The sequence below is a fragment of the Zingiber officinale genome, chromosome 5A (assembly GCF_018446385.1).
Source record: "Zingiber officinale cultivar Zhangliang chromosome 5A, Zo_v1.1, whole genome shotgun sequence".
Taxonomy (NCBI): Eukaryota; Viridiplantae; Streptophyta; class Magnoliopsida; order Zingiberales; family Zingiberaceae; genus Zingiber; species Zingiber officinale.
In genome coordinates, this window is record NC_055994.1 from 142,467,396 (window position 1) to 142,538,687 (window position 71,292).

The window sequence follows — 71,292 nt, forward strand, 5'->3', positions numbered from 1 at the left end:
ACAGGGGTTTTCGCTGGATGAGAGCCGCTCGGCCGCCGGCTCGTCTCTTGATATTTATCGTCGGTGCTCGACGGCGCGGTTATTTATAGCCGGTCGGCGCGGCTCTCGATTTTTAACGACGGGGCTCGTCGGCTTTCCGCTAGGACGTTTATAGACGCCGGCTCGTCTCTCGATATTTAACGTCGGTGCTCGACGGCGCGGTTATTTATAGCCGGTCGGCGCGGCTCTCGATTTTTAACGACGGGGCTCGTCGGCTTTCCGCTCGGACGTTTATAGACGCCGGCTCGTCTCTCGATATTTCGCGTGGGTGCTCGACGGCGCGGTTATTTATAGCCGGTGCGGCTCGATTTTAACGACGGGCTCGTGGCTTTCCGCCGGACGCGTTTATAGACGCCGGCCTCTCTCGATATTTAACGCCGGTGCCGACGGCGGTTATTTATAGCCGGTCTCTCGATTTTAACGACGGGCTCGTCGGCTTCCGCTCGAACATTTATAGACGCCGCTCTCGATATTTAACGTCGGTGCTCGACGCGGTTATTTATAGCCGATCACGGCCTCGATTTTAACGACGGGCTCCGCCTTTCCACTGACGCGTTTATAGACGCCGCCTGCCTCGATATTTAACGCCGGTGCTCAACGGCGCGGTTATTTATAGCCGGTCGGCTCTCGATTTTAACGACGGGCTCGTCGGCTTTCCGCTCGGAGCCTATAGACGCGGCTCTCGATATTTAACGCCGGTGCTCGACGCGCGGTTATTTATAGCCGGTGGGCTCGATTTTTAACGACGGGCTCGTCGGCTTTCCGCTTCGGACGCTTATAGACGCGCTCGTCTCGATATTTAACGTCGATGCTTGCGTTATTTATAGCCGGCCGCGGCTCTCGATTTTAACGACGGGCTCGTCGGCTTTCCGCTTGGACGTTTATAGACGCGCTCGTCTCTCGATATTTAACGTCGGTGCTCGACGGCGCGGTTATTTATAGCCGGTCGGCCTCTCGATTTTAACGACGGGCTCTTCCGCTCGGACGTTTATAGACGCCGTCTCTCGATATTTAACGTCGTCGACGCGGTTATTTATAGCCGGTCGCCGCGCTCGATTTTAACGACGGGCTCGTCGGCTTTCCGCCGGACGCTTATAGGCCTCTCTCGATATTTAACGCGTCGACGGCGCGTTATTTATAGCCGGTCGGGCCTCGATTTTAACGACGGGCTCGTCGGCTTTCCGCTCAGACGTTTATAGACGCCGTCTCTCGATATTTAACGTCGGTGCTCGACGGCGGTTATTTATAGCGGTCGGCGCGGCTCTCGATTTTTAACGACGGGCTCGTCGGCGCTAGACGCCGGCGCCTCTCTCGATATTTAACGCCGGTGCTCGACGCGGTTATTTATAGCCGGCTCGGCTCGATTTTAACGACGGGCTCGTCGGCTTTCCGTCAGACGCTTATAGACGCCTTGTCTCGATATTTAACGCCGGTGCTCGGCGGTTATTTATAGCCGGCGGCCTCGATTTTAACGACGGGCTCGCCGGCTTTCCGCCGGACGCTTATAGACGGCCTGCTCTCGATATTTAACGCCTGTTCGACTGTTATTTATAGCCGGCGGCTCGATTTTAACGACGGGCTCGTCGGCTTTCGCTCGGACGCTTATAGGCGTCGGCTCGCCTCGATATTTAACGCCGTTCGACGGCCGGTTATTTATAGCCGGTAGCGGCTCTCGATTTTAACGACGGGCTCGTCGGCCTTCCGGCGTTTATAGCGCCGTCGCTCTCGATATTTAACGTCGGTGCTCGACGGCGCGGTTATTATAGTCGGTTGGCGCGGCTCTCGATTTTAACGACGGGCTCGTCGGCTCCGCCGGACGCTTATAGACGCCCGCTCGTCTCGATATTTAATGTCGGTGCTCGACGCGCGGTTATTTATAGCCGGTGGGCGCTCGATTTTTAACGACGGGGCTCGTCGGCTTTCCGCTCGGACGTTTATAGACGCCGGCTCGTCTCTCGATATTTAACGTCGGTGCTCGACGGCGCGGTTATTTATAGCCGGTCGGCGCGGCTCTCGATTTTTAACGACGGGACTCGTCAGCTTTCCGAGGCTAACTCCTTACCAGGCCGAGCGGCCTTGTTTCATATCCCGCGCTCGAACAATATTTATGCCCGGCCGAACAGCACGGGTCATTCGCTTACGAGTTTAAATATATACCCCTCCCGGCCGATCGGCTCGGGGGCGTGTAGTGCTTGGGCAGAGGGTCTCGTAGAATGGCCTCTGAAAATTGGCGATTGATCCGCTCGGGTGACGCGTCCGCTCGGGGGGCTTTCCCCTTCCTGTCGTCTCGTCGAGGCATCTCTTCCGAAGAAGACCCCTTATCTCTGTGAGTTGGTAAGGCTTCAGGGGTGCGGAACAGAGCCCGATGAAATGCGAGGGTGGCAGGTGGTGCTTCCGTTCGGCCACCAGATGCTGATGTTGCTTGCTGCTCCGGCCGCTCGGATGCGGCTTTCTGTTTTTGCTCCACGAGCTTAGCGGCCCTTGTCTCGATCAGAGCGTCGAGTTCCTCGTTCGAAAGCGTCACCACGTGTTGTCGTCCAGCCTCGTCCATTGTTTCCGATCGGATGCAGGAGCGTTCCCACAGACGGCGCCAAATTGATCCTGTCCGAATCGCCGAACCAAAGGACGCTGGGCACGTGGCGCGCTCCTAGTCGACGACGTAGGCCTCCGTCTGGTCGCACGAATCTCCGGCGAACCTGCACAGAAGTCGGGCCGGGAAGGGTTCCCGGCGTCGACCCTCCGACGCTCAAGTCAGGCAAGCAAATAATGCAAAAGGTGGCTCCAGAGATGATTTTTCGCGTCCCTGCGGCGAAGTAAGAGGCTCTATATATAGAGCGAGGAGAGAACTAATGCACGTTCACCGAGGTGCAGACGTGTCAGCAACTCATACCTCGGTATGTACTTGTCAGAGAACTTACCTGACACCATACTGCTACAGTCCGAGCATGTCTTCGATGGGACAACAGGACACCCCGTTGCCAGACTAGGAGTATGGCGTAGCCATACGACTTGACGGCTGTCAGAGGGTGTTCCCTTCCTTTACCCACCGCCCTGCCGGGACGTCCGTCCGGCCGACCGGGCGAAGAACGTCGTCCGGACGGCCTTAATTCCCTGCGTCGGCCGGGCGGCCCGTCCCTCCGCTCGGTCATTATGTACTGTTTCATTGAGCGTCGGAACCCTGGTCCCTACCAGGGTGCCTTTTACTACCAGATGTCCCTTTCTTCTAAATCCGGTCGGCTCGTCCTTCTCCGGCGGGCCACTGGGCCCTTTGACCTCCCCGGGGTGTTAACCCCTCGTTATGGGGTTCCGGATTCTTACCACCGGATCAGTAGACAATGCAACAATAGATTGTATCATAGATTTCCAACAAATAGGTTCTCCTGCCACAATGAAGATGTATCCTGTAGTAGACCTCATGTTATCTGAATCTCCTGCATAGTCTGCCTCTACGTACCTAGCAAATGAAGGATCTTCCGGTTGTCTTCTGAACATGATGTCATAATCAGATGTATTTCTCAAGTATTTGAAAATCCACTTTACTGCATCCCAATGTGGTCGACCAGGATTTGAGAGAAACTTGCTTATCATACTAACTGTTTGCGCCAAATCTGCTCTTGTACAAACCATGACATACATCAGACAACCAACTGCATTGGCATAAGAAACCTTTGACATCTCTTAGATCTCGTCATCCTACTTTGGGCACTGTGTACTGGATAACTTGAAGTGATGTGTCAGGGGTCTGCTCACCGACTTTGCATTCTTCATGTTGAACCTATCCAACACCTTCTTCACATAGCTACGTTGAGACAACTATAATCTCCTTGTAGCCCTTTCCCTGTGAATCTCCATCCTAAGAATCTTCTTGACCTCTCCCAAATCAAATTCCTTACTCAATAACCTCTTCAATTTGTCGACCTCTTTCATCTTTTTTGCAACAATGAGCATGTCATCTATATATAATAGTAAGAAAAATTCACATATATGCAGTAATCATACTCACATCTTCTATATCCATTTTGAATCATATATGAATCAAAACATGTGTACCATTACCTAGGAGATTATTTCAATCTATAGAGTGATTTCTTCAACTTACAAACCAACCGCTCTTGTCCAGGCTGACTAAATCCCTTAGGTTGTGATATAAAAATCTACTCCTCCAAATTTTCATGAAGAAATACCGTTTTCACATCCATTTATTCCAACTGTAAATCGTGATATATCACCAAAGCCAACACCGTTCTAATTGACGTATATGTCTTACTACTGGAGAGAAATTTTTTTCATAGTCAATCCCCTTTCTCTGTGAATACCCCTTTGCTACCAAGTGAGCCTTGAACTTCACTTCTTCTCCCTTTGGCATTGCTTCTTTCTTCTTGAATATCAACTTGCACCCTATAGTTTTTTTCCTTCAAGAAGTTCCACTATATCCTACGTTTAATTCTTATACAACGACGTCATCTCCTCTATCATAGCACCCGCCCACTTGTTTTTCTCAGAGCAATGTATTGCCTCCTAAAAAGGTGTTGAGTCTCCGCTACTAATGATAAGTGCATAAGATATCAAGTCTTTGAATCTGTATCTGGTGGGTGGTTTTACGACTCATCTTGTTCTGCCACCAACTATAGTGTGATGCTCTGTGTGCTCTGAGTTAGAATCATCGAAGTCATGAGTCTCTAGCTCCACCTATACAACATCTTTCTCCATGTTGCTCTGTGGTGTTTTTTTCTATCTTCCTGAGTACACTATAGCATAGTCTTCTCGTCAAACACTATATCTCTGCTGATCATCACCTTGTTTGCCTTAGGATCCCAAAGCTTGAAGCCTTAAATTCCTTTCTAATACCTCAAAAAAATGCGCTGCTTTGACTTAGCATCTAGCTTTGATCTTTCCTCACTAAATATGTGCATATAAGTTGCACATCTAAAAATTCGAAGATGAGAGTAATCTACTTGATTTCCAGTTTATACGTCCTCTGACACTTCACTTTCTAGTGTTGCTCTTTATGATCTATTAATAAGATAACATGTCATGTTAACTGTTTCCGCCTAAAAATTTTTTGCTAGCCCTACATTCAGCCTGAGACATCTTGCCTTCTAAATGATAATCTTGTTCAACCTTTTCGCTATCCCATTCTGCTGAGGTGTCATGCGAATCGAGAAATACCTCATTATCCCATGCTGCTGAGGTGTCATGTGAATCGAGAAATACCTCATTATCCCATTCTGCTCATAAAATTCCTGAAACTTTGAATCTATTCACTCAGTCCCATTGTCTGACCTAAGACATTTGATTTTTCTTCCGGTCTGATTCTCCACTTCAGTTTTCCACAGTTTAAACTTTGCAAATATTTCTAACTTGTGACACATAAAGTATACCCAGATCTTTCGTAAGTAATCATCAGTAAAACTTACAAAATGCAAGTGTCCTCTACGTGATGTTACACTTGCTGGTCCCCAGATAACTGTATGTACGCAGTCCTGAATCCCCTCTATCTTGTTTGTTGCCGTCTTGAATTACATTTTACTATGTTTCCCAAGAACACGAAATTTGCATAATTCAAGCTTGCATATCTTGACACCTTCAATAAATCTCTCTTGTGAAATTCTAGCATACCACATACATGTTAGAGTGTATACTAAAAGTCTAGCTTTTGTAAACATTTATTTGTTGAAATAAAAGAATCACATTGGTCAATATCTACATTTATTTGTTAAATGTAATTGTTCAATTAATTTATATAAGTAGATAACATGGTGTGTGGTGTCACACACAGAAGATCATGTTGTCGGTTCTTTATAAATTATAAACAGTTGCTCACGACTAAGATGGAAAGGAACAAACCATCGGAATAGTCGTAGTGTAATTAAGTATTAGTTTATCTTGATTAATAAATTACGCTGGTACACTCTAAGTGTATTAAGTAGGACCATTTTAGGTAAGTTCTTTTTGTACTGACTTAATAAAAGAACTAGACCTTAATTATTATGGAAATGTGTGCTCTTAATCATAATATAATAACAAACACATATATTTAATATTTATTTCTTTGACTTATCAAAGGGTGAGATTTAGCTCGATAAATCAATATGCCTGATAAGTTGGGAAATAATATTACTTATAGTGTGTGTTGTTGATTATAGAAGGAATCTGTGTCCTAGTTATCTAGGTTGATAATGTCCCCAAGAGGAGCTCATAAAGATTGTCATGTTAAACCCTGCAGGTGGACTTAGTCCGACATGACAATGAAGTTGAGTGGTACTACTCTTGGAGGTAGATATTAATTAAGTGAGTTGTCAGTAACTTACTTAATTAGTGGACATTCGTTATCTTAAACACAGGGAGACTAACACACTCATGATAAGAAGGACCCTATAATGTAATTTGGAATTGGTGCGGTAGTGCGATAATAACTCTCTAGTGGAATGAGTTATTATCGATGAACTTGAGTTGTGTGTTCGGGGCGAGCATGAGATACTCAAGCTCATCGGAAGGTCAAAACCAATTTCTCTTCTAGGTCCCTGTCGTAGCCTCATTATAGTCTCAAGTTCATTCAAATATAAGTCCATCTTGGTGTCCAAGAAGGGGGTCGGTCCAATGCTTGGTGACCAAGCAAGGGTCGGCCACATCCTCTTCTATAGGGGCCGACCCTATTGCTTGGTGATCAAGCTAGTAGGGGTCGGCCACAATAATTCAAAAAAGGATGGTTGTTTTGAATTTTTAAAATCTTCTCTTTGTAGAAAACTATAAGTTTTAAAAGAGAGATTGTAAAATACCGGAAATAGACGAATAGTAGTAAGGGAATTTTTCAGAATTTTTAGAAATTTTTCGAGAATTTTTCGGAGCTCGTACGGACGAGTTAACGGGGATAAAAACGGGGCCCGGAAAAGTTTGTTTAGGTTACCCTGTTTTAATGAGGAAAAGTTTTATTTTCTTTTCCTTTTCCTTTTCTTTTTATTTTTCTTTTTCTTTTTCTTTATATTTTCCTTTATTTCCTCGTCGTTTCTTTTCTCACTCGCGCACCCGAGCACACCCTTTCTCCTCGCGCCGACGCCTCTTCCTTGTGCTCGATTGCTTGCCCTAACCGCCGGCCACTCGGCGGTTCCCTCCTCCTCTCCCACGCGTGAATAAGCCCCGGACCAAGGGAAGTCGGCACTGCCTTTCTTCCTTCTGCCCTAGCCGAATTCCTTCCACCGCCGGCAGCCGAGTTTCTCTCACCAGCCGCCGAACTTGCGTGCCCTAGATCTAGTGCCGGCCCGACGCCGAGCCCTAGCATCTCCGCCACATCGCCGAGCCTCACACCTGCTGTACACTGCCGACTTCACTGCCGGCGTCCCCCGATTGCTGACCGCTCGTGTCTCCTCTCTTCTCCGGCCATCTCCGCACGGACGCACCTCGGCAGAGCACCCCCTTCACTGATCTCTCTGTCAGTTTGATCGAGCCGGCACCGTGTGTTCATTTCACGTGCACTAATCGATCTTGGGAGGTAAGTTAGTTGGAATTAGGTTAATTCTTGGCAGGAATCTCCAATCTTGATCGTGATCTTCTCTTTGCTACTAACTTAGGTCACGGAATTGGTGAGGAAGTGGGGCTGTGGCGTTATTTGATCAGCAACAGTAGACTTAGTCCACAGAAGTGAGGGCTGTGAATTGAAGGAAGAATTACAGTGGGTTTCTGTGTGCTGTGGATCAACAAACAATTGCTTGTTCAAATTTCAGTAGCAAGCAACCTTCACCGTAATCTTTTGGATTGTGAATTAGGGTAAGGATTAGGTGTATTTGAGTTCTGTTGTAGATCATGTTCTGAATTGGAGGATTTAGTTAGACGATCATGTGTATATTGATTATGTTTATGTGTTTTTGGTTTAGGGTTTTGCCCTAAATAGTTTTAGGAATTTTGTTTAGCTATTTATGTAAATCGTAGCTAAATAAAATATATTTATTTATATGTGACACGGGACTTTGACGCGAGACGAGTATTTCGGAGTCAGATTTGCGCCATTTTATCGGAGGCGGGTACTTTGACTTATGTCTTTTAATATGCATAATAAAGTGTTTAACATATAGCAATGATTGTGTTTTCCATTTGTTTCGGTTGGTCACTACATGACTGTTACATGTTGCTTGTTTACTTATTATGCACTGCATGTTATTATTTATTTGATCATACATGCTTTAGGTAGTGACCCAACCACATGATACATTATGTTCAGGACCTAGGGTTTATTTGATACCCTATCTGTCTGTGTACCTTCCATTTGATTCATTATCTTGTGGTACACATTTTATATTTATGTATAGAGCATGCTATGCTATTTGTGATATTTCCATGTTTAGTGTCATGCATCATCTTGCATGATTGCATGATGTGCGATTGTCTGCTCCATTATTGTGAGCACATCGCCAGTTACATGTATCTGTGCACACCACCACTCATGGGTTAGTGGTAGATCAGACAGGTGTGTGGCAGTTCTGTTGTTTGGCTCCGTTGGTCTGGTGACTCAGCGTGGTAGCCGGCAGTCAGTTCCGCTCTGTTTGGCACCGTTGGTTTAGTGTAGCAGCGTTGTAGCCGGCAGGCAGTTGGACTTTGTTTGGCTCCGTTGGTCCGCTCATGGGTAGTGTGATTCAGCGTGGTAGCCGACAGAGAGTCCTCCCCGTCATCATGTACCGGGAGATGAGAGCATTGCGCTCCCCCATTTATTATTCCGGGGTAGGAGTATGTGTGTACTCCGACAGCATCCCGTCCACTCGGTCACTCATCAAGGGCAGTGATGTCAGAGTGCACGGTTGTCACAGCCCTACCCACTCGGACTCACCATTGTGTGTGAGATGGCTGACTGGCGTCAGGGGTGACCATGTCATTGGCATCATATGCATGATGCATTTATTGTTTATGTTTGCTGCATTTACTTGCTGCATTTATTTGGATGCATATGATTGACATGCATACAGGATTATGACACTCTCGGTCTGATGAACCAGTTACCTTTATACCTTGATCCTGGTTAGTACAATTTTCTCCTGTTTTGTTCCAGTTGCATTTATCCTTCTCGTATTCAGGAGACTGTACGCATGATTAGGGTTGTCTGTTATTTACTTTATTTTGCATATCAGTTGTACCTGCTGAGTGTTGGACTCACCACGCCTCCATTGTTGTTATTTTTCAGGTTGATGCTGTCAGGAGAGAGTTCCAATTGCTAGTCCCCTGCAGACCACAAGCTGTTTTTATCTTTTGGTTTGTTATTTAGACTGTGTTACACTTATTCTGTTTGAGGATTTGGATAATGTATGGATTCTTATGATCGATGGATTTTCATATGGTTTAGATTTGTTCTACTACATGCCTGCCTGGACGGCAGAAGAGGTAAGTTTGTCAGATTTGTGTTTTACGAGTGTAGTTGAGTAGGGTGGTTTTCGAGTCAGAGTATTACTGCTTTGTTTGATTATATATAACTGCGTGGATATTTGTGTGGTTGTGTTTTATTTATTGTTATTATTCCAGCCGCATGTGGCTGAGGTATATGGATATGTAGAAAGTTTCAGATTGTCCGCCGTACAGGGGTGATGCTGCCGAAATTTCTTCAGACAAGGACTCCTCCGGGGCGTGACAATTTAGTGGTATCAGAGCTTAAGTTTTACGATCGTTGTTTTCGTATTTTGGATATTTGAGATAACCTTATACCAATTTATTTGGTATCAGAGCGCCAAAGTTTGGCGATACTTGTTTGGTTTCCGTGTGTTGGATTTTTGAGTTTTATCTGATACCAATTTAGTGGTATTTGGTATCAGAGCAGGGTGTGATACCTGCTTTTAGTATTTTGGATAAATTGAGCTAGCCCAAGTTATTTTGGTTGCACGAAGTTTCCATTACGTATATGTTTTGGACTTTCGTTTCGGATTTTATTATGAATTTCCGGCGATTTTCTCGTTCAGAATTTTGAGGTCAAATTGGGGACTGGACAGCGACGGAACATCTCCAGACGACAATTAGGTATGATGTTATTTTGGTAGTTGGTTATACTGGTAGTAATAACTGTAATATAATTTAACAGATATGAGGCGATCTACGCGTATTGCTGCGAGACGTGGTGCTGGACGACCACGTACGAGGACCGCTGGATCTCTGGATATGCCAGAGATGTCTTCTGTTGATGAGCCTGTCAGTCAGGGACAGACTCAGCCTACTGTGGGTGCGTCGGGCTCTCAGACCCCGATGGCTTCCTTAGAGGTACCTACCTCAACTGCACCGACAGTATCTACTCCTACTGTATTTCCGGTACCACCAGGGGTACCATTGGCATGCCCGACACCTGCGCCAGTGCAGCCTACGATGTATCCAGCACCACCGCCACCTGGGCCTACCGTGTATCCGGCACCAACAGCCCCTGTGCCCCCAGTACATGCAGTGTACCCAGCAGCACCTGCATTAGGAATACCGGCTGCTCCACATTCGGTACCATTACCTACTGTACCCCCAGTCGCGACCACTTATGTTCACCCTACAGTGCCACCGACGGCATATGATCCAGTTTACCCAGCAGCACCGGGAGTACCTCCTCCGGTTTATGCACTGGTACCACCTGTAGCACCAGCTCCAGTGGTTCTGCCAGTTCCGACAGCCGTTCCGACACACCTCACTGACTTTGCCGCGGCACGAGCCAGGATTCCAGTGTTGGCAGAGTCGATGAAGAGTCGATTCACACTCTTCCGAGGAGACCGTGATCCGAGTGTGGTCCTGTCTTGGATTGAGACTATGGAGCGGACCTTCTTCTATATGGCTTGCTCCGAGTGGGAGAAAGCAGAGCTGGCTGCTTTTCATTTACGGGACGCGGCCGACACCTAGTGGATTACTCAGCGTTCCATCATCGGTGAGCAGAACATCACTTGGGCCAGATTCAGAGAGGCCTTTGAGAGCCGTTTCTTTCCACGAGCTTATCAGATGGCTCGTCGGCAGGATTTTCTGAGTTTGCGACAGAACAACCGGTCGGTGACAGAGTATAATACAGAGTTTGACAGACTGGCCAGATTTTGTCCAAAGCTAGTTGCTGAGGACAGTTCACGTATGCAGCAGTTCATTCAGGGGCTGGATGGACATTTGCAACTAAGACTTGTCGATCTTGGTATCACATCTTATGCGGAGATGTTGGACAGAGCCCTCATTATTAAGACAGCTCAGTAGAGAGTTTTTCCGGATAGGAAAAGGAAACAGCCAAGTCAGACATCTGGGCAGATCCAGCAGCCTCAGACTACCTCAGACTACACCACAGCAGAGCAGGCGTAGTCGATCAGATCAGGGTACATCTGGGGTATCACGTAAACCTCAGAAATCAGGGCAGTCTTCTTCAGGACATTTCCGGTCTTCCCAGCAAAACCGGAAACAACCCGTCAGCGACATTCGCTGTTTCAGATGTGGGTCCAGAGATCATGTCACTTCAGCCTGTTCTCTGGGACAGTCAGTTTGCTTTCATTGCAAACTGTCTGGGCACCAGAGTCGAGATTGTCCGCAGAAGACTCAGCATATGACTTCCGGAGGCTCTGATCATGGAGGACAGTCCAGTCAGATCGGAACTTATCGAGGAGGGCGAAGAGCCCAACCTTCGCATGGCCAGCAGCGGAGTGCTTCACCTGCAGCAACGGCATTTGGCATGCTTGGACAGGAGTACTCTAGTACTTCCATAGCACCCCAGAGTTATGTTCTGGGACTTTATTATCCGATGCAGGGGTAGTATCAGATGCAGCCTCAGCCTTTAGGCCAGTACCAGACTCAGTCTCAGCCAGCTGCACAGTATCAGTCGCCGTCCTCTCAGTCTTCTCTGGCACATTATCCAGCACAGCCTCAGTGGCAGGCTTCTGCCCAGCCGCAGCAGCCGCTGGCAGCGTTACCACCGCCTCCTCCGCCAGAGACTGGACGTGTACATGCGATTACCAGGGAGGATGCACAGCGGGCCGACGGATCCGTTTTCCGCGGTATGATTTCCATTTATTCATCTTCCGCTGATATATTGATTGATGCTGGTAGTTCGCATTCTTTTATATCCTGTACCTTTATGTGGGAGATTGGTAGATTACCTACTTTTAGACTGCAGCGATTGACCGTCTCCCTACCGTCCGGTGATACTTTAGACGTCACCCAGGAGGTCAGGGGTTGCCCGTTAGACTTTGGCAACATGATACTTACGGTAGATCTACTACTATTGGAGATGGTCGAGTTTGATATCATTCTTGGCATGGATTGGCTGTCAGTATATCATGCTACCGTTGATTGCCAGACGAGGGTGGTCACCTTCCAGCCTCCGAACCAACCCTCGTGGAGTTTCACTGCCATTAGAGACGACGGCATCTCGATTATTTCAGCGATTCAGGCGCAGAAGCTGTTGTCTCACGGCTGTCATGGTTTTCTATTATCTCTGATTAGTACTGAGGACAGCAGTAGTTCGCAGCTCTCCGACATTCCTGTAGTCCAGGAGTACCCCAGATGTATTTCCAGAGGAGCTGCCAGGTTTGCCTCCCAGAAGGCAAGTGGAGTTCGCTATTGAGCTGATTCCGAGAACCGCACCGGCATCGAAAGCTCCGTATCGTATGGCACCAAAAGAGTTAAACGAGCTGAAGGTTCAACTCCAGGAGCTTTTAGACAGGGGGTTCATTCGCCCTAGTGTTTCTCCATGGGGTTCTCCGGTATTATTTGTCAAGAAAAAGGATGGCATCATAAGGTTATATATTGACTACAGACAGTTGAATGCATTTACCGTCAGAAATAAATATCCTTTACCACGGATCGAGGATTTGTTTGATCAGCTCAGAAGTACATCAGTGTATTCTAAGATTGATCTGCGATCCGGATATCATCAGTTGAGGGTCAGAGACTCAGATATCCAGAAGACAGCTTTCCATACAAGATACGGTCATTATGAGTTTTTGGTAATGCCATTTGGGTTTACCAATGCTCCAGCAGTGTTTATGGACTTGATGAACCGCATCTTTCTGGAGTATTTGGATCAGTTTGTTATCGTCTTCATTGATGACATATTGGTCTACTCTCGTTCCGAGGAGGAGCACGCACAGCATCTTCGTACAGTTTTGGAGATTCTTCGACGACATCAGCTGTACGCGAAATTCAGCAAGTGTGTGTTCTGGCTATCCTCAGTCGGTTTTCTTGGACATGTGGTCTCGAGCAGAGGTATTTCGGTTGATCCTCAGAAGATCGAGGCTGTCACCAGCTGGGAGCAGCCGAAGTCAGTTCAGGAGATCCGCAGTTTTCTGGGATTGGCGGGATATTACCGACGTTTTGTCGAGGGTTTCTCGTGTATTGCTATGCCGCTGACACGCCTTACTAGGAAAGGCGTGAAGTTTACGTGGACAGAGGATTGCGAGACCAGCTTTCAGGAGCTGAAGCGGAGATTAGCGTCGGCTCCAGTTTTGGTTTTACCTTCTGGAGAGGACGGATTTGTACTCTATACCAATGCGTCTCTTCAGGGTTTGGGCGTTGTTCTGATGCAGCACGGCAGAGTAGTCTCTTATGCTTCCCGTCAGCTGAAGGAGCATGAGAAGAACTACCCAGTTCATGACCTGGAGTTAGCTGCCATCATCTTTGCTCTGAAGCTATGGCGACATCATTTATACGGTATTACATTTGAGATTCTCACTGATCATAAGAGTCTCAAATATATTTTTACTCAGAAGGAGCTTAATCTCCGACAGAGGAGATGGATGGAGTTCCTGAAAGACTACGATTGTACCATTAGTTACCACCCGGAGAAAGCTAATGTTGTCGATGCACTCAGCAGGAAGTCCAGAGGGACTTTGGCTTGCCACCGAGTTTCAGTTACAGACTTGGTTCAGGGTTTCTCCGAGTTAGACCTTGAGGAGCAGGGATCTACAAAGCAGGGTATTCTGGTTACCATGGTTGCTCAGTCGTCAATCAGGATGAAGATCCGAGAGGCCCAGGCTGATGATCAGCATTTGCAGTTCATTAGCAGTCAGATAGCTTTCGGGCAGCCGACCGAGTTTACACAAGACCAGGAGGGTATTATATACTTCCGAGGCAGATTATGTGTACCTCAGTCTCATCCGGTCTTACAGGAGCTACTCCAGGAGGCACACCGTTCTAGATTTGCTATCCATCCAGGTGGGACCCGTATGTATCGAGACTTGAGGCGTTCCTATTGGTGGAACGGCATAAAGAAAGACATCGTGGATTTCGTAGCTAGATGTCTTGTCTGTCAGCAGGTGAAGGCTGAACACCAGAGACCTGCAGGATTACTTCAGCGGATTCCTATTCCTGAGTGGAAGTGGGATCACATTACCATGGACTTTGTGGTAGGGTTGCCGAGGACACGACGAGGCCATGACGCGATTTGGGTAATCGTTGATCGATTAACCAAATCCGCGCACTTCTTAGCGATCCGGAGGACTGATCCTCTGGATCGATTGGCAGATATGTATTGTCAGGAGATTATCAGACTACATGGTGTTCCTTTGAGTATCATTTCGGATATAGATCCACGGTTTACGTCTCGTTTCTGGCAGAGTCTGGAGCAGGCCTTGGGCACACAGCTCCGTTTCAGTACAGCTTTCCATCCACAGACAGATGGACAGTTAGAGCGGACCATTCAGACTTTAGAGGACCTGCTGAGGTCATGTGTTATGGATTTCGGAGGCAATTGGGAGGACCATCTGCCGTTAGTAGAGTTTCCCTATAACAATAGCTTTCATTCGGCTATTCAGATGGCACCGTTTGAGGCATTGTATGGTAGACCTTGTCGGACACCCGTCCTTTGGGATGAGGTTGGAGAGGCCCAGTTGTTGGGACCTCATAGAGTTCAGCAGGATGCAGAGTTGGTCCGTATTATCAGACGGGGGATGTCAGAGGCGCAGGACCGTCAGAAGAGTTATGCAGATCGGAGACGCAGACCACTAGAGTTCTCTGTTGGCGACCATGTGTTTCTGCGAGTTTCACCCACGAAAGGGGTGAAGAGATTTGGCCTCAGAGGTAAGCTGGCTCCGCGGTATATTGGCCCTTTCGAGATCTTGGAGAGGATCGGAGCGGTAGCTTACCGACTGGCACTACCACCGTCCCTGGCAGGCGTTCACGATGTATTCCACGTATCTATGCTGCAGAGATACGTGCCCGACCCGACGCATGTGCTGACAGATATTTCAGTTCCAGTTCAGCTTGACATTACTTATGAGGAGGTTCCGGTACGGATTTTCGACCGGAAAGAGCGTCAGTTGCGGAACAAGACTATCCGGCTGGTTAAAGTCGGATGACAGTATCATTCAGACGAGGAGGCTACTTGGGAGCTCGAGGATACGATCCGAGCTCGATATCCTCATCTTTTCACTTGAGGTATGTGATTTATTTACCGTTCAGTATTTTGTACTCTTTATCTGTTGTTAGTACTTGCTGATGGTAGATAACAAAATTTGGGGACCAAATTTTTATTAGTTGGGGAGAATGTAAAATACCATAAATAGACGAACATTAGTATGGGAATTTTTCAGAATTTTTGAAAAAATTTCGGGAATTTTTCGGAACTCGTACGGACGAGTTAACAGGGATAAAAACGGGGCCCGGAAAAGCCTGTTTAGGTTACCCTGTTTTAATGAGGAAAAGTTTTATTTTCTTTTCCTTTCCTTTTCTTTTTCTTTTTCTTTTTCTTTATATTTTTCTTTATTTCCTCGCCGTTTCTTTTCTCACTCGCGCACCCGAGCACACCCTTTCTCCTCGCGCCGACGCCTCTTCCTTGTGCTCGACTGCTTGCCTTAACCGCCGGCCACTCGGCGGTTCCCTCCTCCTCTCCCACGCGTGAATAAGCCCCGGACCAAGGGAAGTCGGCACTGCCTTTCTTCCTTCTGCCCTAGCCGAATTCCTTCCACCGCCGGCAGCCGAGTTTCTCTCACCAGCCGCCGAACTTGCGTGCCCTAGATCTAGCGTCGGCCCGACGCCGAGCCCTAGCATCTCCGCCACATCGCCGAGCCTCACACCTGTTGTACACTGCCAACTTCACTGCCGGTGCCGCCCGATTGCTGACCGCTCGTGTCTCCTCTCTTCTCCGGCCATCTCCGCACGGACGAACCTTGGCAGAGCACCCCCTTCACTGATCTCTCTGTCAGTTTGATCGAGCCGACACCGTGTGTTCATTTCACGTGCCCTAATCGATCTTGGGAGGTAAGTTAGTTGGAATTAGGTTAATTCTTGGCAGGAATCTCCAATCTTGATCGTGATCTTCTCTTTGCTACTAACTTAGGTCACGAAATTGGTGAGGAAGTGGGGCTGTGGCGTTATTTGATCAGCAACAGTAGACTTAGTCCACAGAAGTGAGGGCTGTGAATTGAAGGAAGAATTACAGCGGGTTTCTGTGTGCTGTGGATCAACAAACAATTGCTTGTTCAAATTTCAGCAGCAAGCAACCTTCACCGTAATCTTTTGGATTGTGAATTAGGGTAAGGATTAGGTGTATTTGAGTTCTGTTGTAGATCATGTTCTGAATTGGAGAATTTAGTTAGACGATCATGTGTATATTGATTATGTTTATGTGTTTTTGGTTTAGGGTTTTTTTAGGAATTTTGTTTAGCTATTTATGTAAATCGTAGCTAAATAAAATATATTTATTTATATGTGAAACAGGACTTTGACGCGAGACGAGTATCTCGGAGTCAGATTTGCGCCATTTTATCGGAGGCGGGTACTTTGACTTATGTCTTTTGATATGCATAATAAAGTGTTTAACATATAGCAATGATTGTGTTTTCCATTTGTTTCGGTTGGTCACTACATGATCTGTTACATGTTACTTGTTTACTTATTATGCACTGCATGTTATTATTTATTTGATCATACATGCTTTAGGTAGTGACCCAACCACATGATACATTATGTCCAGGACCTAGGGTTTATTTGATACTCTATCTGTCTGTGTACCTTCCATTTGATTCATTATCTTGTGGTAGACATTTTATATTTATGTATAGAGCATGCTATGCTATTTGTGATATTTCCATGTTTAGTGTCATGCATCATCTTGCATGATTGCATGCTGTTCGATTGTCTGCTCCATTATTGTGAGCACATCGCCAGTTACATGTATTTGTACACACCACCACTCATGGGTTAGTGGTAGATCAGACAGGTGTGTGGCAGTTCTGCTGTTTGGCTCCGTTGGTCTGGTGACTCAGCGTGGTAGCCGGCAGACAGTTCCGCTCTGTTTGGCTCCGTTGGTTTAGTGTAGCAGCGTTGTAGCCGGCAGGCAGTTGGACTTTGTTTGGCTCCGTTGGTCCGCTCATGGGTAGTGTGACTCGGCGTGGTAGCCGGCAGAGAGTCCTCCCCGTCATCGTGTACCGGGAGATGAGAGCATTGCGCTCCCCCATTTATTATTCCGGGGTAGGAGTATGTGTGTACTCCGACAGCATCCCGTCCACTCGGTCACTCATCAGGGGCAGTGATGTCAGAGTGCACGGTTGTCACAGCTCTACCCACTCAGACTCACCATTGTGTGTGAGATGGCTGACTGGCGTCAGGGGTGACCATGTCATTGGCATCATATGCATGATGCATTTATTGTTTGTGTTTGCTGCATTTACTTGCTGCATTTATTTGGATGCATATGATTGACATGCATACAGGATTATGACACTCTCGGTCTGATGACCCAGTTACCTTTATACCTTGATCCTGGTTAGTACAATTTTCTCCTGTTTTGTTCCAGTTGCATTTATCCTTCTCGTATTCAGGAGACTGTACGCATGATTAGGGTTGTCTGTTATTTACTTTATTTTGCATATCAGTTGTACCTGCTGAGTGTTGGACTCACCCCGCCTCCATTGTTGTTATTTTTCAGGTTGATACTGTGAGGAGAGAGTTCCAGTTGCTAGTCCCCTGCAGACCACAAGCTATTTTTATCTTTTGGTTTGTTATTTAGACTGTGTTACACTTATTCTGTTTGAGGATTTGGATAATGTATGGATTCTTATGATCGATGGATTTTCATATGGTTTAGATTTGTTCTACTACATGCCTGCCTGGACAGCAGAAGAGGTAAGTTTGTCGGATTTGTGTTTTACGAGTGTAATTGAGTAGGGTGGTTTTCGAGTCAGAGTATTACTGCTTTGTTTGATTATATATAACTGGGTGGATGTTTGTGTGATTGTGTTTTATTTATTGTTATTATTCCAGCCGCATGTGGCTGAGGTATATGGATATGTAGAAAGTTTCAGCTTGTCCACCATATAGGGGAGATGTTGCCGAAATTTCTTCGGACAGGGACTTCTCCTGGGCGTGACAGAGATTTTAATTTTTAAAACTTTTCTTATTTGAATTAGGCCACATGTTCTAATAGAGAGTTTTAAAAGTTTTAAAACTTTTCTTTTTTAATCATCCTCATGGTTTAAGAAAAAAGGAAGATAAGTTTTAAAATTTAAATTTTCTATCACCATGTTAAAAAAGGAAATTTTATAAGAGAAGTTTTAAATTTTAAAACATGGTTTTAATTTTTAGAACTTTCCTTTTTAACTCCTATTTTAGGAAAGTGAGCTTGTAAAATTTTATAAAAAATAATAATATATATTCCTTTCCTCTTATGGCGGTCGGCCACCCTTGCTTAGTGCCCAAGCAAGGTGGCCGGCCATATTAAAATAAAATCATCATCAATTAATTTTGGTGATTGATTCAATCAAGAGAAAAGAAAAGGAAAAATTAAAAGGGAAAAGGAAAATTAGAGGAAGATTTTAATTTTTGTAAAAATTCTTCTCTTAATTGCCTTGGGCAACTAATATAAAAGAAGGGGTGAGGAGGTTTCATGAGACACAACTCTTATTCTCTTGCTTGGAGGATCTCTTGGTGGCCAGCCCTCTCTCTTCTCCCTTTCCCTTTGCTCTCTTCTCCTTGGTGGTGGTGGTGGCCGGATTTTAGATGAATAGGAAGAAAACTTTTGGGTAGTGTTCATCTTGGAGGATCGTCACCCTCACGACGTCCAAGGCGAGGCGAGGAATACGGCAGAAGATCTCGAGGTCATTAGCATACAAAAAGAAGGTATAATTGGCAATTGTTTTCCGCATCATGCTAGTTATTTCTTTTTGTAAGAATTCCAAACACAAGAGGCATTAGATCTAGTTTTTCAAATAAGTTTTTTCGAGTTTGTGTTTTCTTCTTTTTCGAATTTGTGATTCGATTGTTCTTTTTGGTTAACTTAGAGTTATTTAAGGAAATTAAATATTAGCTTTCCTTAAAAGGCTTTGTTTAAGCGGTGGTGGTTGCTCCCATATCCAAGAAGGTCATGTACCTCGCCATGCAGTCCTGGAAGCCAATTTTGGAAATTAATATTTAATTGAATTAATAACATAGGTAGATTTGAATCAATAGTGTTAAGTTTCGCTTGCGATTCAAATCTAAACTATTAAGAACAGATAAGTTAAATTTGGAATCAATGATGTTAAGTTCCGTCTGTGATTCCTAATTTAACTTCTAAAGAACACAATAGGTTATTTAAGGAAAGGTTCGACACTTGTACAAAAATTTTGTACAGTGGAACCGGTACATTTTCCTAGAACTAACCAACAATTCACTCATATGCCCTACCGCATATGCCACAAGACAGTACTATCTAACTCAAACTTCATCGAAGTGACTCCACCTACAATTATAGTCTCTATCAACTTATAGATGTTCCCTGCTATCTTTTGTCCTTTCATTACCGTCAAAGCTCCCTTCCTGACCTTCATTACCCCACTTACTGATTTGTAATTGCAACCATTACCATCTAGTGTGCTTAGCGAGATCAAGTTTTTCCTTAGCTTTGGTATATATCTGATATCACATAGGGTTATGATAACACCATAAAACATCTTGATTATGATGTTTCCTATACCGACAATTTTGCATGACGCATCGTTTCCCATCAACATTGAACCAGAATCTACTGCCCTATAGGTGTTAAACAAATCCTTGTTTAGAGTTATGTGATATGAACATGCAGATTCTAAAATTCATGCATCCGTCAGCTGCTCCAAACTCGACATAACTCATAGTACATCTCCCACCGCTCTCTAAATTTTCCTCTTCAACTATATTTATAGACTTTGTCGAACTACCTTTGTTCTCTACAACATGTTTCTTTTTCTTTGAGCAATCTCTTTTGATATGACCTTTGCCTCCACATTTATAACACGCGATCATCTTCTTCCTTCTTAACTTAAAACGAGCCTTGTTGTTGTTACCCAATCCATGTCGAGATTTGCTCCTATCACGCTCTTGGTTGTTATTTACCACAAGTCCTTCCTGAGAAACTTCATTGCTTATTTTCTTCCTTTAGTGAAAACCTAACAATGTACCTGTGACTTCCTCCAATTTGAGAGTTTTCTTACCCCATGTTAAAATAGTAACTAAATTCTCGTACGTAGAACATAAAAGTAGAGAATTCAACAGCATCCGCGCCTTATCTTCATCTTCGATCTTAACATCAACCCGCTTTAGATCACTTATAATATGGTTGAATACATTGATTTGCTAGATCAGATCGGTTTCTTCTGTCATCTTTAGCCCGGATAATTTTTGCTTAAGATACAACTTGTTTGCCAATAACTTTGACATGTACTAGCTTTCCAGCTTTTACTAAACTGCCACCAGTGACTCCTCGTCCATGACATGGTATATCACATCATTCGTAAGACAAAGTCTGATTGTTGTCACTGGTTTCGCCTGAAGTTCTTCCTAATCTGATCTCTCTATGCTTTCCGATTTCCTTTCTCCTAGCGCCTTCACCTTGCCTTGTTGCACCAACAAGTCCTTAACCCTTCTTTGCCATAATTCGATGTTCCCAGTTCCGTTAAATTTCACCATATCAAATTTCACAGAAGTCATCCCCGACATGTTGAAGAAATCTATAAAAACTTGTAGCTTTGATACCAATTATTGTGCAAAAAGGGGACAACACCTCTCAACCTCTAATGCGGAAGAAGAGGAAGAGAGAAAGAAATCATGCAGAACAACAAGATAAAGACGCACAAAAGGAGCAAACACGAGGAAGGAGAAGAAGAAGAGATATCATGGTTCGATGACGTGCCTACTCAATAAAAAATGGTTGAAACTTTATTAAAATTCTCTATTCACAATTGAATCATATTCCATTATTTTTGTGATTTACAATAGGTTTACAATAATCCCTATAAATAGTGCATAAATCCCAAACCAGTAAAATCGTAACAAAATTTTGCTATGAAAAATCATGATAAAATTCTGTTATAAAAAATTATAATAGAATTTTGTTTATATAAAATCGTAACAGAATTTTATTACGAAAAATCTTAACAAATTTTTCTTTCATGACATCTATTGTATTGATCTTCATCTAAATATCAGTCACCCATCAACAATTACTTTGTGTCAAATGGATGAGAAATCTTATTTTCTATTTCTATAAAGGAAAAGAGAGAGTAAGTAAGGAAAAATAGCGAACAAAAAAAAAAGAGAGAAATACATCCTTTGAAAGTTGAATCACCGACAAGAGAGGGGAAAGGAGTGGGATTACTGATAAGTGAGGGAAAGATCTGGGATTACCATGAGGAAGCAGAAAAACCTGGGATCACTAAGACTGTGAGGGAAATGAAGGATATTTTTTAAGAGATTCACTAAAAGAGAAAGAGGAAATGTTTATCCGTTTTAAAAAAGTATATAATTAAAAAAACATAATAAAAAAACATTTAAAATAATTAAATAATAGGTCTATGTTTTGAGTTCGTTTAAGATGAGAATATCTATTGAAATTTTAAAAAACACATTTAAGATGTACAAATATATACTTAGATGATTAATAAATATTTAAGTTAAACGATGTGAAGAAATTATGATAAATATGTATGTCAGACGAATAAGAGGAAGATTAAAAAAAGATTTAATTAATAATAATAAAATAAAATAAAATTTATTTAAATATAGATGATGATATTATAAAAAATAAAATTCAATAAAATAAAAAGATTTATATAACCGATAAAATAAAATTTCATCATCATCATCTATACTTTAAGCCGGCCCACATCCTAGTCACGTTCTAAATATATTTTCCATCCGGTGCACCTGTTCAAGTAGAAGTCTTTTCGATGAGACAGACAAATTGGGAAGGAACTATAGACCTGTTTGTTAGCAGCCACTCGAATTCCAATAATTTTAAAGAGCAATAGAAATCAAAATCACCGTCTTTTTTAATCACCAAATTAAAGAGCATCTATTTTAATTTATTTTACCAAATTTGACCCTTGTCTTCTTTTCTTATAAAAAAATAAAAAACTCAACCGAACCTCTTCTCGTCTAACACACCGTCCAAACTCATATAAATCTCACCCAAACAATACTTTTATCTCTTCTCCTTCGTCCTAGAGTAGGCTGCAACTGGCATGTTGTCTCTGTCGACTATCACTAGACTTCTCTCTTAGATCTACACACTCATTTTTCTTCGTCTATATCTGTTTTCTTAGCCTGCCCAGCCCCTTTAAAGATTATCTAGACCAACCAAAAATTTGAGTAAAAAAAATAACCATTGTCCAAAATTTTCTATATACTAAGTATTTAAAAAAAATCTTGAAATAAATAAATCCTTAATTGGGAAAAAAAAAAAATCAACGGTGGCGTCCCTCTTCAACTCTGCGGGTCCTTGCTATAGATCGTCAAAGTCAATCATAACCAGCGTATAGTGTAAATGACAAATTTAATTTGGTATGCAGATGACTTAAGAGAAGTCAAAGCAATGATAAACTTAATAGTATCTTGTTATACACCACTTACCAATGACTAAGGGTAAACTAATCAATCACTAATCAAGACTGGAATAATTAATCCGCCGAGACATTTTAATTAAACGTATTTTCCTCCTTCGTGTGAAATTCCCCATTTTTGAAGTATCTCCAGCCAATCCGCTCTTGCCACGTAGCAACACGAGCATTCAATCGTCAAACGATTCACGTGAACTGGAGTCGCCAGTTTGTTCGAATCCCCCAACTTGATCAGATGACAGCAATTGACGCTGAACTTATTCCCTCGCTTTAAAAAAAGAAAAAAAAAAAAGAGAAAAGAAAGAATCGAACGGTTAAACAAAGGGAAGAACAGACAAGGCTTCTTCCGTGGAATTACACAGCCGACGGAAATCCGGTGCAGCATGCTGTCCTATCCCTCGTTATAATATTCCTCCTTTTCTTTTCTACCTTTATTCCCTCCGCTGCTTCTGAGACAAGTCGAACGAAGTTTGCTTCCGACCTTCAGGATCGATGAAGTTGGCCAAGAAGTTCCGGCCACCGGTCGAGCCACGGAGCTTCGGAACGGGTTTGATCGTCGGATGCTTCCTGGTTTCCATGACCTATTTTATGCTGTCGAGGAAGCAAATCGGTTAGCATCTTTTCTTCTCGGAGCTTTGGTTATGGTACTACTATACTCTTAAGGAAGTTTTTCGCCTGACTCTGACTGATTGCGTCTTTGCAGTGAGTTGCTTGCCATCGTTGCTGACTGATGCGGATCCGACGAATTCTGCAGTTCAGAGCAGCGAAGAATTTCATTTTTCAGGTACGATCCATCTTTCAACCATGAAAAAGTTCTTCCAGATTTTGTTTGTTCGTTTTTTTTACTGTTTTGGAACAAATTAAACAAAATATTGAAACGAACAAGCAAGGTTTTAGTAAAAATAAAATTGTCAAAACAGAGTACAATAATTGATTGTAGATCGGCCCCTAGTATCAGTCTCACGTTTTCTTAGAATCGATCCTTGATCATTAAGCCAGGTATATCATGTGCTACGTCCGGAAGCGTAATACAATAATTGAAGATAAACGAACAAAACGTTTGAAATTAATTTAGTAAATTTTCACTGTGTTGTATGTAGATGGAGAGGAGGCAATTGAGACTGGTAAACCAATGTGTGATCGCTCCAGTTTCAGAGTCGATATCTGCGACATGGAAGGCGACGTCAGAATCGTCGGCAGCAATTTGTCCTCTGTTACGCTCATTGCTCCGCCTGCCACAGCCAGCGGCGGCGGTGGAGGAAATTCATCCTGGCAGATGAAGCCGTACCCTCGCAAATACGACTTCTCCGCCATGGCCAAAGTCCGGCCGCTCAACTTCAGCTCGCGCCGAGAGGAAGAAGCCGCCCTCCGATGTGCAGTCAACCACAGTGTCGTCGGCGTCCTCTTCTCCACCGGCGGGCACTGCGGGAACTGCTTCCATGACTACGCCGACGTGCTCATCCCACTCTTCCAAACCGTCTCCCCGTTGAAGGGCCGCGTCCAGTTCATCATCTCCGACTACCAAGGTTGGTGGATGCACAAGTATCGCCCCTACCTCACCAACCTCTCCGACTACGACGTCATCGATTTCAATTCCGACGACAGAGTGCATTGTTTCCGGCGGTTGATAGTGGGCCTGAGAGCCGAGAGGGACTTAATAATCGATCCGAGTCCTCCTAGCCACTGCTGCTCCATCTCCCACTTCGTCGAACTAACGCGGACCGTCTACTCGCTGGGGCGTGACAGAGCATGGCGGCGGGCGGCGACGGCGGTGGCGTCCGCGACGACTAGGCCGCGGCTCGTGTTCATCGCGCGCGGCGGGACGAGGCGGTTCGTGAACATGGAGGAGTTGATGGCGGCGGCGGAGGACGTGGGTTTCGAGGCCGTGGCGTCGGAGCCGGACTTCTACGACGTGGCCCAGTTCGGGCGCGTGGTGAACTCGGCGGACGTGATGGTGGGCGTGCACGGAGCCGGCCTGACCAACTTCCTCTTCCTCCCCGCCGGCGCCGTGTTGATCCAGGTGGTGCCGCTGGGCAACCTGGAATGGATTTCGCAGCATTTCTACGCGGAGCCCGCCATGGCCAGGAATCTGAGGTACTTGCAGTACAACATAACGCAGGAGGAGAGCACGCTGATGGATTTGTATCCCAGAGATCACGAGGTGTTCAAGGATCCCGACGCCATTCACAAGCAGGGCTGGTTTAAGTTGGGGGACATCTACCTCAAGCAGCAGAATGTGAGGCTCGATGTGCAGAGATTTAGGCCTACGCTGGAGAAGGCCATGGACCTTCTCCATCAAAGGAATTTACACTAGAGCACTGTTTTTCTTCATTAACTATGTTGAAAATCAATTAAAACTTTTCATCTGTTATAAATCAAAACTATATATTTTTTAAAAAAAGAATTAGATTTTTTTTTTGAGAAATATATATATATATATATATATATATATATATATATATATATATATATTTTGAAATACAATAATAGAAACCAGTAAGGGAGAGTAATTATGAATGTGCTTCAGTAACATCGTAAAGGTGACATTTTAATCTAGACAAAGAAGTCGATTCATTCAGGACAGATTTGAGGCGACAATCTGCCCTCAGCTTGGCCTTTGATCAAGAGTCTTAGACACAACTTGACCGAGTCTCACCTCCTAGCTAAGATAAATTTTAGGCCACTGCGTTCATGGGCTCTGAACGCAAACAAACAAAATAGTTTGTTACCCACAACAAGGTATATACGTTGATATATCTGTACATCAAACTTTCTTAAATGAATTATGGTGCTCTCTCCACTTAAAGAATAACAAATGCAGACTATGCAATTAATGGAGTCTACAGGAAAAAAGCGCATCAATGATTGAAAATTTTTACTGTGATCTCCTAAACCCGGGAAACAAAAGTGGTCATTTTCAGGCATCAGTCGCACGATTGCCGATGGATGTCCAGATTTCTTGTAGTGTGAACAAATGCTCTGCCGGGAAACCAAGTTCTACAACGGTTTCCTGCATCAATCATGAAACAGTCAAGAGACAGTGATTAGAGTTTATTAAAATAATTTCCATATTTTTTGTCAATGCTGCAACTTTCCAATATTCCCTATTTCCAACTGTACATGGAGCAAAAAATTTATTTTATTTATGTTAATTTATTAAATATTTGTTTTGTTTTTCCATCGTTTTTCTCTTCTCCGAATTTCCAGAATAGCTGTTTAAGGATACCTTAGCTAATAGCAACAAAATGCATTTAGCAAAGTGGTATACTGCAATAAAACTTAGGCAAAATAAGAGCTGAACCTGAATAAATTAGAATTCCTGATTTAACGGAATAATGCCATTAAGGTTCTTTGAGATTTTCCACCCTTTAGGATAAGCAAGGTGTTTAGCTTCCAATTGTAAACGCCAATGCATAATCCTTGGGCAATCACGAGGAACAGCTTCCATTTGATATTCATCTTCAATTATCTGCTCAAGGAATCCTGTATCCTGCAGCGATATTTAGTAAGTCTGAAAGGCTGAATGACTATTTAGGTAGTTAACAAATGGCAATGCAAATTGTGCAAGTGTAGGATTCAAGCAATAAAAAAACAATGGAGGGGGCTTTAATAAGATTAAAGAGTTGGCATGCTACAGGATGCTATCAAAACACTCATCTTTTGTTTATTAATTTTCATTTCAACATCTGACAAACTTAACAGACAAATTTTGCCTATTTGTGCTCAAAATAATACTCAAACTATTGATAATTCAATTCAGTATTGATGTTCAAGTAATAGAAAGAAACAAAATACAGTTATCTCTCCATGTCAAACTAAACTCATACGCCATGATGATGAAGATTAAGGGTCACAAGTTATAAAGGGTCAACTTTGACTAAAGAGTAATATAACATTATTATCAAGAACAAACTCACATTTTTTAGCAAGTCAAATACGGGAGAACTGCCCACACATTACCTTGTAATCAGTTAGTCAAATTTTCAGTTCAATAACTTAATTAAAAAAGTGGAGGGCTTTTAGCAGTTACAGTATAAGGATAAATAAAAGGAGAAACGCAAAGGGAAATAAATTCATAAAAAGATCATTCAAATCGTTTTAGCAAGTAAAGCACCTGAACTACTAACTATGTTTTGTTTTTATACTTCACATTGTGTTTGATGTCTTGGATTGTTCATGTAATCATAGTCTTCACTCTTAATAAACCTTTTTCTTTTACCATGTTAAGAATTTAGTGACAGTTCTGCTTGCAGCTAAATGCTACAATTAAACATAAAAGAGATGAATACATACTTCAAAATCATCTGTCACGGTATCCAGAAGCCTAATGACATCTTTTGGATGCCAAAGTATGTTGCTGTTGAATGCAAAACCTGACATATCAACAGGAAATCTTTGTAAAGTGGTGTTTTTCTCATTTATGTGCCACCCTACCACTCGGCGTCCATCGCATACTGGTCCTTCTACAGCAATCTTACTTTTGCTTTGAAGAAGCATTGCCACAGGCCAGGTGCCAAATCTCCTGTATAAGCAAATAAATCATTTCCATGAAAAAAAGTTCATGAAAACATATGTTCATTGTTTAGGAGTGAAAGTTAATTGATAGTTAATTAATCATAATTAAATTAAAATACCCAGTAATTTCATATGACTAATTGCACCTGAATGAACAAGACTGCATGACGTCACCAGTAATTTCATTTAAAGGATATTCCACATTGTCCCTTTCTGCCTAAGGTAGATATATTCTTTAGTAGAGTAACAATAACCACAAAGGCAGCAGTCACAAAGATACTAGTACGACTACTTTACAAATCTTTCTTTAACCATGTAGAGTTCATTCTGAGCATATTCTTATCATCCGTAACTCGGAAGCAACTCTCATTTCACCTATATGTATTATTAATTCATTCCTAGCATTTTTCTCTCTCAACTCTCAATTCACCTCGTATGTATTATTAATTCATTCCTAGCCTTTTCCTCTCTCATTTCTTGTTCTGAATCAAAAACTACTAAAAAATAAGAAAAGGCATAACCCCTCTTAGTGAGATCATGCTCTAATCAGTTGTGTTCAAAAAAGGTGCTTTGATGTGTCGAACAAAGGGTTTAAGTTAATCTACTTGTAACTATAATATGTGTACATTGTGTAGGGACTTGGCTCGCGGAGCTAGACTTGGTGCTGGCTTGATGGTTCAAAGGTTTGTTGGAGATCAAAGAAGAATGGAATGAGGCATCTGAGGGCCCCCAAGATGACAAGCATCGAGTTGGCAGCTTTGATGGAGCTAGAAACGACAAACTATGAAGATGAATGAGTAACGAATGTCACATGGAACAAATTGAGGATCGGTGCAAATGAGGGACTAACAACCTAATGGGAGATGATCGTGTGGGTGAAGTAAAGCTACAAAAGTAAGCTCTAACATGAGTTGTGAGAGTTGAGTGACTTGTAATTTGCGTTTCAAACAGTACGGACTTAGGAGATGACTCGACAAATAGTTTAGTTGTAATGAACGATCCAGTTGACTGAAGGGTAATCCCAATCAACTGGTATGTTGAGTCAACTTGGGAGTTGACTCAGGCTGATGTACTTTCAAACAGAACCCACTGGTAGTTGACTACTGAATGCTTGACAAGAGTCGGAAACAAAACCATCAAGCGAGCAGAGCAAAGTTGTAACCGTTAGACTGCTTATGTAATAACAAGGTTGAATCAACTGAAGTAATTGTTAACAGGAAAAGTAGTAGAGTGAAATTAAATTGATTCAACTATGAGATTCATTGTTAGGAAGAAGGCTGAAGTGAAAAAATAGTCGAGTCAACTCGCTTGCTGCAAAATAGAAAAGTGAAACATATTTAAGGCTATAAATAAAGAATCAAAGAGAATTTGCAAAGGCTAGCAAATTGTACTTACTACATCCCAATGCTCTTTTGTTGTAATTATAGCTTCAATTGTTGTGCTTACTTGCCTTTCCACATTGTAAGACAACCTCTTATAAGAGGTTTTTGTGCCTCTAGAAGATCCGAGAAGGATAAAATTAATGGGATTCAATAGTGACTCACCTTAATCATCATATGCCATGGAATAGGAATCAGGGTTTGAAAACCACGTAAACTTATTGTGTCAGTGCTTGCGTATTTCCACTGCATTAATTTGTTTTTTTGACCATGTTAAGTATTAGTTAGAGTAAAAGATTGTTTTTTTCGTTGCCCGGGATTTTTTCCTCCAAATGGGGGGCACAACCACGGGATGCTAGACTTCTGGCCGCCCGCCGCGAGCACTTCCCGATTCCCGATTTACCCTAGCGGCTAGTGGGAAACTTCCATAGAGTCGGGCCGGTCGTCCCAAGTTCGGTGTTACCTGGTTCATCATTTCATTTTTAGAGTAAAAGATTTTTTTTTTGCCCCCCGGTCTTGATAAATGTATGGTAGTTAGTCTCACAAAATGCATCACCTATGTTCGTCCCTCCATGCACTTAACACCTGTGCTCCTGATGAACCTTCTTCCATCAACGTGAGGCCGTCGTGTGGGGGGTCGTTAATGTGGCGGTTCCACAATTTTTTCTACAGTTAAAGATTTTATGTGATGCAAAAAAAAAAAAACCTTTGACAAGTGTTACTCACACCTCTCCCACTCCTAACAAGTCCTAGAGACCAGGAATTTGTTTCATTGTTGACTAGATTGAGATATAAGCAAAAAAAAACTCACTCGGACATGTAAAAATGCCAATTCAAACTATAGCCTAGATGATAACCACTTCAAACTCGAGAGATAAGATATTGATAATTCAACCTTTCTGCGCATAGTTGGTTACTTGGTTATTCAAGAAAAAAAAGGAAATGGTATTAAATTCTGGATTTATAATGAAGCAATGATTAGTAATAACTAAAACATACACCTTATATATACACCTAGAGTAATTCAAGTTCAATTAACTTTTGGGCCTGGTAACCAAATAAAAAAATTAAGGGTTGCTTTATGATTAAATACCCAATGTTAAAAATTATCTAATGATATGAACATGAAACTTATTTTTTGTCTAGACATAAGCTACCCTCAACTATGCTGCTACCTAGATACACAGAGTGGGCAAAAGAGGTCGCTTAGAAAAGACACATTACACTGGCTGCTCGACACATTACACACATTACGCTGGCTGCTCAGTTGTGATGCAACATTAATAAACATTCTCAAATTGTTGTGGATAATGCAAGTAAAAAAAAAAAAACCCTACAATTATAGGTTTAGGTTAGGAACTTGGAATATAGAAATAATTCTTACTTGATCAAAATTAGGAGAAAATAATCATAATATGCCATATTATAGGATACAGGTTAGAAAGGTTCAACAAATAAGTAATATGGGCATCAAATTTGCTATATAATATATATATAAAATAAAGTAGGTATTATGTAAGATAAGTATCATAAGTAAGATTGTCAAACATAAGAGATTTAGAGGTAGAATTATTTAGCAAAAAAATATTTTTGAAAATGAGATTGCTAAATATTAGTGCTTATGCCCTGCAAAATTGGATTGAATAATCAAATCCGAAAGGAAGATTGGGACCCTAGGATAAATTCAGGGTGAACCTATGAAATGGTTCTTGTTTATGATAATGTCATTAAGAAATAATAGAATATTTATTATTAAAAAAATATGAGCATTTTTATATACAATTTGGGTTTAAACACTAAAATTTATGGCAAATTTAAAAATTATATATTAGTTAGTAGTATTGAATTGAATAGGGTTAAATAAACTTTGTATAGGTATATATTTGTAAGATGTTTCTATTAAAGTTTTAAAGAGTTTATAAGATGACGGTATAATTTTATTCATAATTTCAAAGTTCCAACTGAGAATCAATAATGAAAGGTAAAGCCCAAACATATAGTTCCAAGTCATCAATATGGGAAAAATATCAATGTGTCAATCTATCACCCATGTTGATACAATTCATATCTTAGTTGATACAAGATGTATTTAGGAAGATACTATCCAAAATGACCAAGAAAGGAAGATTCTATAGTGCAATCAGTCCAAAATTGGTTTAGTGTAACATCCGGGTTTGATGTTTGGGGCGTGGTTTAAAATCTCGATCCGTACCAAGGTTGAATGATACACTTTCGTTACCGTATCGTGCCGATATGGTTTCAATATATATATATATATATATATATATATATATATATATATATAGCTTTATTAGGGATACATTAAGCCTATTTAAATTGCCCCTATTATAACTACGAATTGATTGAAATTATTAACCTAAATTTTATTTAATTAAAAGCTAATTTCCTGCCCCTTCTTGTTCCACATCGCCAATGACCATGGGGCTAGCCCAACGTCACCGTGATGGCGGCAGCAACTGCTCGGCTCTCGCGACGGGTTTGCTATAGCTGCGGGGCTCACCCGAAGTGTCCGCAACAGCCTCAAGGCTCGCACGACGCCTCCGCAACGACAGCGGAGCTCGAGCGACGCCTTTGTGGCAGCTGCAAAGCTCGCGCGGGCCTCCGCGACTGTCACGAGATTCACGCGACTGTCACGAGATTCACGCGACAGCTCCGCAGCTATCGCGAAGCTCGCGCAATGCTTCTGCGGGGCCGCGAGACTTGCGTGACTCCTCTACGACTACCGCGGTGCCTCGAGACCTCGGGCATGTTGATGCTGGTCAGTAGGCTGAACGAAATGTTTCTCCTATATCGAACGATTCGGCACGAAATTTTAAACCATGATTTGGGCAAAGAGTTTAAGATACGGTTTGTTTTGTGATTTGATATGTGTATTTGAGTGTATATAGATTTGGTGGATATACACATGGAGACGAGTTGATGTGGCAAAGGTCATGGTTACTGATAGCTCAAGGTTTGCTCAAATTGGAGAAGGATGTATGAGACATTCGAGAGACCACAGGATGAGAAACAACAACGTGTTGTTGCGCCTAAGATAGCGGACTACATAAGTAGAGAATGAAAGATGGCATGGGGAGAGACTTAGGGGCTTGGTATATTCGAGAGACGAGAAGCTTGATGGGAGATGGATGAGACGGACTACGTAAGTGGAGCGTGAAGGTAGATCTCAATTATTTATGAGTCATGGGGAGTAAGTCAATTGTTTGGTGCACCCATATGGGGGACGAGAAGCTTGACAAGAGATGACCCAATAGCGGAGAAAGCTATATGGTGAGTTGAGTGTTGAGAGCAAATGTACTCGAACGAAGGTAGATCTCAACTTAGGCAGACTTGTAATCAAGGACAATTAATGGTCTAGTGCCTACAACGAGTGGAGCTCGAATGAAACGGTTGTAATCTATGGGAAACAATCAAGTGCGATCAATTAGTGGTGTATAGTAGTCGATTGATCGACGAGTCCTATTACCAAGGTTATAAAAAGGGAATCTACAGAGACTATGTAAGGTGAAATATAGTTAGTTAAACCCTATTAAAAGCCTTCTTTGTATTAAGCTCTCTTGTATTGCTCAAGTGTAATTGTGATCTTGTAAGAGGTTTCTCCACTTTCGGTACTTGACCATGAAAGAGAAAGCAGTTTTCTACGAGTGATCCACTAATAGATTATAAGTCATGGAATAAAAGCCAAGGGACTGCCTAACTACATAAAAGTTGTGTGATTAAATGGTATGTGTCTCCTTGTATATGTTTGTTTTGTTTGGTCAATTATCTATTGCTTTACTAAATTGATAACAAGAGAAGTCTAAAAATTTTATTTGGACCCGACCATTTCTAACCCACGTGTTCCAACATATTCTCTTTTGTGACTCATCCCTTAATTCTATCTATTCATCTTAGGTAGATGATGAAAGACTAAAAAAAAAGAAAGAGAAGCATCCGAATTATAGATTGAACCCTAGTTTATTTTGAAAAAAAAAACATTTTTGATGTTGGCAAAGAAAGAGAAGTAGGTTAAGTTAGGATCTAAATTTTTATAAAAGGAGAGTGGAGTAGGTTAAAAAATTTTGGTTTACGGAAGAGTTTATTTGCAAGGGCAGCTAGGATAATTTTGCAAGCCTAATATTGCTAAAACTCAAATATGGGGGGAGATTGTTGGAACTTTCAATCCTCAAAGGTCTGATGCTACCACAGGCTTTAGTGTTTATGCAAAGGGTTTATGTTAGGACTTGCTTTGTGTTTGATTTATGCTCCTAAGTCCAGGGACCAACGTATTCACATATAAAGTATCTGATGGCTCAAGGTCCATGGAAAATCAGTGGAAGATTGGAGAAGAGTGGTATAGGACAACCGAGAAACCATAAGATGAGAAGTATAGGAGGTAGATATGTCTGTGAAGTAGAGTTCGCAAGTGAAACAAGAAGGATAGAACCAGTATGGACCCAACTCGGTACATCTGACGGACAAGCAGTTTAGCAAAAGATTATTGGAGCACATGAAGAGAGCTGAGAGCTCAATGCATTTAAGGGACAAGAAGCTTGGCAAGAGGACTCATGGCAAAAGGCAATTGCTCATGAGCTTAAACTTGAGTGAAAATATACTTGGTTGTGGGATTTAGTCAATTGTCAGTCGACTGATGAACCATGGATAAAACAATTGTCGCAAGAATCGATCGCAAGCCGTAGGAATTGGTCGTATCAATCAACTAATGGTGATTTATACTAATGGGTGCCACATCAGTAAGACCATGTCAAGGTTTCATTTCGTAGAGGGGGCTTTAAAAGAGGATTTAAAGGCAGCAAAGACGCACAAAAAAATTGATTATTTTATTGTTTCCATTGTTATTTTATTGAACCACATTGCAAACGATTTTTATTGTAAGCTTCCTGATCTATCCCTAGCAATTCTGTAAGAGGTTTTACACCATTGGCATTTTACCGAAGAGGAGAAAAATAGAGGATTCCAAGAGTGATCCACCTAAAGCATCATAGGTCGTGCACTAAGACCCTAGGAGCTGCTGAACTACGTTATATTGCCTATTGTGTCACAGTGTGTGTGTGGTATGTACTTGTTCTTTTTATTGTTTCCACTGCTAACTATATTTTTGTAACCTTACTAAGATTCACAACAAGAGAAAAGATTCTTTTCGTTTACAGGCACATTATTCACTCCCTCCCCCTCTAGTGCTCATGTTCTCCTCACCATATCACTATGATCTAACAAGTTGCTTAAATATAAACAATCATTTTGCCGAAACCTGCATCTAGTCTATTTCCAATAGCTAGTCAACTAGCCTGCATCTAGTCAAGTGTCAACCTTTGACAAGTCAACTAGCACTTGAACAATCTCCTTACTTGCTTACAACCAATTATAAGCCAATTGCATGGTTAGAGAATTGAGTCAGATAACATACATAATTTGGTTACCTCCCATAGTCACAAAGCTTCAACAACCAAGCCTAAGAATCTCATCTAATTACTTACGCAATCACACATTATTACTTCTTGCTTGAAAACAAACCTATAGTCACGTCCATATAATACATAAAGGATTCATATGTCTTCAGGTGTTCATCTCCTCAATCCAAACTACCTACCCTCAAACCTATAGTCACGTCCACTACTCAATCCAGGCTATCCAACCTCAAGTCCATCTTCACATGATCCAAACTTCTTGCCACCAAGTCCATAATCTATGTAGCCTAACCTACACACTTGATATAGGTGCATCAAATAAACACCTAATGTAAGTAATATTAGCAAACTATCGAAACAATAGTCTAATCAAACCACAAGGGAAGAATCATTTCCGTAACAATCTTGACATGTTGAAAATTTGCTTAATGTGGTATTGATTAGCTTAAATTGATGAAAATCTTTAACCAGAAACTATCTTTAAATCTGCTTGCACCATCGAAGATGGTACAAAATCTGCATAAAATACATGTATGATGATTTGCAAGCAAGTTGTGATATTTTTTAATCAAAATAAGTTTCATTATGCTGAAAAAATTTAAAATGTTTCTCTGAAAATGTTGGTAAGTTTAAGGAAGCCAAAATCTTTGATTTTTAGACTTTAAATTGATTTTCATATTAGCTTGCACGATCAAATTTACATAAAATTAACATAAAATGCTTACAAACTGATTTGTTAATTTATGAATAAGTTTTTCATCAAAATCTTTTTAAGAAAAAAGTCCTAATATCTCTCTAGCAGTGTTGACAAGCTCAAAGTGGCTAAAATCTTTGATTTTATAGACTACAACTGCACATTAAAAATTCCATCACAAGTTGATTTGCATCAAACTAACAAAATTTTAGCTTTTTGTACACAATTTTAATATGCCTGCTTAGTGGTGCTGATAAACTCAAATAAAGAAGCCAAGATTTTGTACTTTAGACCACAAATATATTCTATCACATGCAATACATATGACTATCAACTCCCTTAGAAGTTAATGGATGACTTTTCAAAAAGTAAATTATGGAGAGCAAAATGAAATTATCTTTATTAAAAAGTAAATGGTTTTATTGAAATTGTTCACTTTCATCAACTTAAGGTAAAAATAATTCTAATTCAATAAAAAAGCATGTGAATACGTTCCAAACTCAAATTACTTATAGATGAAACTCCAAAGTTCCTTGTCTCAAATTAGCAAAAGCAAACCTTTACAATAAAACTATTAACTTTTGTTAACTTAAGAATATAATCAGTAAATTGCAACTATCAACAAATTAAGATAATAATATTCTCTTATAGAAAGTTAAGAGAGAATGACGCAACAAAATCGACAAACAAAGGTACGATTCTCACCCAAAGGAAAGTTACTAATGCTCATCCAAAGAAAAAGAAATTGCAAATTGTATTAACTCAAAACTTGTCTATTACATAAGATCATATTCCCCTTTTATAGTTTGATAACACGACCTAACTTTATAAAATAAAAGACTTTTCTAATAAAACCACAATTTTTCTAATAAAAGCAAACAAATTTTAAAAACTAAATAACTTTTTAAAAGTTCCAACAAATAATAAAAAAACTAATGACTTAGATAACTTTTAATAGAATTAAATTCTTATATGCATTATTCCCCTCGACCAAAAAGAAGTTGACTCTGTCAAGTGGGTAGGTAGAGTAGTTGTGGAGCGGAGTTAGCTTTTTAGCTGAATCGGATAGTTGTTACTTTATTTTTTTCAATCATTGCCTTTTTATGTCAATGTATTTCCTTATTTGGTTGAGTGAAAAGATAGAATAGTTATGAAGCGGAGGTGCCTTTTTAGCCGAATCTGATAGTTGGTTTATTTCTACGATCATTGTTTTTTTATAAAAACATGTTTCTTTGTTTGCATTATTCTCCCCACTGAGGTATGAGAACTCAACTCCTAACAAGTTGTTGACTTTTTCTTCTTGGATTGCATTTTCTAAGCATAGGGAACAATTGCTTCGATAGAGATATTTCCCATATGCAAAGTGGAGTTCTCAATTTAGTGAATAAAAGGATATAAGGTATTTAACTCAGCTGGTCGACAAGCATCAAAGATATAAGTAACTACAAAAGGACTCATGTCAAATGATATGTAAATTTTAAAATTGTTATCATGAATTACTAGATCATAATGTATGATGTTTGTTTTCTTTAGTTTCCTCATTTGACTTCTTTTGATAACATGAATGAATGAGTTATGATTTAAGAGCCTAAATCAAGCAGAATCAAATTTCCTTCCCTTCATTGTCAAGCTCGGACTCTCGCTTGAAGCTGTCCCACATGTTGGAGGCAACTCGTGACCACGAGAGAGATAGCTCATGGCCACAAGCGAGCTGCGGGCAGACTAGCTAGCAACCGCAAAGCCACAGGGCATTGTTAGCGACCGCGAGACCACGGGCAACCACGAAACCACGAGCAGCCTCGCTCTTGCGGCTTCGCTCGCAGCCATAAGTTTCCCCGAATTTATGGCCCTCTTTTTTTTTTTTTCTTTCCCTCTCTTCTTTTTTCTTTTTCCTTTTCTTTCCCTATGGATTTTTTCCCAGCTTGGATTCCTTTCCTTCTTCAATCCACACCTCAAAGTAAATAGAGCATAAATGAAGAACTAATTCGCTCAGTCACATATTCAGAAGGATGATCTACCAGTGTATGTTGCTGGAAGAATAATGTCACTATTTGATACCTGATCTGCCTCAATCGATGAAATAGGTCAAGGGTGTAGACATTGTCATCATCCGCAAAGTACACAATCCCGTCCAGTCGATGACGCTTGATGTGCTTGAGGGCAGTGTGGCGCTGGCGAACGTCTCTGTGGAGAGTGATGCTGGTGTTCCTGCGGCAGACGAGGTGTCTGTACATGACTCCGGACCTCCTGAGGACGTCGGCGGTCTCCTCAGTGGCTGTCTTCATCTCAACCACGATCCACAGGAGGGGCGGGGGGACGAGCCGCAGTGTCTGGGCGAGGCGGGTCAGGTGGTATCCCTGAGCCGCCCTGTTGTAGGTCGGCGTCACGATGATCAGGAGCTTATTGAAAGGACTTCCGACCTCCTCCGCGCCCTCTACCTCTACGGAAATGCTGTTCAGAGAGGAAGCGTCGGGATCATGGAACAAGCCGTGGGGCGGGGAAAGCGTGGGGCCCTCGAGGTCGGGAAAGGATACAAGGCCCCAAAAGAAGCCGGCGAGAAAGGACAAGAAGAGAGCGCGGACGAAGGATCGCCGGCAGCGGAAGTCGAGCAGAAGAGAGGGAGCGTAGTGCTGCTCCTTGCCCACCATAAAGTGGCCCTTTAAGGGGGAAGTTCGACGGATCGACGCCATGACCGCCGCAGCGATCGACGATTCAACCGCTGCTCTTCTTCCGGGAGGGGAAGAGCAGGCGCCACGCCGATTGCGGCATGAATAGCAGCGATATTATAGTGGAAGTTGAAGAAGGCTCGGCTAGGTCGAAGGTGGCAGCTCCGCCACAACAAGAAACACCGGGGAAAGTGACTCGGTACTCGCCGTCAGCCACCAACCCGAGGAAGAAAAGAAAAGAAGTGATGGCGAAGAGGTTGAATTGTAGCTGTCTATTGCGTGGCCAAGAGGATGCTTAGAAGATGCCCAAGTTCTACCTGCTCCGAACATCAGCTCTCTTTATTTAATAAAAATTCAGGGAAAAGAAAAAAACATCACCCTTTTTTTGCACATGCTTTATCACGTGGAGTAGTCAATAATTTTTTAGAAAAGCAAGTTTTTTGAGCTAGTGTGGTTTCCATTGTTTCGGATCTTCACGGATATACCGATTTTATAATTAGAGAGTAAATCCCTAAGAAAATAATTTTTTGGGAAATAAAATCTCACTTATTTAAAGAGTTGGTTTATCGTCATAATTTATTCTATTCATTTAATTGTAGAGCCGATGATAATTTTTTGCCACATGTTTTCATTGTTTTGCAAAAGGCTTCTGTTTTGCACCATTCCAATATCTTTCTCCTTGAAAGATTGAAATTGCTACCGCCTTTTATTCATTTTGGAATAAATGAATAACGAAGTCGTATGAGTCAAGTAAGGTCGTTGTTGGATTGCTAACAGAGGCTAAGGAGTAAATAAAACTTTTCGAATTGTCTCTTTCTTGTGTGTCCTCGTGCAAATCATTAGTCTAGCAATAAAATAGTAGGCAAACAAAAAGATAGCATAGAAAAATAAAATGAGGAGGCTCTGGGTATATATTTGGCAATGAAAATGATAATAAATTATAATTGAGAGGTTAATGGTAATGAGATTGATTACTGGATTGATGGTGCTTGGTATGGATACTGGAATAGATTTTATTCCCATTAATGTGCTTAAATTATGGAATGAGAATCGGTCAAAATTTTCATCATAGTCATCGTAGCCAAAAAATTCAATTAAACGGAAGAATTATAAGTGATTAAAAAATGCTTACCTTAGAAATTCAGTTTGAATGATATGTTTTACAACGATAATTAGAAATTAAATAAAGAGAAGAGACCTTCTTACCCATTGGTTCATTAGGAATAAACAAGTACTGTGAAACATTGATTCATCGTCGTAGATTAGTAGACGCAGCAAGCTCTTGATCTAAACAAAACTTGATGGATAGACTTCGCATGACCTCTCCACTTTAATTTTTTACATGATTAAAGAAAATGTGTATGCTTTAGTAGTTAATTAATGTCATGTTAATTAATTTACTATGACAAGTTGCATTTGATTGTGTTCACATTTTACTGATGCGTACAGAATTAAAATGTATTCACATTTTACATACGACAAGTTACATAATTAATTTTATTGATGCGTACACATAAAGAAATTGCCTGTCACAACTTACCAAGGGTGGTCGAGAGGAAGAGGCATTGGCGGCCAAGCATGGGGGAGGAGAAGAACGGGGGGGTTGGAGGAAGCAGACCACGAGCGGGGTCGGGGAAGAAGAAGCACCGACGACCGGCCGGCAAGCTAATAGGAAGGAATGGTTTTAAGGATAACCTAGGGGAGGGGGTGGGTTATGAAATTAAGGGTATCAAATCCATATTTTGATTCCGATTAGAGCCGTTAATTTGGGTTAGGCCCGTCGGGTTGGCCCGCCCGCCAAATAATTTAAGCGGGTTGGGAATTGGGTTGAAATTTTATCAACCCAAGCCCGCCGCGGGACAACCCGCTTAGGCCCGCGACCCCCGCGGGTCGGCCTGCAACGGACTTGGGTTGGCCCGCAATGGGCTTTAGTTACCCTGCGGGTTGAGAAACACATGTATGCTAAGTTTTATGTCAATTTATTATCTTTCTTTATTATAATTTTGAAATAAAATAGTACTCTTCATCAAACATAAATATTAATTTGTATTCATTTATATTTAAAATATATGTTTATGGATACATTTGATTGATGAACCTTTTCGAAGTAAAACGTTGAAGATATAAAATATTTTTAAAAATTTTTTAAAAAAAAATTGATGGACCTACGTGTTGGCCCACCAAACTCGCAACCCGCCCTGGATTGATTTGGAAATTTTTCAACCCGCCAAGTTAATGAGTCAACCCGCCCCTCCCCGCCATGGGTTGATTCGTCTGATAGCTTTAATTCCGATTCTCATCTACCAAACATCCAGCATCCTAAACCTGCCTAGTTTATTAGGCTAGTCACTCTTAAAATATAGTTATTATTTTCTTGAGACTCTCTCAAATTTATATATCTCCGTAATAATATCTCATATTAATAGATAGATCTTCATCTTTTAAATTTATAATCTTTTTTATATATTTCTAACATGGGACTTTGATTGTATTTTCAACAATCTTACTTTCAAATGAAGGATCATCATTACTCTTTGTAAGCATCCGATCACTCTTGATCTACTCCGGACCTCCCATCGACTTCGTTCAAGGTCACTATATATGTCATCCGGTCTGGAACATGGCTCTGATACTACTTATTATGGTCAAAGGAATTCATATAGTATGATATTGTCCATTTTTAACCTAAGCCTTCATGGATTTATTTTTAGATTTTACCTAAAAGACCTCTTATCAATGCGAATATTTTCATCTTTTAAACTTGTAATCTTTTCAATGTATTTCTAACATAGGACTTTGATTATATTCTCAAAAACTTCTTAGAAAGAAGAGTTTGCCCTTTCGATAACATAAATAAAGATGCTCTTTTGATTTCCTATCGCATATTTATATATTTATATAATTAATATTTTTTTCTCGTGTGTAAGGGTGCGTATTCAGTTAAAACCAAACTAAATTGAATTAACTGAATCAATTTTTTTAAGTAACTGAACCGATAAAATTAAATATAAATTAATTCGGTTGAAAATCGAATTACTTATTTTTTAATTAAGATCTAAAAATTTGATTCGGTTTAACAAAAATTAGGTTGAGGTCTAAAAATTCAAAATTCAGTTTATTGGATCTATTTGGTTTAACCAAATAAGAAATTTTAAAATCGAACTCGAACCAAATTAATTAAATTTTTTAGAAAAAAATTGAAATTTTGAAAAACCAAACTAAATTTTTTAATTCGGTTTGTTCAATTTAACCGAACTTTTACCCACTTTTACTAGTATATATAATCTAAATCCAACAAATAAACAAAAGAGATAATATTATCATATTAGGATTCTTGATGCTTCCACCACTAATTTATTTCAAAAGTTTATGCTCCAAAAGTTATGGTATTAGAAAAAAAAATTATTACCATAAAATCTACTGAGTTTTGTAGATTTTATGACACAAAATTCATGGAACCAGAATTGTAGAAATACCCTTTATTAGAATTAGATCCATGTATAGACGCCAAGGGATGTGTGTCGACCGGCTTCTTAGTGGAATTGAATTATGCCACACATCTATCATGGGTACCTCTTTAAGCACCAAGTGTTATTTTTTTAAAACAAATTTTTTTAATTTATGATATAGTATTTAGGTTATTTTTTAAAATAAAATATCCTTGTGAGTTGTTCTCGCGGTGTATATATAAATTCAGTGGAAACATCAAGTCCAAATCATATTTATGATAATAATATTATCTCATATATTCATTTGTTAGATTTAGATGGTATATACATACGCATCAGGAAGAATATTAATTATATGAATTTATAGATGAGCTTAAAGGAGCGTCTTTCATTATTCATATCCTGAAAAGGGCACATCATTCTTTTAAAATTTATCAAAAGAATGGCCTACTTATGTAGATGACTATTATGACTATTATAAACTTCTCTATGTGATAATGATCTGAATAGTGAAATAGGATAAGCCACTGTTTTACAATGTTTGCACTTGATAAAAATATAGGACTCACATGTTTTCTTGCAGGAGTAACAAGAACTTTGATCTCTTTGCCGAGCAAATGATCATAGTAGATTAGCAATTGTTTGCAGTTATTGTCATAGAATGAAAACATGTTGTCTTTTTATACGAAGAGTAAGATCCAACCTTTTTTTAGATTTGTCTAGTCATCAATCGACTAGATGGTAGCTCATTAGTCAACTACTATGTGATCTAGCCATAATTCGAACATTATAGTCGATCTTATCTTTGAAATTTCCATTAATGATTTTCTGAAATAAGCATCAGTTGACTCTTTGCCAAGGATTAGTTGAATGTTTCACGTACAATCGACTGCCACAATAGACAAGCAAACCTTCTCTTTGCTGAAAATTCACCTTAGTCAATTGCTTTAGTAAACTCATGTAGATGATCTGTTTGCTACGAGTTCATCTCAAAACGATTGTCTCAATCAACTTGCAAACATTCTATATGTTATGAGTTCACCTTAGTCATCTACCTTAGTTAACTCACAAACATTATATTTACTGATTAAAATCAATTGATTGCCCTAGTTACTGGCAAACATTCTCAAACCATAAAATTTGAATGACTTTATGGTTTCCTAGTTGCCTATATTGAAACCATAAACCTTACCAGCATTTGTAGTAACCTCAGTTGACTATTCAAATATTAATGTTAATTTAGCATTTGTAGCTTCATCAGTTGATCAGTTGACTGCACTATACCACAAAGCCTGATGAACCTAGGGTATTGACTGGTTGAATATTTGAGATTCATCAGTCAATTCTTATCAAACATCTAAATTTAATGCACTAGTCGACTTGTAATTTATATCAGTGAATCCATGTACTCTAACTCAATCATACGAAATATCCTAAAGATCAAGTCTCGTCGATGTTTGAGTTCTACCCACACTTGAAGTGTTATAGTTCACTGAAAACTCATGCTCATCATAACTTACCACATTCCAGAGTGTCTCCATGACTTTCGGACTTTTGTGTCTAAAGTCTCTTCGACTCATGTCTTTGCTACGTAGCATTTGATCACTTGACTTGATTTATTAGACTTCATCTATGTCAAGAATTTTATCCTCGATTTTCTTGAACTTTTGTAGGATCGAATATAACAATAGAGGGGTGAATATTGCTTGCTTTTAAAACTTATTTTTCTTTGTCAAAAGATGAAAACGCAGCCGAATAAATGAAAGTAAAAAAAAGAAGAAGCAAGTGATATAATTTTTTTACTTAGTTCACAATTCCCTAGAATTGTACTCTAAGGCCTACGATTTGTCAAGTAGATCACTTCTCGGAAAACACCTTTACATCTTTTCCTTCCGAAAATTTTTAAAAAATGGAGAAACCACTTTTAAATGAAAAGATCACAATAATATATCAAAATGACTGTGATAACAAAATATAATAACAAAACACTTTTTACAAAAATAGAGATTCGAAGCTCAATCGAGCTATTGAAATTTATTCTATATATGCATAGAGGTTACTTTATAGGCATGGATGAAATTGTTAAGATTTTGTTACGCTCAACTACTCAAACTCAAGAACATCTGAGGGTTTATGCTTATTAAACAAAGGGGGGAAAAAAAAAAAGTAAAGGATACCCTTTTATTTCTAAATACATCAAAGGGATGCTCCACCACATCAATTCCTTGTAAAATGACATAAATACCCTCCATTACATTGTTCACTTTTGACACATGGTTTAACTCCTGATACTAATTGGTCAACAGTAGAATAAAATTGTATTGTAACCATTATCATTTTATAGTGGCTACAAAATACAATTATTCATAATTATAGTAGTTATGAAATAGTAACTGTTACAATTATAAAAGTTATTGTAGTTAGAGCACCCACAATGGGATGTTAAATGGGTGTTATAATATCCATTTAACACCCCCTCTCCATTGTGAGTGTGCATTATAATGTCCACTCATAAGAGAGAGGAGAGAGAGTGTTCAAAGGTTTGAACACCCTCTCTCTTAATTTTTTAATATTTTTTTTTCTTTTTTAAATTATAAAATTTTTAATATTATTTTAAAAACTAATAAAAGGGATGAATAAATGGATGATGGGGTCCATATTAATTGATCCGGAGACAGTGGGGGCAAGGGAGGGATTAAGGAGAGGGATAAGGGCATTTTTGTCTTTTGGGCGCATTGAGGGTTTGGAGTGCTTTTAAGCACTGTTCACAGGTCGTGAAAGGAAGAAGAAAAAAGAGGGGTTTTTGGGGGTTCTGCCGCCGCACAAGGGAAAAAGAAACCATCTTCCTTATCCTCTCCGGCGCCTCGCCGGTGCCATCGCTGGTTGCCACCAGCGCTCTTCTCACTCCTCTCCTTCCTCGTCGGTAAGCCTCCATGAACAGACCGCCGCCCTTAGTGGACACTGCCTCCGGCAGTTCGCGCCGTCCCAGCGGTAGTAGCCGCCCTTAGCGGCAATCGCCGCCTTTATTCGCCCTCAACGACAACTGTCGCATCCGGCAGCCAACGCTACCACTGGTGGCCACTGCCCCAGCTGCCTTGGACAGCCAGCGCCTTCGGCGTCTAGTGTCGTCATCTCTGGCAACCATTGTCGCAGCCGCCGGCATCGCCTGTCAGCCGTCGTTATCCTCAAAGTCACAGCCGTCCGAGTGCTCAGGTATCGTATTATGCATATATTCCGGCCTGCGAGCCGAGAGCGTGTTCGGCCTTCGTGCCGTTGTTGTATCCCGGCCTTCGTGCCGTTATTGTATTATGGTCTGCGAGCCGAGGCTTAGTCGGACAGTGCATCGTCCTACGGATCTATATCGCGTTCGGCGCCGAGTCATTGGAGTCAGTTACTCACCGGGCGGACATTTATCTACTATCAGAGCCACAACGACTCGATCAGCGCCGCAATTAGTTCATCCATCCATCCGAGGGCGCCCCCCGGGGCCAGGGTACGTTATCGTACCTTTCTTGCATTTATTTCACTATTCTGTTATTAGTGTTCGGCTACTTATATATTCGTGGGATTCGCCTCGAGCACCGAGGTACCAGAGACCGGGGCAACCCGGTCACTGGTTGCAGGTACAGTTGCCCGGAGGACTTCAGACGACTCGGTCAACGCAGCGGACAGATCATCAACCGGGTCATGGGGATGCGGTCAACCTTCCAGACACGTCATTCCGGCAGGTTCGTCTCCTCAGCTTCCCGACAGGATCAATTTGGCGCCGTCTGTGGGAACGCGCCTGATTTGGAACGTGAAGATGGACGATACCGGAGAGTTCTGCCATTCTCATGACCCCGGTCAGTTTTCCCGTTATTTATTCTGTCAGTTATATGATTTGCATTAGTTCCTCGGGAGAAGACCCCCGAGTCGATCGACCGGGCGGATTATATATGAGCCACAAGCTTGATGGCGAAGACCCCCCGAGCCGATCGGCCGGGCGGATTATATACGAGCCACACGCTCGTTGGCGAAGACCCCCGAGCTGATCGGCCGGGCAGATTATATACGAGCTACACGCTCGATGAAGAAGACCCCTGAGCCGATCGGCCGGGCGGATTATATACGAGCCACAGGCTCGATGGCGAAGACCCCCGAGCCGATCGGCCGGGCGGATTATATACGAGCCACACGCTCGATGGCGAAGACCCCCGAGCCGATCGGCCGGGCGGATTATATACGAGCCACACGCTCGATGGCGAAGACCCCCGAGCCGATCGGCCGGGCGGATTATATACGAGCCACAGGCTCGATGGCGAAGACCCCCGAGCCGATCGGCCGGGCGGATTATATACGAGCCACAGGCTCGATGGCGAAGACCCCCGAGCCGATCGGCCGGGCGGATTATATACGAGCCATAGGCTCGATGGTGAAGACCCCCGAACCGATCGGCCGGGTTTGAATTAGCCCTCAGGACCGTCTAGCCCATACGTTAAACCGTAGAGTCGAACCGGCGACTATAAAAACCCCGGCTTGAAGACCGTCTAGCCCAGACGTTAAACCGTAGAGTCGAACCGGCGACTATAAAAACCCCGGCTTGAAGACCGTCTAGCCCAGACGTTAAACCGTAGAGTCGAACCGGCGACTATAAAAACCCCGGCTTGAAGACCGTCTAGCCCAGACGTTAAACCGTAGAGTCGAACCGGCGACTATAAAAACCCCGGCTTGAAGACCGTCTAGCCCAGACGTTAAACCGTAGAGTCGAACCGGCGACTATAAAAATCCCGGCTTGAAGACCGTCTAGCCCAGACGTTAAACCGTAGAGTCGAACCGGTGACTATAAAAACCCCGGCTTGAAGACCGCTGCATGGACTAGTTATCAGATATTCTATCTCCCCCGTTCGGGGTCGAGCGGTCGCCACTGGTCTCGGACCAGCTTCAGATATTCTATCTCCCCCGTTCGGGGTCGAGCGATTATCACTGGTCTCGAGCCAGCTTATCAGCATATCGTATTTCTTATCTCCCCCGATCGGGGTCGAGCTATCTCCGATGGTCGCGAACAAAGAGTATCTCTACTAGTTTCAAACCAGAATATAGGTTATGCGCCCGTTCGGCTCGTGACTTTCGCCTCCACGAGCCTTCGATTCACGGGCTACACTTCCGATCGACTCACGAGTGATGCGGTCACTCGGCATCATTCCATTTAGTTCACTCGATTGCTGGGTGGCACCTTACGATCGCCCGTGGACTATTCTTGAGGCTGCGCAGTCAGCACTTTCATTGCCATCCGATCGGCATCATTTCGATCGCTCGCACGACAGCGTCCGTCTAGCATATATCCATCCGATCGGCATTATTTTGATCGCTCGCACGACAGCGTCTGTCTAGCATCTATCCATCCGATCGACATCATTTCGATCGCTCGCACGACAGCGTCCGTCTAGCATATATCCATCCGATCGACATCATTTCGATCGCTCGCACGACAGCGTCCGTCTAGCATCTATCCATCCGATCGGCATCATTTCGATCGCTCGCACGACAGCATCCGTCTAGCATCTATCCATCCGATCGGCATCATTTCGATCGCTCGCACGACAGCGTCCGTCTAGCATCTATCCATCCGATCGGCATCATTTCGATCGCTTGCACGACAGCGTCCGTCTAGCATCTATCCATCCGATCGATAGCACTTCGATCGTCCGGTCGGTATCTTCGCGGCTGCGCACTCGGCATTGGTCCGATTACAGACTTGGTCCGCTCGGTATCATTACCATCTCCTACGACACCACTATTATAGCGACCGCTCGAGCGACATTATATTATTGGTTCAGCGATTTGGCTTTGACATCGAGAGCGGTTCAATTCTTTGCAATAGACTGTCCAGTCAATCGGACTCACGCCTCCTTCGACTAGACTTGAAGGGGAGGCTTGTGATCCGGAGATAGTGGGGGCAAGGGAGGGATTAAGGAGAGGGATAAGGGCATTTTTGTCTTTTGGGCGCATTGAGGGTTTGGAGTGCTTTTAAGCACTGTTCACAGGTCGTGAAAGGAAGAAGAAAAAAGAGGGGTTTTTGGGGGTTCTGCCGCCGCACAAGGGAAAAAGAAACCATCTTCCTTATCCTCTCCGGCGCCTCGCCGGTGCCATCGCTGGTTGCCACCAGCGCTCTTCTCACTCCTCTCCTTCCTCGTCGGTAAGCCTCCATGAACAGACCGCCGCCCTTGTTACGGCCAGCAGCCGAACCTCAGGTTCTCCTCGTCCCCGTCTCTCTTCTCCACGCCGACAGCGCCTCAGAGCACAACCAGCGTCGCCCTTAGTGGACACTGCCTCCGGCAGTTCGCGCCGTCCCAGCGGTAGTAGCCGCCCTTAGCGGCAATCGCCGCCTTTATTCGCCCTCAATGACAACTGTCGCATCCGGCAGCCAACGCTACCACTGGTGGGCACTGCCCCAGCTGCCTTGGGCAGCCAGCGCCTTCGGCGTCTAGTGCCGTCATCTCTAGCAACCATTGTCGCAGCCACCGGCATCGCCTGTCAGCCGTCGTTATCCTCAAAGTCACAGCCGTCCGAGTGCTCAGGTATCGTATTATGCATATATTCCGGCCTGCGAGCCGAGAGCGTGTTCGGCCTTCGTGCCGTTGTTGTATCCCGGCCTTCGTGCCGTTATTGTATTATGGTCTGCGAGCCGAGGCTTAGTCGGACAGTGCATCGTCCTACGGATCTATATCGCGTCCGGCGCCGAGTCATTGGAGTCAGTTACTCACCGGGCGGACATTTATCTACTATCAGAGCCACAACGACTCGATCAGCGCCGCAATTAGTTCATCCATCCATCCGAGGGCGTCCCCCGGGGCTAGGGTACGTTATCGTACCTTTCTTGCATTTATTTCACTATTCTGTTATTAGTGTTCGGCTACTTATATATTCGTGGGATTCGCCTCGAGCACCGAGGTACCAGAGACCGGGGCAACCCGGTCACTGCTGCAGGTACAGTTGCCCGGAGGAATTCAGACGACTCGGTCAACGCAGCGGACAGATCATCAACCGGGTCATGGGGATGCGGTCAACCTTCCAGACACGTCATTCCGGCAGGTTCGTCTCCTCAGCTTCCCGACAGGATCATTAATGTTAAAAGGGATGTGAGTAAAAGAGATATGTTGTTATAATAAATATGTGGCAGTGGACCCCATATCTTTTGATGAGATGATGAATGTTATAACGCATTAGCGTTGCGGATGCTCTTATAATATTTTTCAGTCTTTACAATAGTGATTAAATCGTGTTGTAGTAATTATAAAATCATAACTATTATAATATAAATATTTTTGAACATTAGGTATCAGATTCATTGTAGCAGTTACAACACATCTGACTAATTTAAAAATTAGGCGGAAGATCATAGAAAGAATAATATTGGAGGAAATTTGGGTATGCACATGGTAGAACATGAATGAACACTCTTTTAATTAAAAAAAATTAAAGTTGTGCGTTCTTTATGATTTGAAAATAAAGGGACGTGTTTTTGATTTCCCCCCTAAAACAAAGGCTGTTTTTTAACAAACTCTTAGTAATTCTTCTCTCTTCTAGACTTATTTGATTATTTCATTTTAAGATAAAAAAAATTACTTGCACGTTATACTTGATTCCCATCTAGTAAAGAAGAATTTTAATAGACTATAAATAAGGATATAAACTAAGTCCTAGTTTATTTACTCTTCCCTCTGGATTGTCCAATCTATATATTCAATGATTCACTCTTAAGGGTTTTTGAATATAAAACTAAAATTAAAGGAACAAAAATAAATTAATAAATAATTTTGTCTGTCCAATGTTTTTTTTAATGTTTTATTCACAAATATTAATAACTCAAATCTATCATCATTAAAAATTTATTTATTTTATATATTGATAGAGTAAGGGAAATAAGTCTGATCAATCAACACTCAATTTCCGAAGTAGTTGCCTACAAGTCACGAAAATAAATAAAAAATAATATTAAATTATTTATTTTGCATTTTTTTTTAAAAAACAAAGAAACGTGTACAAAATAAAAAGAAGCAACGTTTTGACCCAACCAACAAAAGCCAGCGCACGGCGGAGACTACGAGAAGAAAGGTAGAATACAACAACGCAACAGTCTACAAAAAGCGGGTGAATTTGGTTAACCTTCGAACCCTATTCAAGCATCGCGCCATCGGCATCGCCATCGGCGTGTCCAGGCCGTGACGCGTTCTGCTTATCGATCTCGGTCGGTCCCCAGAGGTGACGTGTTCCGCATATCCATCCGCGCCTTTTCCGCCTCCATAGTCGGCAGCGGCCGCGGCCGCGGCAGCTTGCCTTCCTATATTTTTGGGTTAGGTGGCGCGCAAGTTTCCAATCGCGTCTTCAAATATTTGGCTGCCGGAGCTGCAAGCATTGAAGTCGATAGAGCATCGTCGGGAGAGCAAAAGTTGCGTCTTTTCTTACAGGCCGTCTGGTGTTTCCTTTTAACCGCGCTCATCCTTCGATAAAACTTGAGAAAAATCAAGGTCGCACCGGTTTTGAGGGTAAAGTCGGAGACTTTCAGGGGGTTCGGGTGGGGAGCGGTGAGAAAATGGACGGTACGAGGTGGATGAAAGCCGTTCGAGTGCCGTCGCCGGGAATCGCTCTTACCTGCGATGCCACATTCCGCCATCGACACGAAGTTGCTTCTTTGGCGCCGCGAGCCAGCGCGGTAGGCGGCAAGAGCGCGACGGAGACATCGTCGACTTCCGCTTCTTCTTCGATGCCGTCGAGGCAGTCGTACGTGTTTCCGATTAGGACGATGTGGTTGTGGCCCAGGAGCCAAGGGCCGGGGGTGGGAAAGGAAAGTAAAGCGGAGGATAAGGAAGATGCGGAGGACAAGGAAGATGCGGAGGAGCATGAAACGGCCACCGAAACACAAAGGGTCAGTTGGGTACAGAACATACTAAGAGTGGGGTTGATCTGGGCGGGGAAACAGGATAAGGCGACAGGCTACTCGGAGGAGGTGGAGGAGGAGGAGTTGTGCGTGGGGCAAGATTGCGTCCAGAGTTGCCAAGGATGCGCCAACCCTGGCCAAGTGGCGGACAGGATGGAATTCGACACTGAGTCCTTCTCGCGCCTCCTCCGAAGAGTAACATCCAGGGAGGCGCTACTCTTCGGGAAGGTGGCTATGCTCAGCAGCCTTGCCTATGATATTCCAAAGATAAAGGTTGGGTTTTTTTTTTCATGTAAAGATATATTGGTTGAGTGCCTATGATTCTCCATTTCTCCATTCTTGTTCTTTTAAAAAAAAAAATTTATCGCCACAAAGTTTGGCGTTGCCTAACTTTGCAATTCCATGCTGTAAATTTTCCATCAACTTTTACATTCTTTTTTTGAAGTTCATTGCGATCGAAGCTTACTTAGGTTTTGAATTGCTATGCGTAAATATGCATTGTCTGTAGCTTAAGGGTTTAATATCAGAGAAAAGCTATGTATGATGGGTGGATAACCTTTTTTTTAACTGTAAACACGATAAGTAATCCCGTGTCTAATTCATTGTTGCTGTGAGACCCTTTGACATGGAAAAACTGAGCTTTGGCATATTATGGAGACATCTAACTGCCTTCATCTCTCTATTTAATTTGGCAACTATTTGTCATGGGCATGTATTTCCTTGTTGACAGAATTTTGTCGGTCCATGCCTTCATCGCTCTTATTTGTTCAGTAGTTATTTGTCCTGGATATGCACTTCCATGAACAAGACATTCCTGCATGAATATTGAATGTTTGGTTTCTGGAGTCTATATTTCAAATTATGAGATCATGAGTTCTTTTTAATGGGATTTTTTTTTTGTACTTATGCAGCAAAAAGGCCTCCTTAAATGCTATGGTTTGCGATTTGTGGCCTCTTCATTTGATATAAGAGGTGAATCATCAACTACTGTTGAAGATCCAACACCTATTCAAGATGAAAAATTGAAAGAAGTCAACAGTGAAGAACAGAACAATGATAATCAGAAAGGTGAAACAGTTACTGGGTTGAATGATTTTGCTGCCTACCGCATTGCAGCTTCTGCTGCCTCCTATTTGCAATCCAGGACAAAGGGCATCCTTCCTTTCAGTTCAATTCAACAGAAATCAAGGAAAAATTCAACTGAAGCAAGCAAACAAAATGAAGGAAAAGGTATAAGTATCAAAGAAGTATCTTTCATCGCCACTACAAATTCAGTTACTGCCGTGGTTGCTGGAAAGGAGGAGATGAAAGATGCAGTTGCAAAGGACTTGAATTCAGCCAAGAGTTCACCTTGTGGTTGGTACATATGTGATGACATGAGAAGCAGTACTAGATATTTTGTAGTTCAAGTAGGTTATCTCTTTCGTATCACATAACATGTCTAACTCTTTTTTTCTCATGAATTCAACTAAAAACTTATTGGGTATAAATTCCTTTCTTTTTTTGTTCTTTAGGGTTCTGAAACACTGGCTTCTTGGCAAGCAAATCTTCTGTTTGAGCCTATCCAGTTTGAGGTAATTCATATAAAGCAATGTTTAGTAGTCATGGATTCTCATTTGTGGATCATATGCAATTCTCAGTTCTCTGTGGATAGGATAGATGACTCAGCAGGGGAACAATTATCTCACACAACAAGAAATAAAATCAATCACACAGAATCCAAATTCACATCATAAAAGCTCACTAAGAGGAAATTTTTTTTATTAAACTGTAGAATTAATTAGATGAGCAAGAACCCCTTTATCAAATGATAAAAAGACTAATGCAACTAAGACTGCTAATTATTTTAGCTGGTTTGTAGAAAACGATAATACCCAATAAAAACAATAATGACTATAACAAACTTTTAAAGCTTAAAATTTAAACTTCCTAATTGTAGTTGGAATTGCTTCTCCAACTTTAAACATTTTACTTTAAACCTAGTTTTTTAAATTGCATTCGTAGATTGCATTGGATATGAATTATCATCTATTAAGAGTTTGACAGAAATTTTTATCAACAAATTGAGATCAATCAGGAAATTACATGCCTGAAACTTTCATCTGAAAAGAAAAATGATGCATGTTTCAACCTTCTAAATCTAACTAAATTTTTCCATTGATAAAATACTTTCAAGCATTTAGTTTCATGCCTATTGTGCCTATTAAATTTGTTCCTTGTTTGATTTAGGATCAAGATGTGCTCGTACACCGAGGAATTTATGAAGTTGCAAAAGGAATTTACCAACAAATGTTGCCTGAAATCAGAGCTTACATAAAGTTTTATGGTGATTCTGCAACTCTGCGCTTCACTGGCCATTCTCTCGGTGGAAGTGTTGCATTGCTTCTGAGCTTAATGCTGGTAATACGTGGAGAAGTACAAGCCTCATCCTTACTGCCCGTTGTAACTTTTGGCTCCCCGTATGTCATGTGTGGTGGTAATCATTTGCTCCACAAATTGGGTTTGCCCACAAAGCATGTCCAAGCCATATCAATTCATAGGGATATTGTTCCCCGAGCATTTGCATGCCACTACCCTGATAATGTTGCCAACATTCTAAAGGCTATTAATGGAAATTTCCGGCATCATCCATGTCTGATGAACCAGGTAGGTTCTCAGTTATCATGTTTTCTCTGTTTAAATCCATCGTACCTAACCAATGCTCTTTATATAGCTTCTGTATTCTTTCTTGGAGGTTTCCCAATTATCGATCAATTAAATACATCTTGAGTTTTTAACCAGTTAGCCCTGATAATATGCCCAACTGTGGTACTAAATGGCAACATGATGCCATATGAATGGCCTAAGGTGATAATGAACGTTAGCGTCAAAATCATGTAGGCTCCCTACCTTTCTAATCATATCTTTGGTCTGCTCTATAGCGTCGTCTATAGAATTCTTACCTTAGAGTTGCATACAAACAATTCCTTTAGTTCAGTATAGAATTTCTATAGTTCAAGGCATCACTTGTAATTGTGTGACACATGATTTTCATACGAGGGTAACGTTGCTCCACATCAATGAACATGGGGCAAAGACTTTTGTGTGAAGGGTAAATGTGTTTCACTGATTTTGTACTAGTGTGAGTCTTAAGTGCTAGGATGACTGTTTTTAGTGGATTATTTTATCACTATAATTGAAACCAAGCCCGGGTATAATTTGCATGATCCATCTGTTACTAATTCTTTTTCAATTATTTTCTTAACAGAAACTGCTATATGCTCCTATGGGGAGTCTTTTGATCCTACAACCTGAAGAAAAATTTTCACCACACCACCACCTTCTTCCACCAGATACAGGCCTCTACGTCCTGGGAGGTTCATCGTCCTTGAATTCAGATTCTAAGAGGCTATTGCAGGCAGCATTGTCAGCGTTCATCAATTCTCCTCATCCTCTTGAGATCCTGAGCGACAGCTCTGCTTACGGCTCAGAAGGAACAGTGTCTAGAGACCATGATATGGCTTCATACTTGAGATCCATCCGTACAGTGATCCGTCAGGAGCTAAAACACATTAGGAAGGCGAAGATGGAACGACAACGCAACATCTGGCAGCCGCTTGTGGCCTTATCGAGCCTCCGGACGAGCATTGCCCCTCGTCAGAATGGCTCAATTAACTCCTCTCAACAGCATTCCTTGGATGGGGTAAGGAATCCAATGAAGTTATTCAGCTGGCTTGTAGCCTCAGGGCATTTGTTCTTGCTCTTGAGATCCATTGATTTCAGCCAGAGGGTTTAATTTTTATCTGGGATTCATTCTTTATTTTTTTATAATTTTTTTTTTCTATTTTTTCCCTCTCACATGTCATTGTAAAACCTATTGTTCATTCAATCAGCTGAATTAACCCCAAATGCTTGAGCATTAGCCTTCATTTTAATACAAAGAGGACTAAGTTGATTTCATATATTTCATCTGCTTGGAACCTCTTGCATGGCACACTGGGACTTGTGACTAATAGAAAATTGTAAAGAGAATCACTAACTGAATGAAAATTTTGTTAATGAAATTGTAGATGAGTTTAATTTGATTGGTGATCACATAATTAAATGTATACACAGTACAAATTAAATGTGCATTGTGCCTTTAGAAGATTCTTAAGGAGATTAGAATGCATGGTAATTGTGCTGTTAAACTTATTTATAGAAATCACCACTTCCAAAATAGTGGAACAGTTGTTAGAGATCAATTAAGACACTGTGTATATAATTGATAAAAAAGGATTTTTTTTTTTTTATGCAAAATGAAAGAGCTTAATCATTTAAGAAATCCTATCACTATTTTTGAGTGCCTATATATATTTGCACGCATAAAACTCAAAAAGTCTCGGCATATGAAGCATGTACAATAAAGGAAGATTAAAAGATAATTAAGAGTGTATTTTCTTGATAATTAAGAAGATTAAAAGCATGTACAAGCATTTAATTCATTTAAGGCCCAATTCTAGTAGTATCTTTCCTTTTTCCATTATGAGGAGATTCATCTTGCTGTCACAAGATTCATTTTCCGTTTTTTACTTCATCTCGTTGGATGGTGGTATCTATATCCTGATTGAATTTTGATAGAACGGTACGTGATCAACCATAGTCAAAGTTGATTAGTTTCGTATTGAATTTTGATGTTTAATTAATGTATTTAATTGTTGAATAATATATAAATATGTTTATATTAATTAGATATTTTACAGTAGAAAAGTTAAAGTAAGTTGAGGTTGATCAAACACAAACTATTTGGGTGAGTCGAGGTTGGCCAACTACACTTAACTATTTGAAAGTCTATGTGAGTTATAATCGGGCAAAAGGTGATTACGCTGCCTTAATACCCCGCCCCAAGATCATCAGAAGGGAGATAAATAATATGAATCATAATTATTGCAAATGGTGATTATACTCACCCTAGACGTCTCTCAAAGCTTATCCCAAGATTATGCGAAAGGAAATAAATCATGATGTCAGCTTATAGCCCAACGCCAAATGGCTAGAGGATGAGAGGAATTTTTTTTTAAAGAAATGTACTCATCAGGAATTGATTCCTACCCCTCTAGCCAATTAGATACCTTCTAATCATGTGAGTCACAATTGATTAGAGATTTGGTGATAACACAAGTCCTAATAAGTCATAGAAAATTAAATGTTAGGTATATAAGTGTTGTGGAGGATTGAATGTTAAGCATGTAATTGTAAGTCTTGGCATGTCATGGAGAATTGAATGTTAGATAGTTGATCAGGCAAGTGAACAGGTAACTAGATGCTTGGAAGTGATAGAAAGTCAAGGAGGATTAAATTCTTAAGGAGGATTAAATTCTTAGTAAGGGATGAGGTTCTGACATGTTAAAGGTGATTGAATTTTGTAAACTGATGTTATTGACGAGGTTTAGGCAACAGGTTAAGGTGGTGTGGTGATGAATCCAATTTTCTGAAGCGGATGGGTAAGTAGCGTAGGTGAATTAGAGGACATTTAGGACTTCCTTATGTAGGATAGGACAGCCCTTTTCGTAAAACTGGCACCTCTCTACTGTCCGCCTCAACATCATCTCACAGAAGGGAGGTAAATCACAATACTAAACGGCCTCCCAATGGGAAGAACCGGTGGGGAAAACCTGAATCCAAGAGCTAGATTTGGAAATTTATGAATACCAAAGATGGTTGCAAGTGCACTTGCGTGCTTACTTGAAGGTGAACCGAATGGATCCTTCATGCATGCAGATGCATCAATCGAACAGAGATAATGAGATTAATTAATTAGTTAACTTATTTATTTAATTCATATAACTAATTTAGTAAATTTTTAAACAATGGAATTAGGGATGCAATATCCAGGGGGTGGTGGAGTCTGAAGCAGACTAAAGTGTGATTCAAGTCAATTCATAGATGAAATGTTGCACGAAGGGAAAATCATGTACCGAAACCGAAAACCATGTATTTTAAGGAAAATCGTTCACATAAGCGACTTCAGTTGGATGACAAAGCAAATTTTGCATAATGAAATTTCACTGCCACAGTTCTTCCATTGGAATTCCTCGTTCAAGAGCCACCTCTCGTAACTGTCTCATCTTCATCACTGCAGTAACTGTTGCCCTTGCATTGTTCAGTGCGTTTTTGCTTCCCAGTTGCTTTCCCAGAGCATTCTCTACACCGGCCATTTCCAGCACGATTCTAACAGCGCCACCGGCGATAACACCAGTTCCAGGTGAAGCAGGCCGCAGCATCACTTTTGCTGCTCCATAATCTCCATCCGATCTACAGCAGTGAACAATTAGAACAACAAATCAGATGCTAATTTTAGGCATAACAAAACACAATGATTGAAAGACATGGCATAAGAACCACAGAACTCCAACATTAACTCGTTAAATAGATGCAATAGTACAGGATTTGACATTACAGACACTTTACAAAGAAAAACAAAATCTATCCCAGGTAGGTTTCTAACAAACTGTTCAGCTTATTTAACTATCTCATCCAACTATAGGATACTTGGATGTTTCATGTTGTGTCGGACCTCTTTTTCTTGATCGAGTTGGTCATTGGCTTTGGGTTCAATATGTAAAATGGTAAGTTAAGTCTAATTTTTCTTGAATCTGATGAAGCCCACCAAGCAACAACGTGATTGTAATAAATATATATCTGAATTAAAAAGAGAGACTAATTAATCAATTTTATGTATATTGGGATTCAACTATAACAATCAATTTTCAATGGTTATTGAAAACCCTGATCTCATCTTTGCTGCACAAATATAGGAGACAATTGTTTAATTGTGTGATGATAGCATGAGAGGAGGAAGATTTTACATATAAATACATCATTGAACATCTTTTGAAATCTTACATCGCACTAGGCATTAGAGTACAAGCATTCTAATAAATCATTAAAATCCAAACTAATTAGCATGGTCTTCTACATCTAAGTATCATCCTATCGGCATGCATTAAGATGAATTTAAATAATATATATTATTTGTTTTCCCAAAATTCTTATCAATTGCTATTATTAGGAAACAAGTAGAGGTAGATTTTAGGATTAAAGCTTATATGAATTCACAAACACTGGAGTAAAAATGAACATTAATCATTTTTAATTCAATTATCCAATTAATACTCTAATTTACACCAACCTTAATTGAAAGAGTATTAAATAAGTAAAAGTCATTATCTTGAGATACTTTAGAAGTACTAAAGCTGTATAATATAACAAAATTTTAATTATTAATTTCCTAACTATAATACCTTTGTTTTAAAGAGTAAATAAGCCAAGTATCATAGGATTAAGACCAATAGAAACTCATCTTGACAAGCTTGGATATGTGTTGAAGCTTGGATTAAGATTGAAATTGTAACATTTAAGCTACAAACTTAAAATTGGCACAAAATGATAATTTAAACCTTGACTCAGAACCAATTCATTTTTGAGTCTCAAAGGCTTATGATAAACTATATAAGGATTCTAGTGTAACTGAAAGAGCCAAGAGACTTTCATAGTGTTTTGCAATCAGGTTGGAGAACACCAGATGCAGGTTTCCCTATCTATCTTAAATGACTGATGAAGGAAAGGATGAATTGCATGAGAGTTGATATAGTTCCCCTCGTTTACTTGGTGTAAAGTTAGGGAAAGGACAAATTATGAAAGTTAATTCATTTTCTCATCCTTCCCAAAATTGAATGGAACAAATTTCTTCTCTTCTGATGTCAAATCCGACGTGCCAACAACCCCTTTCTTCATTCCTCTTTCCACAGTGTACAGTAGCTCAAACCTCCAGGAGGAAGGCATAACAAAAATACTATTGTATTTGCTAAATCCATCCTTCCCTACTTAACACATAGCTTCAGGGCCTTATTTGTGATTCCATGTCAAAGATTATGTTATAAGTTAAGTGAATGATCAAAGTTATGCCAAGAAAGAAAGAACATTAATTCATCACATAATCTGTATAAAGTACACATGATTGGAGTAGTCCTCTTTCTGAAAAAGCATTAACTTAATGTGAATTTCATGATGTATGTCTTTCATAAGATTGCAAATAGTGACCAAGACTGCCAAGCATCAGTTGCTTTGGTCATCCTAAAATTTCTTTGACAGTGGCACTCTTAACATATGAAGGATATTGTGTGATAAGCTTCGACTAAACAGAACTGGATTTTCTTTATTTTCTCGTGCGATTCTAGCCAAATTACTTATGATTCCGGTTAAATAACCAACGAGTAAGATACTATAGCATAAAATTACTATTTCCAACCAATAAGTATACGAGCTGAACTGTAATTACCTGTGGGGAAAGGTCAAATACTTGGTCATTGGCACCGTCACAATGTTCCTCCGAGCGTTCACAGCGGACTTAAAGATGGCATCCACCACTTCTTTTGCCTTCCCTACCCCGACGCCAACGTGCCCTTTCTTGTCTCCGATCACTACGATGGCTCTAAAGGAGAGCTTTTTACCTCCCTTGACAACCTTGGTGACCCTTCTCACCTGGACGACCCTCTCGTCGAAGCCATCATTGGGCTTCTCCCGTTTGTTGCGGCCGAGAAGCCCGCTAGCCTTCTTGAGCTTAGCGTCCATGACATAGATGTCATTCCCGAGCACGGATTCGCCGCTGTAGGCGGGACCGTAGATCTCCTCATAGGCGGCGGCGATGGCCTCCTCGGACTCCGGGGGAAGCTCGTCGAAGGCAGGAGGAGGGACGTAGCCCTCAGGTGGGACGGGGGGATCGAATGTGATTTCAGAGTTCGGGTCGACGTTGTCGAAGAAGGAAGTGTCTATATCATCTTTGGGCGAGGCGGCTAATTTGGGGACGGTATGGAAGCGGATAGAGGAGGAGGAGGAGAAAAGTGGAGTATTGAAGAGATGAGAACGGCGGGAGGGAGGGTGGAGGGAGAGAGAGGAGAGAGCGGCGGAGATGGCTGCTGCAGCGGAAGCCATGGCAGGGAGAAGGTACAGGAGCGGCAGCGAAGCAGGAAGGCTTATCTCCTTAATGTATTGGATCGTAAAAATATTGGCCATTTGGCCCACACAATTTCTTCAGTGCCTTTTTATTATTATAATTTAGCACACATTCTTTTCAAATTTCTTTCAGACCCTAAATTCAAAAAAAAAAAAAAAAAAAAAAATCAACCAGTAAATTCTGGAAGTACTATTATTTAAGTATCCATGCCTTTGATCCAATTAATTTTAGTACTGTTATTTTCATTGCTCACTTTTACTCCTCCAAATCAAACGTCCCCTGAGAGTTTGTCATTACAAGTAGAGTAACCGCTCCAATGTTGGAACGATTTTATCGGGATAGCGAAAACCTCATAGATTGACACTTTTGAATGTACTGGTAGACAAACTAGGAGAGAATCATTCCAGCACAAATAAATCCTAACATGACATTCCAACATCACTAATAGTTCATGTTTGAAAATATCCAACGTCCTTATTACATGAGTCTCCACGGTGTAAGTTCCTACCTCCTTGAGCATTAACCTTGACTAGTCAATGAGTCATGCATGTAAGCTGGATTATATATGTACTTGTTATCAATTGTATCGTATGCAACTTCTAAATTCGTTGACTCAACAATTTCAATCCCAACCTTACCCTTTATAAAAAAAATAGATTTGTTACCTTAATAGTCTTCTTAGTGTTGGTCCCACGGATATGGAGGGAGGTTCATACAGGTACACAGGCTATAGGCGCATGGCGGGGTAAACCCCAGGTCGTCAGTTCCTGAGAATCGACCCCTGACTATTACGCCTGAGATATTATATGTCCACCGTCTGCGCTACATCCTGAGAACCCAACCTTCTCCTTTATAGATTTCATGGATCTTGATTATGACTAGAAAATGAGACTCACTCCCCTAGCATGCCTCGAGCTTTAACGAAGTCAATTTGGATATTCGATGACTTTGTTAGCAATTAATGAGCAATGACGAATAGCCAACATAGACAACCATGCATCTAGCATTTTGTCATTTTGCAGCCCAGATCCTCTGGACCGCAAAAAGCGGTCTAAGGGATGGTCCCTTGATCTGGATTGGTGGGGATGAATGGTCCCCACCTATTTTATGAATGAGGATCATCCTTTAAGTCAATCCAAGTCAAGGGATCATCCCCTGGACCGTCTTTTACGGTCCAGAGGATCTGCCCTCATCATTTTGTACCATAATCACCTTGGCTTGTTAAAGGGATAACTAAGGGAACCCATGGACCTAGCTATAACAAGCCATTACACGCATGCCCACATCAAATTGAGCTATGACAGTCAACAAGATGAAGGCCATGGCAGCCAATGACATATTCATGGTTAGCCAAGGAATAAATTTGATGGTAGTCAAATGGGCCTATATTGCCATGTCGTCTTGGCCCATGGTGGTTCAGGTCTTGCTTCAAAAGTCATAGTGGTCGAGCGTTACATGTACTACCTACGGATCAAGTCTATAGGGTTTGGCATGCACAAATAATCATGCTTACCTTGATCATTCTACCTTAGTTTTGTGCATCTCTGGTTAGTGCAAACTGTTGTCACGTCTTAGGGTATAATTTTCACTTAATTGATGGGTGATATTGGGATAAAAGGAAATTAAGAGTCATGCAAATATTTACTAACTCATAAATAAGATTTTCTAGTCCATTTTTTTATTAGGAGATGGTCCACCATATAATTATGGTTGCGACCGATCGTAATTATTGTAATCCCTTTTTAGATTCAAAGGATGGTTCACAATATAAATATGGGTGGATTGCGATTGCGATTCGACCATAATTAGTTGTGATATTTTTCTTGATTCATCTTCTCATCTAAATTATAGTTTGGTCGGAGATGGACAACCGAAGACCGCCTTTGCTCAGCACCCGACAGTCCGGTCATCTGTCAGACGGCCTTCGACAATTGGCTGGTGGCCGGATTGTCAAACGCCGAGTGAGGGCGACTTCCGAGCGGCCTCCAATCATCCATCCAAATTTAAATTATAATCTAGATGGGAAGATGAATTTAAGAAGAAATTATAACTAATTAGGTTGAATCGTAATCATAATATAACTATAATTATATTATACATCATTCCTTGATCCATTAAAAAAAAATAAACTAGAGGATCCTTGCTAAGTAACTCAACCTAGTTTTATTTGGGTTGTAACAAAGGTTCAGTGCCAAAACAGAGGTTCGGCGTCAAAACATCCACGATCTTATAATTTTATTGTTTAAAACAGACTTTATTTAAAATCTTAGAATTTAAAACTCGTGAAGAAAACAGAAGACGACTTACAAATTACAATGTATTGCTAAAATACAGGAATCTCTGAATTCTAGTCTTAGACAGAAAATTAAACACATCAAAAGCAATAATAATTTCTATTAAAGAACGATTTACAGATTAATCATTTTTTTTATTAGGAAAGAATAACTAGTGATTAATATATAAGATATTATCATCGTAAAATTTGGAGTTTAAATTTCGATATAGTCAAAATAAATAACTCCTTTATGTGCTAATCACTATTCCTAAAACTAGTAACCACTTATGATTTATCTCTTCTGTGTTGTCCTAGGACGGATTGGTGGGGGCACGCTGAGGACGAGCGTATTCGCTTTTTGTCACCATTAGGAAATAGTAGTCCTTATGTGTTAGTCACTATTCCAAAAGTTAATAGTCACCATGATTTAACTCCTTCGTGTTGCCCCTGGGACAGTTGATGAGGGCGCTGGAAGCAAGCGTATTCCCTTTTTGCCACCATTAGGAAAGAGTAACCGTCCATGATTTACCTCCTCCGTATTGATCTTGGAACGGATTAACGAGGACGGTAGGACGAACTTATTCAATTTTTATCATCAATTATTAGAAAAAAAGTAAAATGTATAACCTTCTCCCAACGTTAAAAAACAATCATCTAAAAAACCTTATAAATAAAACATAACGACTTTTTCTCTGAGCTAATCAATTTCTTTTCCATTAACCATAAAAGAGAAGCATAAAATCCAAAAACTCCGCTAATCACTCAAAAGATGATCTCAAGCGCAGATATCTCACTTCAGATTTAGAAATGAAAAGGGAAAATAGTAAGAAAGGCAAAATACTCGGAGGTTTGGTGAGTTATTGAAGGATCAAGAACATCGATCGAAAGTTAGCGAGTCGTGGAAGGACCAAAAATATCGATCAAAGCACACTGATCGAGGGTTTGGCGAGGGTTTAGCCCAGAATTAAAAAGTGAAAGGGCAGGATAAGATTTGGGAATTCGGTGATCACGGATAAAATCAATAAACTTTTTTTAAGACTATTAACAACGCACTTTGTTAAAGTTATTTGTTTCTGCACACTGTAAAAATATTTATTTACAACTTATTTTTTTACGTTATCATTTGTATAGCTATAATAACATTAACAATGATAGGTAAAAAAATAAATACGTTCGTCCTCAGTGTCTTTGTCAATTTGTCCAGGGTTAACACGGAGAAGATAAATCACGGACGACTACTAATTTTTGGAATAATAACTAGTATATAAGGGAAACATTTACCTCGACTTTATTAAAATAATTAGAACCTCAAACTTCATTGATAGCAACATAATAACATTAACAATGCATATACATGGGCATGCTGTAAATAATAATATCAATAGTCTACTGTTAATGTGTGTCGTTGATGTTGTACTGTGAAAAATCAAATTTATTATAGCATATAATTATTCAATTAGTTTATAAATATTACGAAAATAATGTCGGTATAATCATATCCTAAACGGTTAAGTTTAGATTTTGATCAATATGCAAAGGGTTTAAATTAATCCTTACATTTGTATTTGATCTGTATTTTAAGTTGTGCATAAACTTATTAGGTCATATACATGGAGCTAAACTTAGTTAAAAATTAAATAATTAGAATAATTGTAGTTGGGGCTCTATTCAAATTGAGAAAAAATTTCAAGCCCATAGATTTTGATAGGAATAAAAATGAGAAATAAATTTTGGATGAAAATAATTTTAATATATTTATTTAATTCTTTTTTATATCACTTTCTCTCTCATCATTCTATCATTCCACTTTCTCTCTCATCAATCTCTCCCACCATATATCCTTTTTCTTCATTTTCTCTCATTACACTTTCTTTCTTTTCATTCTTTCTCATCACTCTTTCTCTCTACTCATTCTCTCTCACCATGTTTTCTCTCTCATCATACTATCTTTCACTATTTTTTCTCATCATATTTTATCTCTTATCATACTTTCTCTATACTCAATCTCTCCCATTCTACACACTCTCTCCTCATTTTATCTCATCATATTTTTTCTTTCTTCATTCTCTCCCATCACATTTTCTCTCTCCTAAATCTCTCCCACCATACACACTTTCTCCTCATTTTCTCTCATCACACTTTCTCTCTCTTCACTCTCTCTCATCACACTTTCTCTCTCCTCATCCTCTTCGTCCCATCACACTTCCTCTCTTCTCATTTTATCTCATCATATTTTTTCTCTCTTCATTCTCTCTCATCATATTTTCTCTCTCTTCAATCTCTCCCACCATACACACTCTCTCCTCAATTTCTCTCATCACACTTTCTCTCTCTTCGCTCTCCCTTCACACTTCCTCTCTCATCATCCTCTCTCATCATGTTGGCCCTAGGATGGGTTTGCGAGAGCGCTGGGGGCGAGCATATTCGCCTTTTTGCCATAATATTTTTTCTCCTATCACACTATCTTTCATTATTTTTCTTATCACACTTTCTCTCTCATCATACTTACTCTCTTCTCAATCTCTTTTATCACACACTCTCTTCTCATTTTCTTCCATCACACACTCTCTTCTTTTTTTTTTTATCACACTTTCTCTCTCATTCCCCTTTCTCTCTCATCACATTTTCTATCTCCTCGTTCCCTCTCATCATGCTCTCTCCTGCGAGCTTATTCACTTTATTGCCACCAATGCTCTCTCCTATCATTTTCTCACGCATCTAATTTTTAAAGAAAAAAAATTTTAATTGATTTAAATAGAAAATATATTCAATTAATCAAATATTATTTTTAAGATTAATATTCATATTTATGATGATTCTCATTTCATAATATTATGATTCTAATTCTATTTCGATAAGTAGGAAAGAATTAAACACCACTTAAATCATCTGAAGTCAAGCAGTTTAATCTTCCTTTTGGTTTTCATTATTAATAAAATATCATGTTAATAAATATCATAATTACAGTGGATTAAATTATTATATTTTTAATAATGAGAGTTAATTATACGTCATATTATAATATATTTATTTATCCAATGCATAATAGGCAATTATGAAAGAGGGACGCAGGATTGGAGCTTCACGAGAAATCAACATCTCATAGGAAGAAAACGGGATTCTCTAATCGATCAGAAGACTACAAAATAGCAACGATAAAAGAAGAAGAATTAGTCAGCTCATCCGGGTCTTCTTGTCGACGTGCTTGCTGCCTCTGGCGGCGCCGGCGCCGGCGCCTCCGGCAGCAGCATGGAAGAAGTCGAGAAGGACGGTGCTAGCACACTTGGGGCACTTCTTGTCATCCTCGGACAACATGACGTACATGAGGCACCTCGGGCAGCCGGCAAGCACCATCGACGACGTCGTCGCCTCGGGACTCATCGGCGAACGCAGACCCAGATCGGGCTCCGCCGAAAGACAAGAGCTGGCTGATGGGGACGAAAGGCAACCATGGGGGGAGGCTTCGTCGACCACTCTACTTGGTATCAGCGCGAGGTTCAGCTTCAGGTCCAGCTTCTGTCCCTTCCTGTTGCGGTTCATCCTCGCTCGATCGCCTTCTTGATCGATCGATAAACAATTAATATGCACATCTTAATTAATTACTATGAATAATTTCAGCAAAGAAATCTATAGATCGAATCTTACTGAGGTACTGTCGAGGAAGCAGGATCCTCTTGCCGATCGAGCAAATGGCCTTCTAATTCCTAAAATTAAGTTACACAGGAATTTGGGGACGATGAAGCTTGTTAACTATCTACTACTACTACTTCCTTTATATATATATAAGCACACACATAGCTGGGTCAACGAAAAGGTTGTCTTTATAAATTCAGTAAACTTTACGACTGCAACGTGCACAATTTAATATTTGATTTAGAATTGAATCGTATCTGGGCGTGCATGGTTTCCTTAAGTGGCACATTAATGAGGAAGAAAGTCTCAAGGGCGTAGCTCGATCCGTGTGCATTAGGCCCTCGACGTGCCAATTAAAGAGTCTTGATCAATAATGTCACTTGTACTCTACGCACGCACTCAGAATTCATCGATTTGTCTAGACAAATTTCAAACTAATTATGAGTAGAATTAGGACGCAGGTGGTGGTGCTGATGATTATTTTATTCGTAGTGATTTTACGAGAAATTAGTATTTTCAGATTTAGTAATTGATTAAAGAGTAAACTTTAAACATCAATTTTAATTGTTCTTTCTTTGTTTGATTCTTATTCTTCTTATAACATATTGGGCGAATAGAGCAAGCGAAGGAAATTAAATGATTCAAGGAAACTATATAAGTTATGTAAGTGACGCCGGACAAGATAGCGATTATCCTGTGAGCTGACATGAAAAGGAAAAACTGAGAAGAAAATAAGAAAAGGAACTTCTAAGAAGAAATTTTTTTATTAAAACTTAAGAGGTTAATCTCTCAACATCTAAACATGACTCTTATATAGACCACACGCATGGGGAGTGCATGGTTCTGTGGCTGAAAGGTCCAGGGGTCGATCCCCGGGGTGTCACTGCCTGGGGTTAACGTCTCCGCCATGCACTTTCCACCTGTGTACCTGCATTTACCTCCCTCCATATCCGTGGGACCGGCTCTAGGGGGGCCGCTGATGTGGCGGTTCCACATTTTTTTTCTTATATAGACCACACGCAATTAAGACTCAAATAAGGATCCAATAAATATAATTAATATATCTTAATTACAATCTTATAAAGAAAGGAAATAAATTTTTGTTCGAAAAGAAAAATAATTAACTTAACGATCTTAACTCAAATTAAGATGCAGATCAAGACAAATCCTATCTAAAAATACAAAAAATATGAAAATTATCCTAAATACCCAAAAAAAAATAAAAATTACCAAAAATTACAAAAAGACCTTAAAAAGAGTTTAAACGTCGGAATTTGAGGTTGAAAATTGAAAGTTACGGTTTCACTTGTAACAAATGTAAATTTTTGAATTCTACATGCGTGATGACAGACAGAGTCTAATTCCGAGTCTCAAGTCAAAAGTTATGTTCATTTAAAATTTGAAGACTTATATTGGATCTTCAACACAAGTTGAGCCTACATAAGTAAGATAAATAAATGATTCAAGGAAACTTTGGGTACGTAGCTAGCCATTATGTAGATGGGTTAATTCGATCTTGTTTATGCAAATAGTACGTACCCCCACCTCTCATATTGGGATGGTGGAGTCTACACCGGATCAGTGGAGTCCACCATTCAAATGTGAGATGTGGGGGCACTATTTATATAGATAGGTTGAAATTTTCCATGTAGATTAATTGAGTGAATTTAATGAATCGAGAAGAATTTGAATACTAATTCAAGCTAGATAGGTTAAATATTGATGTGATTGACCCGTTATAGTTGACCATGGTTTAAGATTTTTATGTTTGAGCACTGTGTGTTGTACTTAATAGTAGAAGAAAACCAAGTGGGTTAAGGTGGATTAGACATTTAACAATTGCGAAGTCTAATGAGGGTCACATAGAGAGTCTAATAGGAAATTGAAAAGGAAATGACCTAATTGATCAAGGTAGATTAGACGCTTAGCAATGATAAAGTTCAATAGAGATTGGTAGATGAAGTCCTAATAGGTTAAGAATGACTTAATATTAGGTAGGCGATGAAAGTCGAGGCAAGTCATTGGAAATTAGATGTTTGATGATGATGAAATCCCTGCAACAGATCAAGGATAATTGAATGTAAAAAAAAAAAAAAGTAAAAATCCTAGATAAGTGAACTTTATGCATTAAAAGACTTAGCAGGTCGCCTAAGGTTGAGAAAGTGAAACTCCTAGTACATTGAGGAAAGCTAGATGCTAGTGCTGATGCAATCGTACTCATGAGTTTGATATTTGGAACATGGGTTAAGTAAGGTATTTAAGGTGATCTAATATGGTGTGTCCAGTGTGTAGGTGTAGATAGTTTGACAAGTACATGGAAGTCTTAACAAGTGAGAAATGTCGGATGATGGGCATGAAAGTAGAAGAGAGTCTTGTCAAGTGAGAATCCTAGTAGGTCAAGGAAATCAGATGCTGCTCGACATAAAACTCCAAGAGGAGTCTTGTCTAGGTGGAAATTCCAACAAGCCAAGGTTGGATGCTCAGTATGAAAGTCCAAGAAGGATCTTGTATAGATGGAAATCTTAGTAGGTTAGGGAGACTAGTGTAGGATCGCATGCTAGAGAAAGAGAGGGCGAGTGGTGAATAGCATATGTTCTTTTTCATGTTTTTGATAAAGTTATTTTTCTACTATTAGTATACAGTGGAAATATGAAAGAAAAGAATAACACACAATATTTTTTACTTAGTTCACAAACCCCTATGATTGCTTAGACTATATCTTGAGCGCAAGCACTTATCTTTCTCCTTTTCAAACACCTTCTGCCTGTGGAGAAACTTCTTACAAAATTGTCAATCACAAACACAATAAAAATATTAATGATGCACAAAAATAAAGACAAAAATGATTATGAAGATGCTCTAGAAGTCTGAATGCAACTGCACCCTCCTAGTACTTCCTCTATCGTTTGACAAACATCGAATCAGAGAGCACAGAGCGAGTTATGAATGTAAATGATGTCTCAAAAAATTGGCTCGACCTTCCTTTTATAGAACTCTATCAACACTTGTTTGGTCACTTGAAAGCCCTTTCGGTATCCCGAACCTTGTTGACTTGATTGTAAATTTGATCCTCTTTTACTCCAGTTCAAGTTGGCTTGACCAACTCGATTGCATTGAGCTTGGTCAATTTTGATCTATTAACCGCTTCACTCATATCCAATAACATCTGGAGATTCTGATCGCTTGGATATGGTCCGATCGCCAGACTTGTTCCAAGGGTTCTAACATGGTCTGATTGCCAAGACATGTTTCGATCTTCGGATCCTTGAGTCTCTGTCCAAATCCATCTTCTTGCAAGACAAAATAACTAGCTTTGTCGATCCTGATCCATTGACCGCCCCGTTCGGATCCAATATCACCTTGAGACTTTAGTTGCCCAAATATGGTCTGGTCGCCTGAATATGGTCCGGTCACATAGACATGTTTCGGTCTTCATATTCTTTTAGTCTTTATCTAGCTCCATCTTCTTACAAGATAAAATTACAAACAACATACAATGCCTAATATTTAGTCTACCCAATTTTTCCTGTAATCACTTTTTTTAAAGTTCATTTATTTAAAACTTTTCATTTATTTGGAATTTACTCTTATAAGATCTCTCATTATCCTTCACGTTAATTATTAGTCACACACTAATCACATCAAAATCAGTGGAAGACTCAAGATCTATATAATTAATCATCCTAATAGTCACCATCTCCACATCTTAACTCGATTTAATTGATTTTCTGCGGACGACACTAAAAATGATGATGTGGAAATCAATTTGTTGACGTGGACATTGAGGTGGCGATAATGATGCAAAGATTTGCCGTGGAGATGTCAAGGTGAGGATGTCGTCCGACTCGCATCTTGTGGTCCAATCGACGCACACAAGAGCAAACATCATAGGATGTCAGAGTTGTCCACAAAATCCCTCTAATATTTAAGCCACTAAGGTGTAAGTGGAAGCAAAACCAAAGTAGAAATTGCGAGAAAATGAGTTATTTGTATATCTAAGTACCTGCTGGTGTGAGTGGGGAGAGAAATTTTTAGTGGGTATGTAATTGGGAGTTATATTTGATAATCTTAGTTATTTATTTAAGGTTATCAAATCGATGATTCTCATGTAATGTTCACACATAAGTAAAAGGGTAGTCTAGAAATAGAAAACCTCATAAAATTAAAATTTTCCTTAATTTCAAGTTTAACGGTTTTTTTTTATCAAAAATATCCTTCGATAAAAGAAAAATATTTTTTTAAAAAAAACTGTAAAGAAAAAATATTAAAAAAATTTAAAAGGAAAAAAAACGTGAAAAATAATAATATTTTTTTAAAGTAAAAAATAGAAATAAACACATAAAAACATTAAAAAAAGAAAAGTAAAAACATATTAAAAAAACACATTAAAAGTAAAAAAAAATAAAAAAAAACATAAATATAGTTGGTTTTGTGAGGATAATACAGTTGATCCTGTCCGGAATCTGAGTCGGACGGACCATCGGGTGAGGTCAATGGAATGTTGACCGAATCATGATTTTCCGGAGGGAGTATGCTGAGATGACTTTTATGTTGACCAAGTCGTCAGAAATCTTCTGGTCAACGCTACCTGTAGTCAGCGACCGGGTCACCCCAGTCCCTGCTACCCCGATACTCGAGACAAATCCAATGAGTGTATAAGTAACAGATTAAGACGTATAATAATGAAATGAATGTAGAGTGAGTACGGAGAATATACACTGACCCAGGGGGCGCCCTCAGGTAGATCGGCGAGCTGGTCGGGATGTTACTCGAGTTGTCGCGGCTTGGAAGAGTAGATGACTTTGAGCATGCTACAAAGTTGGATATGACGACATGGAGCCAAACGCGATGACACGAAACTGGATGTGACCTTGACACGCAAGTCGGGATAATACATCGACGCACAGGACAGGATGTGGCTTTGGCACGCAGGCCGGAATAAGATAACGACACGCAGACCGAAACACGACACACATGCTGGAACACGACAATAACGCGAAGGTCGAGAATAGTAGCGGCTCAAAGGCCGGCGATGGGCTAAATCAGAAGGGTCGAGCGAAATGCTGGATGGTCAGGATTCAGCGGATTAGCGTCGTATCTAAAGGCAAGGGCGTCGGTCACTCAGATCTACCAATAGGGGTGTCCGTTGGTCAGATTCAGCGGCAAGGGCGCCGACAGTGATGCTAGTAGCGACGTTGGTGGTTGGTGATTGCTTACCGGGACTATAGACCGGAACAGAGGCGCTGTCGACGAGAGGAGAGGGGAGGGAAGTGGCTGTTGGTGTCGGTGACGTCTAGAAGCAGTGATGGTAGAAGCGTGTGTGAACGGAAGTGAGGGGGCGACCGCTTGAGGGAGAGAGAGCGGCGACGTCGGAGGTGGAGTCGACCACATCCTAGTGCAGAGGAGAGGCGACTGCCACTTGCGTCGCTTACGGTGTGCGTGAATGGGAGAAAGGGGGTGATCGCTCAAAGGGGAGAGAGTGGCGGCGAGGGAGAGTTAGAGGTGGGCGGCAGCCCAACGACGTTGACGACATCAGCCTACATAAGGGAGGAGGCATTGGTTCTCCTCCTTGTTCTGGCGAGGTGTCGGCGAGAGCCTCTAGCGAGATGGCGCCGACCGATCAACGGTGGCAGTGTGCATACTTGTGACTATGGTCGCGGCCCAGGAAGCAGAGCATGGAGTGAGCAAGAGAGAAATAGAGGGAGCGGTGGTTTGCCAATGAGGAAGGAGAAGCAGCAGTGGTGACATGAAGAGGAGGTGGTGGCGTTCGCGTGAGATGATGGCGGCAGAGCAGAACACGAAGGAGCAGCCCCCAAAACCACGAAGTGAACCCCCCCTCCATAGTACCTCCTCCTCCTTAAAGCTTTACACAGTGAAAAGACCTCCTCCCCCTCTTAATTATATATAGACCCTTAAACTATATCTATATCAACAGTAAAATATTAAAGTAGGTTACTCATTAAAACTTTCAAATAAATAAGTTTATATCCTAATTATGTGATTATTTAAACCAAACATCTTCCAAGATCATAACTATGATCTCAAGCAAAATTAGAGTCATTCTTCAATTTCCCCTACTAATTCCACCTTAGTGGTCCTTTCGTTGAGGTGACTTCAACCCCTTCGCCTATTATTGGTCGGGAGTAATTATCATGGAGGAACCAATGCCAAATAGAGAATTCACACGATTTGACTCCTAACCGACTAGATTAATATTCGACCCTTGACACTGATCAATTTGACTCCTGACCGACCAACGATTCGGTGATGGCACGTATAAGTTATCTATATCTACCACACCAAATATGTTATGATACAGTGATAAGCATCTAAATAATTATCCAAGTAGTAGTTATGATAAATTTATATAAAAAAAAAATTCAAATGAGACGTGCAATTAAAATATATTAGGCTTCTAAACCATTCCCTAAGCGCTTTCTATGACACCTACAGTGCCTTTCGATACCCGTTTGAAATTAAATAAATTTGGCAAACAGGGCTCCCCACCGTCGGTGGTTCAACGTTCCATTTTCAAACCCGTTAACTTGCACGTCCGCAG

General features: G+C 40.8%; 5 protein-coding genes across 5 annotated transcripts; 2 read left to right on the plus strand and 3 right to left on the minus strand.

Moving 5' to 3' along the window:
• The first annotated feature begins 23,147 nt into the window (after nt 1–23,147).
• Nucleotides 23,148–25,168, plus strand: LOC121982173 (alpha-1,3-arabinosyltransferase XAT3-like). The gene is made up of 3 exons (XM_042535122.1): nt 23,148–23,412; nt 23,506–23,586; nt 23,903–25,168. Exons 1-3 carry the CDS (start codon nt 23,295–23,297, stop codon nt 25,114–25,116), a joined length of 1,413 nt encoding a protein of 470 aa, XP_042391056.1. The 5' UTR covers nt 23,148–23,294; the 3' UTR covers nt 25,117–25,168.
• Nucleotides 25,169–25,556: 388 nt separating this feature from the next.
• On the minus strand, nt 25,557–37,797 carry LOC121982174 (probable beta-1,4-xylosyltransferase IRX9H). Its single transcript, XM_042535123.1, has 4 exons — nt 36,878–37,797; nt 27,096–27,324; nt 26,104–26,292; nt 25,557–25,812 (listed from the first exon to the last, which is right to left on the minus strand). The coding sequence occupies exons 1-3, from the start codon at nt 37,507–37,509 to the stop codon at nt 26,113–26,115; spliced, it is 1,041 nt and encodes a 346-aa protein (XP_042391057.1). The 5' UTR covers nt 37,510–37,797; the 3' UTR covers nt 25,557–25,812; nt 26,104–26,112.
• Nucleotides 37,798–49,096: 11,299 nt separating this feature from the next.
• Nucleotides 49,097–53,793, plus strand: LOC121982175 (phospholipase A1 PLIP2, chloroplastic-like). Its single transcript, XM_042535124.1, has 5 exons — nt 49,097–50,124; nt 50,763–51,260; nt 51,366–51,425; nt 52,081–52,497; nt 53,099–53,793. Exons 1-5 carry the CDS (start codon nt 49,507–49,509, stop codon nt 53,624–53,626), a joined length of 2,121 nt encoding a protein of 706 aa, XP_042391058.1. The 5' UTR covers nt 49,097–49,506; the 3' UTR covers nt 53,627–53,793.
• Nucleotides 53,794–55,784: 1,991 nt separating this feature from the next.
• LOC121982176 (30S ribosomal protein S5, chloroplastic-like) lies at nt 55,785–58,890 on the minus strand. The gene is made up of 2 exons (XM_042535125.1): nt 58,151–58,890; nt 55,785–56,124 (listed from the first exon to the last, which is right to left on the minus strand). Exons 1-2 carry the CDS (start codon nt 58,882–58,884, stop codon nt 55,875–55,877), a joined length of 984 nt encoding a protein of 327 aa, XP_042391059.1. The 5' UTR covers nt 58,885–58,890; the 3' UTR covers nt 55,785–55,874.
• Nucleotides 58,891–64,274: 5,384 nt separating this feature from the next.
• Nucleotides 64,275–64,640, minus strand: LOC121980102 (protein GL2-INTERACTING REPRESSOR 1-like). Its single transcript, XM_042532069.1, has one exon. It carries the CDS (start codon nt 64,638–64,640, stop codon nt 64,275–64,277), a length of 366 nt encoding a protein of 121 aa, XP_042388003.1.
• Between the last annotated feature and the right edge of the window lie 6,652 nt (nt 64,641–71,292).

Bases quoted from the DNA above. Each gene is read 5' to 3' on its own strand.
- LOC121982173 (XM_042535122.1), top strand. From the start codon at position 23,295: ATGAAGTTGGCCAAGAAGTTCCGGCCACCGGTCGAGCCACGGAGCTTC. The intron at 23,413-23,505 runs GTTAGCATCTTT...GCGTCTTTGCAG, and splicing joins GCTGTCGAGGAAGCAAATCG to TGAGTTGCTTGCCATCGTTG. The intron at 23,587-23,902 runs GTACGATCCATC...TGTTGTATGTAG, and splicing joins CGAAGAATTTCATTTTTCAG to ATGGAGAGGAGGCAATTGAG.
- LOC121982175 (XM_042535124.1), top strand. From the start codon at position 49,507: ATGGACGGTACGAGGTGGATGAAAGCCGTTCGAGTGCCGTCGCCGGGA. The intron at 50,125-50,762 runs GTTGGGTTTTTT...GTACTTATGCAG, and splicing joins ATGATATTCCAAAGATAAAG to CAAAAAGGCCTCCTTAAATG. The intron at 51,261-51,365 runs GTAGGTTATCTC...TTTGTTCTTTAG, and splicing joins CTAGATATTTTGTAGTTCAA to GGTTCTGAAACACTGGCTTC.
- LOC121980102 (XM_042532069.1), bottom strand. From the start codon at position 64,640: ATGAACCGCAACAGGAAGGGACAGAAGCTGGACCTGAAGCTGAACCTC.
- LOC121982176 (XM_042535125.1), bottom strand. From the start codon at position 58,884: ATGGCCAATATTTTTACGATCCAATACATTAAGGAGATAAGCCTTCCT. The intron at 56,125-58,150 runs GTAATTACAGTT...TCACTGCTGTAG, and splicing joins TATTTGACCTTTCCCCACAG to ATCGGATGGAGATTATGGAG.
- LOC121982174 (XM_042535123.1), bottom strand. From the start codon at position 37,509: ATGGCGTCGATCCGTCGAACTTCCCCCTTAAAGGGCCACTTTATGGTG. The intron at 27,325-36,877 runs GTATCAAATAGT...TTGCTTATACAG, and splicing joins CATCGATTGAGGCAGATCAG to GAGATTTGGCACCTGGCCTG. The intron at 26,293-27,095 runs GTATGTATTCAT...ATATCGCTGCAG, and splicing joins CCGTGACAGATGATTTTGAA to GATACAGGATTCCTTGAGCA.